Source organism: Zea mays, unplaced genomic scaffold (genome assembly GCF_902167145.1).
Source record: "Zea mays cultivar B73 unplaced genomic scaffold, Zm-B73-REFERENCE-NAM-5.0 scaffold_375, whole genome shotgun sequence".
In the NCBI taxonomy this organism is placed as follows: Eukaryota; Viridiplantae; Streptophyta; class Magnoliopsida; order Poales; family Poaceae; genus Zea; species Zea mays.
This window is the reverse complement of record NW_023367009.1, coordinates 1-61,971: the sequence shown is the minus strand read 5'-3', so window position 1 is coordinate 61,971 and position 61,971 is coordinate 1. Positions and strand designations below refer to the sequence as shown.

At 42.4% G+C, this 61,971-nt stretch overlaps 1 protein-coding gene and 1 long non-coding RNA gene across 2 annotated transcripts; both read left to right on the top strand.

The window, feature by feature from the left end:
• Positions 1 to 20,046: 20,046 nt before the first annotated feature.
• LOC118475011 (DNA polymerase eta-like) lies at positions 20,047 to 26,541 on the top strand. The gene is made up of 12 exons (XM_035963808.1): positions 20,047 to 20,453; positions 21,380 to 21,589; positions 21,680 to 21,791; positions 21,899 to 22,066; positions 22,145 to 22,309; positions 22,507 to 22,610; positions 22,771 to 22,890; positions 23,149 to 23,283; positions 24,884 to 24,953; positions 25,778 to 25,840; positions 26,214 to 26,267; positions 26,371 to 26,541. Exons 1-12 carry the CDS (start codon positions 20,047 to 20,049, stop codon positions 26,539 to 26,541), a joined length of 1,779 nt encoding a protein of 592 aa, XP_035819701.1.
• Positions 26,542 to 27,191: 650 nt separating this feature from the next.
• On the top strand, positions 27,192 to 27,692 carry LOC109944466 (uncharacterized). The gene is made up of 3 exons (XR_002267503.1): positions 27,192 to 27,243; positions 27,377 to 27,452; positions 27,535 to 27,692. It is a non-coding gene; the product is annotated as an uncharacterized lncRNA (long non-coding RNA).
• The last annotated feature ends 34,279 nt before the right edge of the window (positions 27,693 to 61,971 follow it).

The window sequence follows — 61,971 nt, the reverse complement described above, 5'->3', positions numbered from 1 at the left end:
AGAACCATTTTCAATAATACCGAGGCTAACACCTACGGATTTTTGACCAAGAAATGGTCTCCACCAAAATCCAAGAATGTGATCTATGGCAAGGAACATATGTGGGGTGAGGTGTATGAGCCTCTGGTCGATGATCAATGGCCACACAACCCCCATTTTTATCGAAAATAGCCATGATGACGACCATTTTCAATAATATGAGGCTAAACCTACGGATTTTTGACCAAGAAATGGTCTCCACCAGAAATCCAAGAATGTGATCTATGGCAAGGAAACATATGTGGGGTGAGTGTATGAGCCTCTGGTCGATGATCAATGGCCACACAACCCATTTTTGTCGAAAATAGCCATGAACGACCATTTTCAATAATACCGAAGGCTAAACACCTACGGATTTTTGACCAAGAAATGGTCTCCACCAGAAATCCAAGAATGTGATCTATGGCAAGGAAACATATGGTGAGGTGTATGAGCCTCTGGTCGAAGATCAATGGCCACACAACCCCCATTTTTGTCGAAAATTAGCCATGAACGACCATTTCAATAATACGAAGGCTAACACTACGGATTTTTGACCAAGAAATGGTCTCCACCATAAATCCAAGAATGTGATCTATGGCAAGGAAACATATGTGGGGTGAGGTGTATGAGCCTCTGGTCGAATGATCAATGGCCACACACCCCCATTTTGTCCGAAAATAGCCATGAATGACCATTTTCAATAATACCGAAGGCTAACACGTACGATTTTTGAACCAAGAAATGGTTCCCACCAGAAATCCAAGAATGTGATCTATGGCAAGGAAACATATGTGGGGTGAGGTGTATGAGCCTCTAGGTCGATTGATCAATGGCCACACAACCCCCATTTTGCCGAAAATAGCCATGAATCGACCATTTTCATAATATACCGAAGGCTAACACGTACGAGTTTTTGACCAAGAAATGGTCTCCCACCAAAAATCCAAGAATGTGATCTATGGCAAGGAAACATATGTGGGGTGAGGATGTATGAGCCTACTAGGTCGATGATAAATGGCCACACAACCCCCATTTTTTACGAAAATAGCCATGAAGCGACCATTTTCAATAATATTAGAAGGCTAAGCACCTACGGATTTTGACCAAGAAATGTCTCCACCAGAAATCCAAGAATGTGATCTATGGCAAGGAAACATATGTGGGGTGAGGTGTATGAGCCTCTGGTCGATGATCAATGGCCACACAACCCCCATTTTTGTCGAAAATAGCCATGAATGACCATTTACAATAATACCGAAGGCTAACACCTACGGATTTTGACCAAGAAATGGTTTCCACCAGAAATCCAAGAATGTGATCTATGGCAAGGAAACATATGTGGGGTGAGGTGTATGAGCCTCTGGTCGACGATCAATGGCCACACAACCCCCAATTTGTTTGTCGAAAATAGAGCCATGAACATGACCCATTTTCAATAATACTCGAAGGCTAACACTACGGATTTTAGACCAAGAAATGGTCTCCACCAGAAATCCAAGAATGTGATCTATGCAAGGAAACATATGTGGGTGAGGTGTATGAGCCTCTGGTCGATGATCAATGGCCACACAACCCCCATTGTTTGTCCGAAAATAGCCATGAATGACCATTTTCAATAATACCGAAGGCTAACACCTACGGATTTTTAGACCAAGAAATGGTCTCCACCAGAAATCCAAGAATGTGATCTATGGCAAGGAAACATATGTGGGGTGAGGTGTATGAGCCTCTGGTCGATGATCAATGGCCACACAACCCCCATTTTGCCGAAAATAGCCATGAACGACCATTTTCAATAATACCGAAGGCTAACACCGTACGGAGTTTTTGACCAAGAAATGGTCTCCAACCAGAAATCCAAGAATGTGATCTATGGCAAGGAAACATATGTGGGGTGAGGTGTATGAGCCTCTAGTCGATGATAAATGGCCACACAACCCCATTTTGTTAGGAAAATACCATGAGCGACCATTTTCAATAATACTAGAGGCTAAGACCTACGGATTTTTGACCAAGAATGGTCTCCACCAGAAATCCAAGAATGTGATCTATGGCAAGGAAACATATGTGGGGTGAGGTGTATGAGCCTCTGGTCGATGATCAATGGCCACACAACCCCCATTTGTTGTCGAAAATAGCCAATGAACGACCATTTACAATAATACTCGAAGGCTAACACCTACGGATTTTTGACCAAGAAATGGTCTCCACCAGAATCCAAGAATGTGAATCTATGGCAAGGAAACATATGTGGGTGAGGTGTATGAGCCTCTGGTCGATGATCAATGGCCACACAACCCCCATTTTTGTCGAAAATAGCCATGAACGACCATTTTCAATAATATCGAAGGCTAACACCTACGGATTTTGGACCAGAAATGGTCTCCACCAGAAATCCAAGAATGTGATCTACGACAAGGAAACATTGTGGGGTGAGGTGTATGAGCCTCTGGTCGACGATCAATGGCCACACAACCCCCATTTTGCCGAAAATAGCCTGAATGCCCATTTTCAATAATACCGAAGGCTAACACGTACGAGTTTTTAACCAAGAAATGGCTTCCACCAGAAATCCAAGAATGTAATCTATGGCAAGGAAACATATGTGGGGTGAGGTTTAATGAGCCTCTAGTCGATGAATAATGGCCACACAACCCCCATTTTTTATGAAAATAGCCATGAGCGACCTTGAAAATAGCCATGAGCGACCATTTTTCAATAATACTAGAGGCTACCCTACGGATTTTAGACCAAGAAATGGTCTCACCAGAAATCCAAGAATGTGATCTACGACAAGGAAACATATGTGGGTGAGGGTATGAGCCTCTGGTCGACGATCAATGCCACACAACCCCATTTTGCCGAAAATAGCCATGAATGACCATTTTCAATAATACGAAGGCTAACACGTACGAGTTTTAACCAAGAAATGGCTCCACCAGAAATCCAGAAATGTAATCTATGGCAAGGAAACATATGTGGGTGAGGTTTATGAGCCTCTAGTCGATGATAAATGCCACACAACCCCCATTTTTATGAAAATAGCCATGAGCGACCTGTGAAAATAGCCAATGAGCGACCATTTTCAATAATACTAGAGGCTAACACCTACGGATTTTAGACCAGAAATGGTCTCCACCAGAAATCCAAGAATGTGATCTATGGCAAGGAAAACATATGTGGGGGTGAGGTGTATGAGCGTCTGGTCCGATGAGCAATGGACACACAACCCCCATTTTTGTCGAAAATAGCCATGAACGACCATTTTCAATAATACCGAAGGCTAACACCTACGGATTTTTGACCAAGAAATGGTCTCCACCAATAATCCAAGAATGTGATTTATGGCAAAGAAACATATGTGGGTGAGGTGTATGAGCCTCTGGTCGACGATCAATGGCCACACAACCCTAATTTTTGTCGAAAATAGCCATGAACGACCATTTTCAATGACACTGAAGGCTAACACCTACGGATTTTGACATAGAAATGGTCTCCACCATAAATCCAAGAATGTGATCTATGGCAAGGAAACATATGTGTAGTGAGGTGTATGAGCCTCTGGTCGAATGATCAATGGCCACACAACCCCCATTTTTGTCGAAAATAGCCATGAATGACCATTTTCAAAATACCAAAGGCTAACACGTACGGATTTTTTGACCAAGAAATGGTCTCCACCAGAAATCCAAGAAGGTGATCTATGGCAAGGAAACATATGTGGGGTGAGGTGTACGAGCCTCTGGTCGATGATCATGGCCACACAACCCCCATTTTGCCGAAAATAGCCATGAACCGACCATTTTCAATAATACCGAAGGCTAACACGTACGAGTTTTTAACCAAGAAATGGTCTCCACCAGAAATCCAAGAATGTGATCTATGGCAATGAAACATATGTGGGGTGAGGTTTATGAGCCTCTAGTCGATGATAAATGGCCACACAACCCCCATTTTTTATGAAAATAGCCATGAGCGACCTTGAAAATAGCCATGAGCGACCATTTTCTATAATACTAGAGGCTAACACCTACGGATTTTAGACCAAGAAATGGTCCTCCACCAGAAATCCAAGAATGTGATCTATGGCAAGGAAACATATGTGGGGTGAGGTGTATGAGCGTCTGGTCGATGATCAATGGCCACACAACCCCCATTTTTATCGAAAATAGCCATGAACGACCATTTTCAATAATACCTAAGGCTAACACCTACGGATTTTTGACCAAGAAATGGTCTCCACCAGAAATCCAAGAATGTGATCTATGGCAAGGAAACATATGTGGGGTGAGGTGTATGAGCCTCTGGTCGACGATCAATGGCCACACAACCCTAATTTTTGTCGAAAATAGCCATGAACGACCATTTTCAATGACACTGAAGGCTAACACCTACGGATTTTGACCAAGAAATGGTCTCCACCATAAATCCAAGAATGTATCTATGGCAAGGAAACATATGTGTAGTGAGGTGTATGAGCCTCTGGTCCGAAGATCAATGGCCACACAACCCCCATTTTTGTCGAAAATAGCCATGAATGACCATTTCAAAAATACCAAAGGCTAAAACATTCGGATTTTTGCCCAAGAAATGGTCTCCACCAGAAATCCAAGAATGTGATCTATGGCAAGGAAACATATGTGGGGTGAGGTGTACGAGCCTCTGGTCGATGAGTCAATGGCCACTAGAACCCCCATTTTGCCGAAAATAGCCATGAACGCCATTTTCAAATAATACCGAAGGCTAACACGTACGAGTTTTTGACCAAGAAAATGGTCCTCCACCAAAAATCCAAGATGTGATCTATGGCAAGGAAACATATGTGGGGGTGAGATTTATGAGCCTCTAGTCGATGATAAATGGCCACACAACCCCCATTTTTTTATGAAATAGCCAATGAGCGACCATTTTCAATAATATTAGAGGCTAAGACCTACGGATTTTTGACCAAGAAATGGTCTCCACCAGAAATCCAAGAATGTGATCTATGGCAAGGAAACATAGTGTGGGGTGAGGTGTATGAGCCTCTGGTCGATGATCATGGCCACACAACCCCCATTTTTGTCGAAAATAGCCATGAATGACCATTTACAATAATACCGAAGGCTAACACCTACGGATTTTTGACCAAGAAAATGGTCTCCACCAGAAATCCAAGAATGTGATCTATGGCAAAGGAAACATATGTGGGGGTGAGGTGTATGAGCCTCTGGTCGATGATCAATGGCCACACAACCCCCATTTTTGTCGAAAATAGCCATGAACGACCATTTTCAAATAATATCGAAGGCTAACACCTACGGATTTTTGACCAAGAAATGGTCTCCACCAGAAATCCAAGAATGTGATCTACGACAAGGAAACAATGTGGGGTGAGGTGTATGAGCCTCTGGTCGACGATCAATGGCCACAACAACCCCCATTTTGCCGAAAATAGCCATGAATGACCTTTCAATAATACCGAAGGCTAACACGTACGAGTTTTTAACCAAGAAATGGTTTCCACCAGAAAATCCAAGAATGTAATCTATGGCAAGGAAACATATGTGGGGTGAGGTTTATGAGCCTCTAGTCGATGATAAATGGCCACACAACCCCCATTTTTTATGAAAATAGCCATGAGCGACCTTGAAAAATAGCCATGAGGCGACCATTTTCAATAATATTAGAGGCTAAGACCTACGGATTTTAGACCAAGAAATGGTCCTCCACCAGAAATCCAAGAATGTGATCTATGGCAAGGAAACATATGTGGGGTGAGGTGTATGAGCCTCTGGTCCGATGATCAATGGCCACACAACCCCCCATTTTTGTCGAGAAAATAGCCATGAATCGACCATTTACAATAATACCGAAGGCTAACACCTACGGATTTTTGACCAAGAAATGGTCTCCACCAAGAATCCAAGAATGTGATCTATGGCAAAGGAAACATATGTGGGGTGAGGTGTATGAGCCTCTGGTCGATAGATCAATGGCCACACAACCCTAATTTTTGTCGAAAATAGCCATGAACGACCATTTCAATGACACTGAAGGCTAACACCTACGGATTTTTGACCAAGAAATGGTCTCCACCATAAATCCAAGAATGTGATCTATGGCAAGGAAACATATGTGTAGTGAGGTGTATGAGCCTCTGGTCGAAGATCAATGGCCACACAACCCCATTTTTGTCGAAAATAGCCATGAATGACCATTTTCAATAATACCAAAGGCTAACACGTACGGATTTTGACCAAGAAATGGTCTCCACCAGAAATCCAAGAATGTGATCTATGGCAAGGAAACATATGTGGGGTGAGGTGTACGAGCCTCTGGTCGATGATCAATGGCCACACAACCCCCATTTTGCCGAAAATAGCCATGAACGACCATTTTCAATAATACCGAAGGCTAACACGTACGAGTTTTTAACCAAGAAATGGTCTCCACCAGAAATCCAAGAATGTGATCTATGGCAATGAAACATATGTGGGGTGAGGTTTATGAGCCTCTAGTCGATGATAAATGGCCACACAACCCCCATTTTTATGAAAATAGGCCATGAGCGACCTTGAAAATAGCCATGAGCGACCATTTTCAATAATATCTAGAGGCTAACACCTACGGATTTTAGACCAAGAAATGGGTCTCCACCAGAAATCCAAGAATGTGATCTATGGCAAGGAAACATATGTGGGGTGAGGTGTATGAGCGTCTGGTCGATGATCAATGGCCACACAACCCCCATTTTTATCGAAAATAGCCATGAACGGCCATTTTCATAATACCTAAGGCTAACACCTACGGATTTTTTACCAAGAAATGGTCTCCACCAGAAATCCAAGAATGTGATCTATGGCAAGGAAACATATGTGGGGTGAGGTGTATGAGACTCTGGTCGACGATCAATGGCCACACAACCCTTTTTTGTCGAAAATAGCCATGAACGACCATTTTCAATGACACTGAAGGCTAACACCTACGGATTTTTGACCAAGAAATGGTCTCCACCATAAATCCAAGAATGTAATCTATGGCAAGGAAACATATGTGTAGTGAGGTGTATGAGCCTCTGGTCGAAGATCAATGGCCACACAACCCCCATTTTTGTCGAAAATAGCCATGAATGACCATTTTCAAAATACCAAAGGCTAAAACATTCGGATTTTTGCCCAAGAAATGGTCTCCACCAGAAATCCAAGAATGTGATCTATGGCAAGGAAACATATGTGGGGTGAGGTGTACGAGCCTCTGGTCGATGATCAATGGCCACAGAACCCCCTTTTTGCCGAAAATAGCCATGAACGACCATTTTCAATAATACCGAAGGCTAACACGTACGAGTTTTTGACACAAGAAATGGTCTCCACCAAAATCCAAGAATGTGATCTATGGCAAGGAAACATATGTGGGGTGAGTTTATGAGCCTCTAGTCGATGATAAATGGCCACACAACCCCCATTTTTTATGAAAATAGCCATGAGCGACCATTTTCAATAATATTAGAGGCTAAGACCTACGGATTTTTGACCAAGAAATGGTCTCCACCAGAATCCAAGAATGTTATCTATGGCAAGGAAACATGTGTGGGGTGAGGTGTATGAGCCTCTGGTCGATGATCAATGGCCACACAACCCCCATTTTTGTCGAAAATAGCCATGAATGACCATTTACAATAATACCGAAGGCTAACACCTACGGATTTTTGACCAAGAAATGGTCTCCACCAGAAATCCAAGAATGTGATCTATGGCAAGGAAACATATGTGGGGTGAGGTGTATGAGCCTCTGGTCGATGATCAATGGCCACACAACCCCCATTTTTGTCGAAAATAGCCATGAACGACCATTTTCAATAATATCGAAGGCTAACACCTACGGATTTTTGACCAAGAAATGGTCTCCACCAGAAATCCAAGAATGTGATCTACGACAAGGAAACATATGTGGGGTGAGGTGTATGAGCCTCTGGTCGACGATCAATGGCCACACAACCCCCATTTTGCCGAAAATAGCCATGAATGACCATTTTCAATAATACCGAAGGCTAACACGTACGAGTTTTTAACCAAGAAATGGTTTCCACCAGAAATCCAAGAATGTAATCTATGGCAAGGAAACATATGTGGGGTGAGGTTTATGAGCCTCTAGTCAATGATAAATGGCCACACAACCCCCATTTTTTATGAAAATAGCCATGAGCGACCTTGAAAATAGCCATGAGCGACCATTTTCAATAATATTAGAGGCTAAGACCTACGGATTTTTGACCAAGAAATGGTCTCCACCAGAAATCCAAGAATGTGATCTATGGCAAGGAAACATATCTGGGGTGAGGTGTATGAGCCTCTGGTCGATGATCAATGGCCACACAACCCCCATTTTTGTCGAAAATAGCCATGAATGACCATTTACAATAATACCGAAGGCTAACACCTACGGATTTTTGACCAAGAAATGGTCTCCACCAGAAATCCAAGAATGTGATCTATGGCAAGGAAACATATGTGGGGTGAGGTGTATGAGCCTCTGGTCGATAATCAATGGCCACATAACCCCCATTTTTGTCGAAAATAGCCATGAACGACCATTTTCAATAATATCGAAGGCTAACACCTATGGATTTTTGACCAAGAAATGGTCTCCACTAGAAATCCAAGAATGTGATCTACGACAAGGAAACATATGTGGGGTGAGGTGTATGAGCCTCTGGTCGACGATCAATGGCCACACAACCCCCATTTTGCCGAAAATAGCCATGAATGACCATTTTCAATAATACCGAAGGCTAACACGTACGAGTTTTTAACCAAGAAATGGTTTCCACCAGAAAATCCAAGAATGTAATCTATGGCAAGGAACATATGTGGGGTGAGGTTTATGAGCCTCTAGTCGATGATAATGGCCAACAACCCCCCATTTTTTATGAAAAATAGCCATGAGCGACCTTGAAAATAGCCATGAGCGACCATTTTCAATAATATTAGAGGCTAAGACCTACGGATTTTTGACCAAGAAATGGTCTCCACCAGAAATCCAAGAATGTGATCTATGGCAAGGAAACATATGTGGGGTGAGGTGTATGAGCCTCTGGTCGATGATCAAATGGCCACACAACCCCCATTTTGTCCGAAAATAGCCATGAATGACCATTTTACAATAATACCGAAGAGCTAACACCTACGGATTTTTTGACCAAGAATGGGTCTCCCCAGAAATCCAAGAATGTGATCTATGGCAAGGAAACATATGTGGGGTGAGGTGTATGAGCCTCTGGTCGATAATCAATGGCCACATAACCCCCATTTTTGTCGAAAATAGCCATGAACGACCATTTTCAATAATATCGAAGGCTAACACCTATGGATTTTTGACCAAGAAATGGTCTCCACCAGAAATCCAAGAATGTGATCTACGACAAGGAAACATATGTGGGGTGAGGTGTATGAGCCTCTGGTCGATGATCAATGGCCACACAACCCCCATTTTGCCGAAAATAGCCATGAATGACCATTTTCAATAATACCGAAGGCTAACACGTACGAGTTTTTAACCAAGAAATGGTTTCCACCAGAATCCAAGAATGTAATCTATGGCAAGGAAACATATGTGGGGTGAGTTTATGAGCCTCTAGTCGATGATAAATGGCCACACAACCCCCATTGTTTATGAAAATAGCCATGAGCGACCTTGAAAATAGCCATGAGCGACCATTTTCAATAATACTAGAGGCTAACACCTACGGATTTTAGACCAAGAAATGGTCCTCCACCAGAAATCCAAGAATGTGATCTATGGCAAGGAAACATATGTGGGGTGAGGTGTATGAGCGTCTGGTCGATGATCAATGGCCACACAACCCCCATTTTTGTCGAAAATAGCCATGAACGACCATTTTCAATAATACCGAAGGCTAACACCTACGGAATTTTGACCAAGAAATGGTCTCCAGCCAGAAATCCAAGAATGTGATCTATGGCAAGGAAACATATGTGGGGTGAGGTGTATGAGCCTCTGGTCGACGATCAATGGCCACACAACCCCCATTTTTATGAAAATAGCCATGAGCGCCTTGAAAATAGCCATGAGCGACCATTTTCAATAATACTAGAGGCTAACACCTACGGATTTTAGACCAAGAAATGGTCTCCACCAGAAATCCAAGAATGTGATCTATGGCAAGGAAACATATGTGGGGGTGAGGTGTATGAGCGTCTGGTCGTGATCAATGGGCCCACAACCCATTTTTGTCGAAAATAGCCATGACAGACCCTTTTCAATAATACCGAAGGCTAACACCTACGGATTTTGACCAAGAAATGGTCTCCGACCAGAAATCCAAGAATGTGATCTATGGCAAGGAAACATAATGTGGGGTGAGGTGTATGAGCCTCTGGTCGATGATTCAATGGCCACACAACCCCCATTTTGTCGAAAATAGCCATGAAAGACCATTTTCAATAATATCGAAGGCTAACACCTACAGAGTTTTTGACCAGAAATGGTCTCCACCAGAAATCCAAGAATGTGATCTACGACAAGGAAACATATGTGGGGTGAGGTGTATGAGCCTCTGGTCGACGATCATGGCCACACAACCCCATTTTGGCCGAAAATAGCCATGAAATGACCTTTTCAATAATATCGAAGGCTAACACCTACGGATTTTTGACCGAAGAATGGTCTCCAGCCAAAATCCAAGAATGTGATCTAACGACAAGGAAACATATGTGGGGTGAGGTGTATGAGCCTCTGGTCGACGATCAAATGGCCACACAACCCCCATTTGTCCGAAAAATAGCCATGAATAGACCATTTTCATAATACAGAAGGCTAACACCTACGAGTTTTAACCAAGAAATGGTTTCCACCAGAATCCAAGAATGTAATCTATGGCAAGGAGAACATATGTTGGGTGAGGTTTATGAGCCTCTAGGTCGATGATAAATGGCACACAACCCCCATTTTTATGAAAATAGCCATGAGCGACCTGAAAATAGCCATGAGCGACCATTTTTCAATAATACTAGAGGCTAACACCTACGGATTTTAGACCAAGAAATGGTCTCCACCAGAAATCCAAGAATGTGATCTATGGCAAGGAAACATATGTGGGGTGAGGTGTATGAGCGTCTGGTCGATGATCAATGGCCACACAACCCCCATTTTTGTCGAAAATAGCATGAAGCGACCATTTCAATAATACCGAAGGCTAACACCTACGGATTTTTGACCAAGAAATGGTCTCCACCAGAAATCCAAGAATGTGATCTATGGCAAGGAAACATATGTGGGGTGAGGTGGTATGAGCCTCTGGTCGATGATCAATGGCCACACAACCTCCATTTTTGTCGAAAATAGCCATGAACGACCATTTTCAATAATATCGAAGGCTAACACCTACTGATTTTGACCAAGAAATGGTCTCCACCAGAAATCCAAGAATGTGATCTACGACAAGGAAACATATGTGGGGTGAGGTGTATGAGCCGTACTGGTCGACGATCAATGGCCACACAACCCCCATTTTGCCGAAAATAGCCATGAATGACCATTTTCAATAATATCGAAGGCTAACACCTACGGATTTTTGACCAAGAAATGGTCTCCACCTAGAAATCCAAGAATGTGATCTACGACAAGGAAACATATGTGGGGTGAGGTGTATGAGCCTCTGGTCGACTGATCAATGGCCACACAACCCCCATTTTGCCGAAAATAGCCATGAATGACCATTTTCAATAATACCGAAGGCTAACACGTACGAGTTTTTAACCAAGAAATGGTTTCCACCAGAAATCCAAGAATGTAATCTATGGCAATGAAACATATGTGGGGTGAGGTTTATGAGCCTCTAGTCGATGATAAATGGCCACACAACCCCCATTTTTTATGAAAATAGCCATGAGCGACCTTGAAAATAGCCATGAGCGACCATTTTCAATAATACTAGAGGCTAACACCTACGGATTTTAGACCAAGAAATGGTCTCCACCAGAAATCCAAGAATGTGTTCTATGGCAAGGAAACATATGTGGGGTGAGGTGTATGAGCGTCTGGTCGATGATCAATGGCCACACAACCCCCATTTTTGTCGAAAATAGCCATGAACGACCATTTTCAATAATACCGAAGGCTAACACCTACGGATTTTTTACCAAGAAATGGTCTCCACCAGAAATCCAAGAATGTGATCTATGGCAAGGAAACATATGTGGGGTGAGTGTATGAGCCTCTGGAGTCGATGATCAATGGCCACACAACCCCCATTTTTGTCAAAATAGCCATGAATGACCATTTTCAAAATACCAAAGGCGAACACGTACTGGATTTTTAACCAAGAAAGTGGTCTCCACCAGAAAATCCAAGAATGTGACTATGGCAAGGAAACATATGTGGGGTGAGGTGTTACGAGCCTCTGAGTCGTGATACAATGGCCACACAACCCCCATTTTGCCGAAAATAGCCATGAATGACCATTTTCAATAATACCGAAGGCTAACACGTACGAGTTTTTAACCAAGAAATGGTCTCCACCAGAAATCCAAGAATGTGATCTATGGCAAGGAAACATATGTGGGTGAGGTGTATGAGCGTCTGGTCGATGATCAATGGCCACACAACCCCCATTTTTGTCGAAAATAGCCATGAACTACCATTTTCAATAATAGCGAAGCTACACCTACGGATTTTTGACCAAGAAATGGTCTCCACTAGAATCCAAGAATGTGATCTATGGCAAGGAAACATATGTGGGGTGAGGTGTATGAGCCTCTGGTCGACGATCAATGGCCACACAACCCTAATTTTTGTCGAAAATAGCCATGAACGATCATTTTCAATGACATTGAAGGCTAACACCTACAGATTTTTGACCAAGAAATGGTCTCCACCATAAATCCAAGAATGTGATCTATGGCAAGGAAACATATGTGTAGTGAGGTGTATGAGCCTCTGGTCGATGATCAATGTCCACACAACCCCCATTTTTGTCGAAAATAGCCATGAATGACCATTTACAATAATACCGAAGGCTAACACCTACGGATTTTTGACCAAAAATGGTCTCCACCAGAAATCCAAGATATGATCTATGGCAAGGAAACATATGTGGGGTGAGGTGTATGAGCCTCTGGTCGACGATCAATGGCCACACAACCCCCATTTTGCGAAAATAGCCATGAACGACCATTTTCAATAATACCGAAGGCTAACACTACGAGTTTTTAACCAAGAAATGGTCTACCACCAGAAATCCAAGAATGTAATCTATGGCAAGGAAACATATGTGGGGTGAGGTTTATGAGCCTCTAGTCGATGATAACATGGCCACACAACCCCCATTTTTATGTAAAAATAGCCATGAGCGACCTTGAAAATGCCATGAGCGACCATTTTCAATAATACTAGAGGCTAACACCTACGGATTTTAGACCAAGAAATGGTCTCCACCAGAAATCCAAGAATGTGATCTATGGCAAGGAAACATATGTGGGGTGAGGTGTATGAGCGTCTGGTCGATGATCAATGGCCACACAACCCCCATTTTTGTCGAAAATAACCATGAATGACCATTTTCAATAATACCGAAGGCTAACACCTACGGATTTTTGACCAAGAAATGGTCTCCACCAGAAATCCAAGAATGTGATCTATGGCAAGGAAACATATGTGGGGTGAGGTGTATGAGCCTCTAGTCGATGATCAATGGCCACACAACCCCCATTTTTGTCGAAAATAGCCATGAATGATCATTTTCAAAAATACCAAAGGCTAACACGTACGGATTTTTAAACAAGAAATGGTCTCCACCAGAAATCCAAGAATGTGATCTATGGCAAGGAAACATATGTGGGGTGAGGTGTACGAGCCTCTGGTCGATGATAAATGGCCACACAACCCCCATTTTGCCGAAAATAGTCATGAATGACCATTTTCAATAATGCCGAAGGCTAACACGTACGAGTTTTTAACCAAGAAATGGTCTCCACTAGAAATCCAAGAATGTGATCTATGGCAAGGAAACATATGTGGGGTGAGGTGTATGAGCGTCTGGTCGATGATCAATGGCCACACAACCCCCATTTTTGTCGAAAATAGCCATGAACGACCATTTTCAATAATACCGAAGGCTAACACCTACGGATTTTTAAACAAGAAATGGTCTCCACCAGAAATCCAAAAATGTGATCTATGGCAAGGAAACATATGTGGGGTGAGGTGTACTGAGCCTCTGGTCGATGATCAATAGGCCACACAACCCCCATTTTTGCCGAAAAATAGCCATGAATATGACCATTTTCAATAATACCGCAAGGCTAAACACGTACGAGTTTTTTAACCAAGAAATGGTCTCCACTAGAAATCCAAGAATGTATCTATGGCAAGGAAACATATGTGGGGTGAGGTGTATGAAGCGTCTGGTCGATGATCAATGGCCACACAACCCCATTTTTGATCTGAAAATAGCCATGAACGAACCATTTTCAATAATACGAAGGCTAACACCTACGGATTTTTGACCAAGAAATGGTCTCCACCAGAATCAAGAATTTGATCTATGGCAAGGAAACATATGTGGGTGAGGTGTATGAGCCTCTGGTCGACGATCAATGGCACACAACACCTATTTTTGTCGAAAATAGCCATGAACGACCATTTTCAATAGACACTGAAGGCTAACACCTACGGATTTTTGACCAAGAAATGGTCTCCAACCATCAAAATCCAAGAATGTGATCTATGTCAAGGAAACATATGTGTAGTGAGGTTTATGAGCCTCTGGTCGATGATCAATGGCCACACAATCCCCATTTTTGTCGAAAATAGCCATGAATGACCATTTACAATAATACCGAAGGCTAACACCTACGGATTTTTGACCAAGAAATGGTCTCCACCAGAAATCCAAGAATGTGATCTATGGCAAGGAAACATATGTGGGGTGAGGTGTATGAGCCTCTGGTCGATGATCAATGGCCACACAACCCCCATTTTTCCGAAAATAGCCATGAATGACCATTTTCAATAATACCGAAGGCTAACACGTACGAGTTTTTAACCAAGAAATGGTCTCCACCAGAAATCCAAGAATGTAATCTATGGCAAGGAAACTTATGTGGGGTGAGGTTTATGAGCCTCTAGTCGATGATAAATGGCCACACAACCCCCATTTTTTATGAAAATAGCCATGAGCGACCTTGAGAATAGCCATGAGCGACCATTTTCAATAATACTAGAAGGCTAACACTACGGATTTTAGACCAAGAATGGTCTCCACCAGAAATCCAAGAATGTGATCTATGGCAAGGAAACATATGTGGGGTGAGGTGTATGAGCATCTGGTCGATGATCAACGGCCACACAACCCCCATTTTTGTCGAAAATAGCCATGAATGACCATTTTCAATAATACCGAAGGCTAACACCTACGAATTTTTGACCAAGAAATGGTCTCCACCAGAAATCCAAGAATGTGATCTATGGCAAGGAAACATATGTGGGGTGAGGTGTATGAGCCTCTAGTCGATGATCAATGGCCACACAACCCCCATTTTTGTCGAAAATAGCCATGAATGACCATTTTCAAAAATACCAAAGGCTAACACGTACGGATTTTTGACCAAGAAATGGTCTCCACCAGAAATCCAAGAATGTGATCTATGGCAAGGAAACATATGTGGGGTGAGGTGTACGAGCCTCTGGTCGATGATCAATGGCCACACAACCCCCATTTTGCCGAAAATAGCCATGAATGACCATTTTCAATAATACCGAAGTCTAACACGTACGAGTTTTTAACCAAGAAATGGTTTCCACCAGAAATCCAAGAATGTAATCTATGGCAAGGAAACATATGTGGGGTGAGGTTTATGAGCCTCTGGTCGATGATGAATGGCCACACAACCCCCATTTTTGTCGAAAATAGCCATGAATGACCATTTTCAATAATACCGAAGGCTAACACCTACGGATTTTTGACCAAGAAATGGTCTCCACCAGAAATCCAAGAATGTGATCTATGGCAAGGAAACATATGTGGGGTGAGGTGTATGAGCCTCTGGTCGATGATCAATGGCCACACAACCCCCATTTTTGTCGAAAATAGCCATGAACGACCATTTTCAATAATATCGAAGGCTAACACCTACGGATTTTTGACCAAGAAATGGTCTCCACCAGAAATCCAAGAATGTGATCTATGGCAAGGAAACATATGTGGGGTGAGGTGTATGAGCCTCTGGTCGACGATCAATGGCCACACAACCCTATTTTTTGTCGAAAATAGCCATGAACGACCATTTTCAATAATACCGAAGGCTAACACGTACGAGTTTTTAACCAAGAAATGGTTTCCACCAGAAATCCAAGAATGTAATCTATGGCAAGGAAACATATGTGGGGTGAGGTGTATGAGCCTCTGGTCGACGATCAATGGCCACACAACCCTAATTTTTGTCGAAAATAGCCATGAACGACCATTTTCAATGACACTGAAGGCTAACACCTACGGATTTTTGACCAAGAAATGGTCTCCACCATAAATCCAAGAATGTAATCTATGGCAAGGAAACATATGTGGGGTGAGGTTTATGAGCCTCTGGTCGAAGATCAATGGCCACACAACCCCCATTTTTGTCGAAAATAGCCATGAATGACCATTTTCAAAAATACCAAAGGCTAACACCTACGGATTTTTGCCCAAGAAATGGTCTCCACCAGAAATCCAAGAATGTGATCTATGGCAAGGAAACATATGTGGGGTGAGGTGTATGAGCCTCTGGTCGACGATCAATGGCCACACAACCCTAATTTTTGTCGAAAATAGCCATGAACGACCATTTTCAATGACACTGAAGGCTAACACCTACGGATTTTTGACCAAGAAATGGTCTCCACCATAAATCCAAGAATGTGATCTATGGCAAGGAAACATATGTGTAGTGAGGTGTATGAGCCTCTGGTCGAAGATCAATGGCCACACAACCCCCATTTTGTCGAAAATAGCCATGAATGACCATTTACAATAATACCGAAGGCTAACATCTACGGATTTTTGACCAAGAAATGGTCTCCACCAGAAATCCAAGAATGTGATCTATGGCAAGGAAACATATGTGGGGTGAGGTGTACGAGCCTCTGGTCGATCATCAATGGCCACACAACCCCCATTTTTGTTGAAAATAGCCATGAACGACCATTTTCAATGACACTGAAGGCTAACACCTACGGATTTTTGACCAAGAAATGGTCTCCACCAGAAATCCAAGAATGTGATCTATGGCAAGGAAACATATGTGGGGTGAGGTGTACGAGCCTCTGGTCGATGATCAATGGCCACACAACCCCCATTTTGCCGAAAATAGCCATGAACGACCATTTTCAATAATACCGAAGGCAACACGTACGAGTATCTCTACTACTTATTAAGTAAGCAATAGTAGTCTGCCTCTGACCCGTTCTGCCGTTCTGCCTCTGACCCGTTCTGCCTCCGGTCGTACAGCTCCGCGCCAAAAAATCATCTTGCTACGGTACCAGAGACGTTCGTCTGAGCAACAAACAGCACACACCAACACATCTAAGCAACAAACAACACACACCAACGCTTATAAGTCACGTTTCGACGCTCTGGGTGGCCGGTATGGCACTAATCAAATAACACCATAGCAGTGCCTCTGTTCGAGTGGTGTATGCGACCCAACGATGGTGCGGCCCATTTTACAGCCCATCCTACGGCGCCTGCCTTCTACACCCCAGGCTACGGCGCCTGCTGCCTTCACTCCAGCGACGGCGCGAGCAGGATGCCCACGACCTCGACCTCCTCCTCACGACCACGGTTTCAACCGCTCCGCCAGCTCCGCCATTTACGCACACGACTTCAACCTCGTCAGGCTCAGGCTCCGCGACGGCCGCCACCTGATTCAGCGCACGCACGACTTCAACGGCGCCTAAGCTCAGGCTCCGCGACGGCCGCCACCTCGCCTACTGCGAGAGCGGCGTGCCCCGGGACCAAGCCAGGTTCGCCGTCGTCTTCTCCCACGGATTCACCGCTCCCGAGAGGACAGCGTCAGCGCCTCCCAGGTACCGACCGATCCAAGCACCACCACCACCTTGTCTACCTCCCCTTCCCTCCCCCATCTGCTGCCGGACCCGTACGCCGGCCTTCGCTTCACTCGCCCGCCAGGTTCATGGACGTACGGGCGAGATCTGGAGCGCGTCTCTGCCGGTGTCCTTGGAACGAAGACGACCTGGCAAAGAGTCCCCTTTTCTTTGGTAGCATCGGTAGGTGGAGGTGCCAAACGCTATCCCATCCGTGTGTCGTCATGTGCTGGGTGAAAGCTTCTTCTCGAAGGAACAACAGCTGCTTGCCTCTCTCATCTTGCTAGCTTGCACAGTACAGTACAATTCTAATCTTGTTGCCATTCGACCAATGGACCTATAATAACCTACACCTCATTAAGACAGCAAACACCCATTTCAATAAAAACTTTCATACGACCAGGAGTTCCTATGACTATATCCTGCAACCACAAACCCCCAAAAAAATGAATACAGGGTCAGGCAACAGTATGCTTTTACACAAATTAACTGTCAAAGACTGATTGGGGACACAGTTACATTACATGTCCTATATAGTAAAGAAACATTGAGTTTTCATTAAGTGAAATCCGTGAAAAAAGAAGTGGCATGGTAATGGTTTGGTATGCAACGATATCAAAAGTTCATAACTTAATCAATATTCAGTATTCAGTACAATTATATGAACTGTGGCTGGGAAAAGAAAAATGAAATCAGTTATCTTACCACTCCAGATTTAAGGGCAGATATTTGGGGTTCCTTTTTAGTTCCACCATAAAGACAGCCTGATTTTATCCCACATGGTGCACCAGCCTCACTAAGTACATCTGAAATATGGCAAAATATAGAAATGTGTAAATTATTCTTGTATGTTCACATTCAACCATATTATTTTTGTTCGCAATCAAGCTTACAGATTACTATGAATTAGTTCTTTTTCATTATCTCACACACCAAACAGGATATGACATGTGCATTTTTGTATAAAAAGGTAAAATAATTATTATGCCTCTCTTTCCCAACAAACAAATGGCTATTGATGACAGAATCTTCTAGGAAAAATCATGTTAAAAACTTCAAGCAGCAGTAGAAGCTCGAAAAAACAACTGGACCTGAAGTAATGATTATTTCAGAAAAGATTGTCAAATAAGAAAAGCTTCAAAGATTCATCATGCGATGAATTAGCAGCACGAGCAGTGATAGTGACATCAGTTTTGATTGAAGTAGTGATTGAAGTAGTGTGTTCAAACATCTAATATGGAGTGTATACAGAACATCTGCTTTTAGTTGACAGGGTTTGGTTCGCTGCAGCTTTAGAGTACCAGTTTTTCATAATGTCTATGTTCGCTGCAGTTTTTCATAGTGTATACGGAACATCCGTTTTTTCATAATGTCTATGTTCATTCTTTAGACCTTTGTAATCCATACTCAGTCTGTAATAGGATTTATTTTTTTCTTACAATTCTGGTTTGATCATTCTTTCAAGTAGTGTATTCGTTCATATGTTCAAAAAGCAGATGCTCCGTTCAAGTTTGGGGTTTAAATTTGCTTTAATTCCAACAGTATAATTCCTTGTTAAAAAATTCAAATAGATGAGTAAAATGGCATCATTTGATTTTGCATATGATTCAAACAGGTGAATGGATAATAGAGGTACTTCAACATGTATTATCTTGTCACTGAGTTTGTTTCTTTGCTGTCAGATGTTGCTAATATTAATTCACTGACATCCAGGTAATAACACCGCTAATGATTTTTTAGACCCCACTGACTGGGCCAAACTCAATCATTGGTAGAGCTGTTGTTGTTCACGTTGCTCCTGATGATCTTGTAAAGGGTAATTATGTTCAACACTTTTCCCTTTTGTGTGTTGAATGGTGGTGTTTTTCATCTGTTCTGAGCTAAGTTTTTCACATTGGTTTTGAGTTCAGATAGTCCTATAATCAATATATATACCTGTTTATGGGGCTCTCGGCCATCAGGATCTCGTCTGACACATCCGCCTTCCCCTACACGCACCGCCGCGGCCACCGCTTCGCCATCCGCATCTCCTGCATCATCTCCGAGACGTTCCGCCTCGGCCTCCCCAGCGTGCGCTGGTTCGTCATGGGCGACGACGACACCGTCTTCTTCCCGGACAACCTCCTCACCGTGCTCAACAAGTTCGACAACCGCCAGCCCTACTACATCGGCTCCCTCTCCGAGAGCTACCTGCAGAACATCTACTTTTCCTACGGGATGGCGTACGGCGGCGGCGGCTTCGCCATCAGCCGGCCATTGGCCGAGCACCTCACGCTCAAGTACGCATTGTGGCTCAGCTCCAACATTGTGCTGCAGTCTGCGTTCAAGGACCCCAGACCCCACAACGGGCATGGTTGCTATTCAACCATATGATAAGTCAAGGTAAGCTTATACCAATTAACCTTCCCAATGCAGATCCACTGTTGAGTTCTTTCATCCTATGTACTCACACCCATGTACTGTACACTGTCCGTTCATAAACAGTGTGGCTGCCAGTCACATGGCAGATCAACAACAAACAAAAAATCATTACGAACCAATTATATTCAGTATCACAACAACTTCATTAATGAAGTGCCGGGTATCTTGTCCATTCATAAAAGAATATCTGCATTTTATTCAACATTGGTGTGCAGTCTGTACTCTTTTGTTTTCTGTTTGTTCTTTGATCCTTATCACACTTAGGGACTTTGTAGACTCTGAAATTTTAGTCACTAAGGTATACAGAAAGACTCTGAAATTTATTTTTTCTGCACGATCCAAAAAATGTTTTTTGTGTGTTTCTCATTTTCATTTGGTTAAGTACATTTATGTTTCTACTTCGTGCAGTTTACAATTGAAACAGGCAATGTGCAACTTGGTTTGATCTGGTAACATTTATGTTTATACTTCGTGCAGCTTGTGAACATGGTTACACGTTAGCCCAGAGTTTGGATCCGAACAACGAAGGGAGAGGAGTATTGCAGTTCAAAAGCGGTTACATTTAAGATGTCCTTTTCTCAACTTCTACAGTATTGGAGAATAAACTTTTGAATTTTCATACTTTGTTGGTAAAGGCCATAGAAGTATATCACCATGAATCCATCCCCTTCTTTTTGTGAATCTTTTACTATTATTTTTATAAGGCCATTCTAGATGCTTTTACCTATGTTACTGGTAACAATGATGAATGTTTTTCTGGAGGGGAGAGTATTGGGGATGCCGGTTGCTAGGCCGGAGCCGCAGGAGCCCCGAGTGATCGCCCATGTCGACATGGACTGCTTCTATGTTCAAGGTCTGTGACCATCCTTGCCCGTCCCTCTCCCACCCCGCCCATCACCAACCGTTCTTCGACCGAAAAAGTGATCATCTGCTTTACCACAATCGAGCAACGGAGGAACCCGACGCTCAGGGGACAGCCAACCGCCGTGGTGCAGTACAACGGCTGGAAAGGCGGTGGCTTGATTGCCATCAGCTACGAGGCTCGTGGATTTGGTGTGAAGAGGCGAGTGCCGTTCCTTTCTTCGTCAATAGTCTCGTCTAATTGGAATTTGCTTAGGTCGTAACTTCTGACGAAATGGTTGTGCTTATTCAGGTCCATGCGCGGAGATGAGGCCAAGAGGGTCTGTTCTGGTATTAATCTTGTTCAGGTCCCAGTGGCACGTGGCAAGGCTGACCTTAATCTTTACAGAAGTGCTGGTGCTGAGGTTGGTTCACCATCGTAGACTAATTTACTACAAGTTATAATTGCGCAGGACTTACATGGCATATTATTATAGAACAATAAGTCTATATTTTGCACCTAAACTTTCAGGTTGTTGCAATCCTTGCAAGCAAAGGGAAGTGCGAGCGGGCATCCATCGACGAAGTTTATCTTGACCTTACTGATGCAGCAAAGGAAATGCTCTTACAAGCTCCCCCAGATTCACCAGAGGGGATTTTTATGGAGGCAGCAAAGTCAAATATCTTGGGCCTTCCGGCTGTAAGAACGCTCTCGCAGTTAGATTTGTTACTGCTCTACTATTTGATGTAGCATGGTCATAGGCCATGATATATTCAGGATGCCAGCGAGAAGGAAAAGAATGTGAGGGCATGGCTTTGTCAATCAGAAGCTGATTACCAGGACAAGTTACTGCCATGTGGAGCTATAATTGTTGCACAGTTACGAGTCAGAGTTCTAGAGGAAACCCAATTCACATGCTCTGCTGGGATTGCTCACAATAAGGTTTATAATGAGTCGTAATAGTGAGTAGATGCTTTTCTTTCTGTTGACAAAAATGTTCAGTAGCCCATGGTTATTATCATGTTAGTTTTGCTGTGCTCAAAAAATCAGCTAAGGTTCCTGTTTTTCTGTTTTATGCATTCCTTTATTCCTTTCTCTTGCTATCTTAGTTTTCCACTCATTGTTCTTATACTGTGCAGATGTTAGCTAAACTTGTCAGTGGAATGCACAAGCCTGCTCAGCAAACAGTTGTCCCTTCTTCATCAGTTCAAGACTTACTAGCATCACTACCTGTGAAAAAGATGTAATGATCTACCTCTAACAAGATGCCTCTGTCCTTTATGGTTCTTTCTTTCCTGGGAAAAGTTTTTGAGACTTTGTGACACTATTAGATCACATAACATTGTGCTTTAGTTGGAACTCTGCATGTGAAACTGAATAGTGAGAATAACCATATTGTTCAGGAAACAACTTGGTGGTAAGCTTGGAAGTTCCTTGCAGGATGATCTTGGGGTTGAGACTATTGGTGATCTCCTAAGTTTTACAGAGGAAAAATTACAAGAGCAGTATGGAGTAAATACTGGGTAATTATGTTCATGCTTTATTAATGTGTTATTATTTGGTTTACCTTGATTAATGTAGACATAAGATTATAGTGAAGATATGATATCACATTTTAAAGAGTCAAGATTTGTTATTCCCTTAGGATTTTAGCAGATTATTTAACTTTTATAAGTTAATAGTTAGTTTGTTGTAGCAAAAACATGCTTCTTTGCATACATTTATTTAGTATCATGTCAAATACTCACTAACTCATCTTGTAAGCGCTTGACTTCGTGCAAAACTTGGTTATGGAAGACTGCCAGGGGCATTAGCGGGGAAGAAGTTGAGGACCGTCTTCTCCCAAAGAGTCACGGGTGTGGAAAGACATTTCCTGGCCCAAGAGCACTGAAGTACAGTGCTTCTGTATCTTTATTGTTATTTCTGGGTCTAGATTTAAGATAGATGATTTGTTGACATGGTATATGAGTGAACATATGACGTACAAAAGGCTAGAGTAGCTGAATGACTGGCCCCACTCACCTTAGCTGTCAGATGTCTGTTTACCGACTTCGTCAGCCTTGGCTTACTAACAAAATGTCATCCTGCAGACTGTCTTTGCCGTCTGCACATCGTCGAGGACATAAAATGGGGAGCTGAACCATGAGAAGGCCTCCTGCTCTTCGCCTTCTCCGTTGCGTGTGGGCTCTTCATGGCATCGATATGGCCTACCACAAAATTGCTCCGCGGTGATTCTTTCTCATCACTGAGAGCCTGACAAACTGATAAGGTGAGTTTCTTCTTCTCTTTGAGTGAGATCTTAGTTCTTCTTATATATTCAATGAGATAAGTCAGCTCTTCCTTGGCAGTATGAATTTCCCTATCAAGCTTTATGAGCCTCCTCTGTGAAGCTGACATTGATTATATGAGTTTGAACCTAAGCCAAGTGTTAGATCTCATGTACTTCATGATTGGAATTTCATCGGTCTTTTTAGGTGCCAGGGTTTTTTATCCTATAATAAAAGCGAAAAGGGTGTATTTGTCGTGAAAACATGCTATATTTCTGCTAGCTGTTCTTCTATTACATTTTTTGTGTAAAGAATCAATTTCATTCTTTCATTACATTACTTTCAAAACTCCATTGCTAACAAGGTTTTATTGACAAAAAAGGTGGATTTGAATGAGGCAGTTGAAACCAAGAGTTGTTGTCTCTCCCAAGAACACATTTCATCACCATCACTAAGTATAAGTGTTGTTTCATTTCAAGGAAGAGAACATGTCGTGAAAGATCAGATATAAAAACAATTCAGCTTTTCGTGTATTTCGTTGGTGTTTGGGTTTGTGGCTGGCTCCTTTCCTTGAGCAGTATCATTTGATCTCTGTTTTTTTACTTAGTTAGGTTTGTGGTACTCACAGTTGTGCAATTTCATTTGTGTTTGTGGTCCCTTGACATCCTGCGTCATCTCTGGACAACACATTCCTTAGGCTACTAGCACAATGCATGCTTGCTTTGTTTTATTTATCTTCAGTAGCAAGGAGCAGCTAGGTAACATAGCAAATTAGGGTTCTCCACTTCAACTCTGACTTCTGTGATGATTCGAGCGGCAAGTTGATGGTCGAGCATAACACCTGCTACCACATGACATGGGGCACTCTACTCCACTATGAAGGCTAGAGGTCCCGGGCCGAGAAGGAGACTATTGTGCACCCTCCATTGTCACCATGTAAAGTATTATTAAGCTATTGGTTACATTGGCCTAAGGATTTTATTTTGATTAAAATCATTTTACTCCGAGAGGTGTGAGAAGTGTATTCAGGATGATGAAACTTCTGTGCCATAAATAGAACTATGCATTAAATTTTCAGCCCTTCGGCCCTTTTTCGTTTTCCACTGACATGGTACTCAAGTTCACATCTTTATACTTTTGAGTAGTCTAAATTCAAGTATTAATTTACTGTCTATCACTTGGAGTATAAACTTTCCATGGAATACTTATATGATTGTATTTATTATTCATTACGTAACAGTTTTTTCAGGTTCTCTTGCAGCCACGGGATGGTGGCGGCCTTCGCGCGGGCAGCGTGGCTCAAGGAGTACCACGAGAAGGTGCTGGTGGAGATCTACGGGTCACCTCTCCTTCTCTCTGCCTAGCTAGATCCAGATCCATCCTATACCTCTGCAGCGCCACCCCTCTCTTTGCCTCGACGCAGATATATCCCATACCTCCGCGACGCCACCCCTCTTGATTTTTACTCTCTTGATTTTTAACTATATGATGTGTTTTTAAACTAACTACTTGTCCCAACATCATATATGCAAAACATGAGGGAGTATCTACTTTTTTGAAACTTATCGGTTTACTTTTTTTTCTTTACCACATCAACTTTAACTATGTGAGGTGCGGAATTCAAGATGCATATGCCATCTTAGACATACTATGAGTTAGTTTTGTTTATACAACATGTATGGTTTATTTGAACTGTCTAAACCCGTTAGTTTAGCATATAGACTCCAGAAGATGGACAAGGCATCAAAGTTCCTAAAACTGTTAGTTTAGCATGATTATAATTTGAACTGTCTAAATCATCCATTTTTAGTGTGATGAACTGTTATTTGGAATGGTGCTACAATAGTTTGTATATTTGGTGATGAACTATCAAAGGTTTGTTCATGTTGAAGGACTCGACCTGTCATTCCTGAATGAGGGTTGCTCAAGAATAGAAGAGGGTTCAAACTTTTCTATAGTATCATCTTTGGGGGCACAACTATACATGTAAATTTTTCTGAAATATTCTTTGCATAATGTATCTGCAATTCAGATTTCTAAAGCATTGTGTGTGGCACAAAACTGCATGGACAATTAAATTAGGCTACTTGTTTAAGATATGTGCCTCGAATTTGTAACCATTAATTGTTGTATTGTTCTTCAGGTTAGCATGACGCTGAACATTTTGGCCGACCTTTCACCTCTTTTCACGTGGAACACAAAACAGGTAAACACGTATTTCTGGCACTTCAGACCATTTCCTTCATGGTCGTCGTTCCTGGTTTCCACTAATTTTTACTGCACAATAAAGTGTGATTTTATCTTGATGTACAAGGTTAACACTGAAAATAAGGAATCCCCGAGCAGAGGAGGTACCTCTCGTTAATGTTCGGGTCTTTTAGCGAATGAGAATTTAAACCTGAGTTTTGGGTAACTGTATTAGAGTGTTCTCAATTTGCAGAATGTTTTTTCATTAGAAAATTTTAGTCTATCTTGATACATCAGTGCAACTGAATCTCTTATGAACCTTTTTTATTGTGTTGTTCAAGCGAAACTTTAAAATATTGTTGCTTAACTTTTCTTTTATTGCATGCTTTTAGGTGTTTGTTTTTGTGGCAGCAGAGTGTGAGACTCCACAGGATGCTTTTATTCAAGTAAGTTTGTCAGTTATTATTCTTCATGAGTCCATATATTACTTGTGGTCCTGTAATGTAGGTCATTATTATAGTGGCTTAGATGATCGTTAATCACTATTAGCCTCCAACAATTGTCCATAAAAGCATGAGTTTTCTGCTTGGGACTATAGTGCAATCTCATGAAATTGCCACTTGCTTGAGGGTTGTAGTAATGATGCCATATAGCTTTTCTCTTGGTCTTCAACTTACATTGAGAGTTGTTGCAGATGCATATAGTGGTTTTGGAAAGTGAATTTTTACTTTGTTGTGGGTTGTGCCAATTGCCAAATCTTTTAAAGCTACACAATCTGACCTAACCCATTAGACATGTCCATGTGTTATTCATGGGATTTTTTCACCAATATATGTAAATCTAGATGAACAACAATTGAGTATATATTATGGGAAAACTGAAGTCTGTATGTTAATTAATCCACGTCCTTGTAGACCAGCTAGCTAAATCTGGTTCAAGGAACATCAATAGTTGATAAAAAGAATGTAGTTTGATTGCAACAGGCCAGAACAACATTTTAGAACAAGGTAACAAATTGAGACTGCTCTTTGTATTTGTGTGATATAATCTTGGACTTAATGGATACATGTACCAGTATGTCATTTGCACAATTACTGTTGTTTTTACCTTCAAAGCTATTTATGCTTCTATTGTTAATGTTCATTGTACATTCACTCTTCTGGCACAATTGTGCTTGACTACTTGTGTGTGATTGATTAGCTTAGTAATTGGTTAAACTGATTAAGTTTTGCAGGCAAACAATAAGCTATACATTTACTTGTCACCATTATGAAAACAAAGAAATAAGTTATGTGCATTAAATTGTGGGATTTCTTAAAAAACTATGTTGCTGCTGTAATGGTGGGAAGTTACATGCTCATGTGTTTTTGCAGTTGTGTTCAAATACGGAAGTGGTTTGATTATCGTAGCCATATTTGTATTGTAAGTATAATGCATGATTTTTAGAATTTTCCCCAACCTGTCAAGTAGACATTGGGGTCAAATCAATCAATAAATTTCAGTGAATGAACATGTTTGTGAGAAACTTGGCCCAAATTTATATGAATTTCTGTAGAAAACTGACATCTGTGAAGGAAAAGTCCCTTGGGCTCCTCACCCAGAATTTTGTCAAGCTCTTCTTCACCATGAAGGTTAGAGGACTAAATTCACACTGTGTGGTTCTGGTTATTTCTCTTTCGCACTTAACTATAATGGGGCTTGTATTTTGTGCAGGTTGAGACAATCTCACTTTGACGAAGGTGCAAGGCTTCTCCTTGGAGACGGACATGTAGAGAGCAACATGAGAAGTTAGCGCATGCATTCCTTTTGTTTAGTTCCATGTTTGTGTTAAATGCCTTTTCTATCCAAATAGAACACACAATGGACACATGTAAGCAAATATATACTCCAATCTTTAGATTTTCATTGTTAAAACACTCTATTTGTTTAATGATGTTATTGTCAATTAAACTAGGATCAGTGGTCTTCTCTATAAAGGTATATGTTGATAGATGCCTTATTTTCATTTTTATTTATATTAATACCCTATATTATTTTTTGTTTTGGGGAATGAAGTGCATAGGAAATTTGTAATGTGGGCGATGATGCTTATCTTATTCTGTGGGATGCTCAAACTGGCATTGGCTCAATTAATTCGATGCTTGTCTTATTCTGTGAATTTTAATATATTTTATCATAATATGTTCTTCCGTAGCAACGCACGGGCATTTACCTAGTTTAACCAAGAAATGGTCTCCACCAGAAATCCAAGAATGTGATCTATGGCAAGGAAACATATGTGGGGTGAGGTTTATGAGACTCTAGTCGATGATAAATGGCCACACAACCCCCATTTTTTATGAAAATAGCCATGAGCGACCTTGAAAATAGCCATGAGCGACCATTTTCAATAATACTAGAGGCTAACACCTACGGATTTTAGGCCAAGAAATGGTCTCCACCAGAAATCCAAGAATGTGATCTACGACAAGGAAACATATGTGGGGTGAGGTGTATGAGCCTCTGGTCGACGATCAATGGCCACACAACCCCCATTTTGCCGAAAATAGCCATGAACGACCATTTTCAATAATACCGAAGGCTAACACGTACGAGTTTTTGACCAAGAAATGGTCTCCACCAAAAATCCAAGAATGTGATCTAAGGCAAGGAAACATATGTGGGGTGAGATTTATGAGCCTCTAGTCGATGATAAATGGCCACACAACCCCCATTTTGCCGAAAATAGCCATGAATGACCATTTTCAATAATACCGAAGGCTAACACCTACGGATTTTTGACCAAGAAATGGTCTCCACCAGAAATCCATGAATGTGATCTATGGCAAGGAAACATATGTGGGGTAAGGTGTATGAGCCTCTGGTCGACGATCAATGGCCACACAACCCTAATTTTTTTCGAAAATAGCCATGAACGACCATTTTCAATGACACAGAAGGCTAACACCTACGAATTTTTGACCAAGAAATGGTCTCCACCATAAATCCAAGAATGTGATCTATGGCAAGGAAACATATGTGGGGTGAGGTGTATGAGCGTCTGGTCGATGATCAATGGCCACACAACCCCCATTTTTGTCGAAAATAGCCATGAACGACCATTTTCAATAATATCGAAGGCTAACACCTACGGATTTTTGACCAAGAAATGGTCTCCACCAGAAATCCAAGAATGTGATCTACGACAAGGAAACATATGTGGGGTGAGGTGTATGAGCCTCTGGTCGACGATCAATGGCCACACAACCCCCATTTTTGTCGAAAATAGCATTGAATGACCATTTTCAAAAATACCAAAGGCTAACACGTACGGATTTTTGACCAAGAAATGGTCTCCACCAGAAATCCAAGAATGTGATCTATGGCAAGGAAACATATGTGGGGTGAGGTGTATGAGCCTCTGGTCGATGATCAATGGCCACACAACCCCCATTTTTGTCGAAAATAGCCATGAATGACCATTTACAATAATACCGAAGGCTAACACCTACGGATTTTTGACCAAGAAATGGTCTCCACCAGAAATCCAAGAATGTGATCTATGGCAAGGAAACATATGTGGGGTGAGGTGTATGAGCCTCTGGTCGATGATCAATGGCCACACAACCCCCATTTTTTGTCGAAAATAGCCATGAACGACCATTTTCAATAATACCGAAGGCTAACACGTACGAGTTTTTGACCAAGAAATGGTCTCCACCAAAAATCCAAGAATGTGATCTATGGCAAGGAAACATATGTGTAGTGAGGTGTACGAGCCTCTGGTCGATGATCAATGGCCACACACCCCCCATTTTTATCGAAAATAGCCATGAATGACCATTTTCAATAGGCCATTGATCATCGACTAGAGGCTCATACACCTCACCCCACATATGTTTCCTTGCCATAGATTACATTCTTGGATTTCTGGTGGAAGCCATTTCTTGGTTAAAAACTCGTACGTGTTAGCCTTCGGTATTATTGAAAATGGTCATTCATGGCTATTTTCGACAAAAATGGGGGTTGTGTGGCCATTGATCATCGACCAGATGCTCATACACCTCACCCCACATATGTTTCCTTGCCATAGATCACATTCTTGGATTTCTGGTGGAGACCATTTCTTGGTCTAAAATCCGTAGGTGTTAGCCTCTAGTATTATTGAAAATGGTCGCTCATGGCTATTCTCAAGGTCGCTCATGGCTATTTTCATAAAAAATGGGGGTTGTGTGGCCATTGATCATCGACTAGAGGCTCATAAACCTCACATCACATATGTTTCCTTGCCATAGATTACATTCTTGGATTTCTGGTGGAGACCATTTCTTGGTTAAAAACTCGTACGTGTTAGCCTTCGGTATTATTGAAAATGGTCATTCATGGCTATTTTCGGCAAAATGGGGGTTGTGTGGCCATTGATCATCGACCAGAGGCTCATACACCTCACCCCACATATGTTTCCTTGCCATAGATCACATTCTTGGATTTCTGGTGGAGACCATTTCTTGGTCAAAAATCCGTAGGTGTTAGCCTTCGGTATTATTGTAAATGGTCATTCATGGCTATTTTCGACAAAAATGGGGGTTGTGTGGCCATTGATCATCGACCAGAGGCTCATACACCTCACTACACATATGTTTCCTTGCCATAGATCACATTCTTGGATTTATGGTGGAGACCATTTCTTGGTCAAAAATCCGTAGGTGTTAGCCTTCAGTGTCATTGAAAATGGTCGTTCATGGCTATTTTCGACAAAAATTAGGGTTGTGTGGCCATTGATCGTCGACCAGAGGCTCATACACCTCACCCCACATAAGTTTCCTTGCCATAGATCAAATTCTTGGATTTCTGGTGGAGACCATTTCTTGGTCAAAAATTCGTAGGTGTTAGCCTTCGGTATTATTGAAAATGGTCGTTCATGGCTATTTTCGACAAAAATGGGGGTTGTGTGGCCATTGATCATCGACCAGACGCTCATACACCTCACCCCACATATGTTTCCTTGCCATAGATCACATTCTTGGATTTCTAGTGGAGACCATTTCTTGGTTAAAAACTCGTACGTGTTAGCCTTCGGTATTATTGAAAATGGTCATTCATGGCTATTTTCGGCAAAATGGGGGTTGTGTGGCCATTGATCATCGACCAGAGGCTCGTACACCTCACCCCACATATGTTTCCTTATCATAGATCACATTCTTGGATTTCTGGTGGAGACCATTTCTTGGTTAAAAATCCGTACGTGTTAGCCTTTGGTATTTTTGAAAATGGTCATTCATGGCTATTTTCGACAAAAATGGGGGTTGTGTGGCCATTGATCATCGACTAGAGGCTCATACACCTCACCCCACATATGTTTCCTTGCCATAGATCACATTCTTGGATTTCTGGTGGAGACCATTTCTTGGTAAAAAATCCGTAGGTGTTAGCCTTCGGTATTATTGAAAATGGTCGTTCATGGCTATTTTCGACAAAAATGGGGGTTGTGTGGCCATTGATCATTGACCAGACGCTCATACACCTCACCCCACATATGTTTCCTTGCCATAGATCACATTCTTGGATTTCTGGTGGTGACCATTTCTTGGTCTAAAATCCGTAGGTGTTAGCCTCTAGTATTATTGAAAATGGTCGCTCATGGCTATTTTCAAGGTCGCTCATGGCTATTTTCATAAAAAATGGGGGTTGTGTGGCCATTTATCATCGACTAGAGGCTCATAAACCTCACCCCACATATGTTTCATTGCCATCGATTACATTCTTGGATTTCTAGTGGAAACCATTTCTTGGTTAAAAACTCGTACGTGTTAGCCTTCGGTATTATTGAAAATGGTCATTCATGGCTATTTTCGGCAAAATGGGGGTTGTGTGGCCATTGATCGTCGACCAGAGGCTCATACACCTCACCCCACATATGTTTCCTTGTCGTAGATCACATTCTTGGATTTCTGGTGGAGACCATTTCTTGGTCAAAAATCCGTAGGTGTTAGCCTTCGATATTATTGAAAATGGTCATTCATGGCTATTTTCGGCAAAATGGGGGTTGTGTGGCCATTGATCGTCGACCAGAGGCTCATACACCTCACCCCACATATGTTTCCTTGTCGTAGATCACATTCTTGGATTTCTGGTGGAGACCATTTCTTGGTCAAAAATCCGTAGGTGTTAGCCTTCGATATTATTGAAAATGGTCGTTCATGGCTATTTTCGACAAAAATGGGGGTTGTGTGGCCATTGATCATCGACCAGAGGCTCATACACCTCACCCCACATATGTTTCCTTGCCATAGATCACATTCTTGGATTTCTGGTGGAGACCATTTCTTGGTCAAAAATCCGTAGGTGTTAGCCTTCGGTATTATTGAAAATGGTCGTTCATGGCTATTTTCGACAAAAATGGGGGTTGTGTGGCCATTGATCATCGACCAGACGCTCATACACCTCACCCCACATATGTTTCCTTGCCATAGATCACATTCTTGGATTTCTGGTGGAGACCATTTCTTGGTCTAAAATCCGTAGGTGTTAGCCTCTAGTATTATTGAAAATGGTCGCTCATGGCTATTTTCAAGGTCGCTCATGGCTATTTTCATAAAAATGGGGGTTGTGTGGCCATTGATCGTCGACCAGAGGCTCATACACCTCACCCCACATATGTTTCCTTGCCATAGATCACATTCTTGGATTTCTGGTGGAGACCATTTCTTGGTCAAAAATCCGTAGGTGTTAGCCTTCGGTATTATTGAAAATGGTCGTTCATGGCTATTTTCGACAAAAATGGGGGTTGTGTGGCCATTGATCATCGACCAGACGCTCATACACCTCACCCCACATATGTTTCCTTGCCATAGATCACATTCTTGGATTTCTGGTGGAGTCCATTTCTTGGTCTAAAATCCGTAGGTGTTAGCCTCTAGTATTATTGAAAATGGTCGCTCATGGCTATTTTCAAGGTCGCTCATGGCTATTTTCATAAAAAATGGGGGTTGTGTGGCCATTTATCATCGACTAGAGGCTCATAAACCTCACCCCACATATGTTTCCTTGCCATAGATTACATTCTTGGATTTCTGGTGGAAACCATTTCTTGGTTAAAAACTCGTACGTGTTAGCCTTCGGTATTATTGAAAATGGTCATTCATGGCTATTTTTGGCAAAATGGGAGTTGTGTGGCCATTGATCATCGACCAGAGGCTCGTACACCTCACCCCACATATGTTTCCTTGCCATAGATCACATTCTTGGATTTCTGGTGGAGACCATTTCTTGGTCAAAAATCCGTACGTGTTAGCCTTTGGTATTTTTGAAAATGATCATTCATGGCTATTTTCGACAAAAATGGGGGTTGTGTGGCCATTGATCATCGATTAGAGGCTCATACACCTCACCCCACATATGTTTCCTTGCCATAGATCACATTCTTGGATTTCTGGTGGAGGACCATTTCTTGGTCAAAAATCCGTAGGTGTTAGCCTTCGGTATTATTGAAAATGGTCAGTTCATGGCTATTTTCGACAAAAATGGGGGTTGTGTGGCCATTGATCATCGACCAAGACGCTCATACACCTCACCCCACATATGTTTCCTTGCCATAGATCACATTCTTGGATTTCTGGTGAGACCATTTCTTGGTCTAAAATCCGTAGGTGTTAGCCTCTAGTATTATTGAAAATGGTCGCTCATGGCTATTTTCAAGGTCGCTCATGGCTATTTTCATAAAAAATGGGAGCTTGTGTGGCCATTTATCATCGACTAGAGGCTCATAAACCTCACCCCACATATGTTTCCTTGCCATAGAATTACATTCTTGGATTTCTGGTGGAGACCATTTCTTGGTTAAAAACTCGTACGTGTTAGCCTTCGGTATTATTTGAAATGGTCATTCATGGCTATTTTCGGCAAAATGGGGGTTGTGTGGCCATTGATCGTCGACCAGAGGCTCATACACCTCACCCCACATATGTTTCCTTGCCATAGATCATATTCTTGATTTCTAGTGGAGACCATTTCTTGGTCAAAAATCCGTAGGTGTTAGCCTTCGGTATTATTGTAAAATGGTCATTCATGGCTATTTTCGACAAAAATGGGGGTTGTGTGGCCATTGATCACTCGACCAGAGGCTCATACACTCACTACACAATATGTTTCCTTGCCATAGATCACATTCTTGGATTTATGGTGGAGACCATTTCTTGGTCAAAAATCCGTAGGTGTTAGCCTTCAATGTCATTGAAAATGGTCGTTCATGGCTATTTTCAACAAAAATTAGGGGTTGTGTGGCCATTGATCGTCGACCAGAGGCTCATACACCTCACCCCACATATGTTTCCTTGCCATAGATCACATTCTTGGATTTCTGGTGGAGACCATTTCTTGGTCAAAAATCCGTAGGTGTTAGCCTCGTATTATTGAAAATGGTCGTTCATGGCTATTTTCGACAAAAATGGGGGTGTTGGTGGCCATTTGATCATCGACCAGACGCTCATACACCTCACCCCACATATGTTTCCTTGCCATAGATCACATTCTTGGATTTCTGGTGGAGACCATTTCTTGGTTAAAAAACTCGTACGTGTTAGCCTTCGTATTATTGAAAATGGTCATTCATGGCTATTTTCGGCAAAAATGGGGGTTGTGTGGCCATTGATCAGTCGACCAGAGGCTCGTACACCTCACCCCACATATGTTTCCTTGCCATAGATCACATTCTTGGATTTCTGGTGGAGACCATTTCTTGGTTAAAAATCCGTACGTGTTAGCCTTTGATATTTTGAAAATGGTCATTCATGGCTATTTTCGACAAAAAATGGGGGTTGTGTGGCCATTGATCATCGACTAGAGGCTCATACACCTCACCCCACATATGTTTCCTTGCCATAGATCACATTCTTGGATTTCTGGTGGAGACCATTTCTTGGTAAAAAATCCGTAGGTGTTAGCCTTCGGTATTATTGAAAATGGTCGTTCATGGCTATTTTCGACAAAAATGGGGGTTGTGTGGCCATTGATCATCGACCAGACGCTCATACACCTCACCCACATATGTTTTCCTTGCCATAGATCACATTCTTGGATTTCTGGTGGAGACCATTTCTTGGTCTAAAATCCGTAGGTGTTAGCCTCTAGTATTATTGAAAATGGTCGCTCATGGCTATTTTCAAGGTCGGCTCATGGCTATTTTCATAAAAATGGGGGTTGTGTGGCCATTTATCATCGACTAGAGGCTCATAAACCTCACCCCACATATGTTTCATTGCCATAGATTACATTCTTGGATTTCTGGTGGAAACCATTTCTTGGTTAAAAAACCGTACGTGTTAGCCTTCGGTATTATTGAAAATGGTCCATTCATGGCTATTTCGGCAAAATGGGGGTTGTGTGGCCATTGATCGTCGACCAGAGGCTCATACACCTCACCCCACATATGTTTCCTTGTCGTAGATCACATTCTTGGATTTCTGGTGGAGACCATTTCTTGGTCAAAAATCCGTAGGTGTTAGCCTTCGATATTATTGAAAATGGTCATTCATGGCTATTTTCGGCAAAATGGGGGTGTGTGGCCATTGATCAGTCGACCAGAGGCTCATACACCTCACCCACATATGTTTCCTTGTCGTAGATCACATTCTTGGATTTCTGGTGGAGGACCATTTCTTGGTCAAAAATCCGTAGGTGTTAGCCTTCGATATTATTGAAAATGGTCGTTCATGGCTATTTTCGACAAAAATGGAGGTTGTGTGGCCATTGATCATCGACCAGAGGCTCATACACCTCACCCCACATATGTTTCCTTGCCATAGATCACATTCTTGGATTTCTGGTGGAGACCATTTCTTGGTCAAAAATCCGTAGGTGTTAGCCTTCGGTATTATTGAAAATGGTCGTTCATGGCTATTTTCGACAAAAATGGGGGTTGTGTGGCCATTGATCATCGACCAGACGCTCATACACCTCACCCCACATATGTTTCCTTGCCATAGATCACATTCTTGGATTTCTGGTGGAGACCATTTCTTGGTCTAAAATCCGTAGGTGTTAGCCTCTAGTAATTATTGAAAATGGTCGCTCATGGCTATTTTCAAGGTCGCTCATGGCTATTTTCATAAAAATGGGGGTTGTGTGGCCATTTATCATCGACTAGAGGCTCATAAACCTCACCCCACATATGTTTCCTTGCCATAGATTACATTCTTGGATTTCTGGTGGAAACCATTTCTGGTTAAAAACTCGTACGTGTTAGCCTTCGGTATTATTGAAAATGGTCATTCATGGCTATTTTCGGCAAAATGGGGGTTGTGTGGCCATTGATCGTCGACCAGAGGCTCATACACCTCACCCCACATATGTTTCCTTGTCGTAGATCACATTCTTGGATTTCTGGTGGAGACCATTTCTTGGTCAAAAATCCGTAGGTGTTAGCCTTCGATATTATTGAAAATGGTCATTCATGGCTATTTTCGGCAAAAATGGGGTTGTGTGGCCATTGATCGCGACCAGAGGCTCATACACCTCACCCACATATGTTTCCTTGTCGTAGATCACCATTCTTGGATTTCTGGTGGAGACCATTTCTGGTCAAAAATCCGTAGGTGTTAGCCTTCGAATATTATTGAAAATGGTCGTTCATGGCTATTTTCGATACAAAAATGGGGGTTGTGTGGCATTGATCATCGACCAGAGGCTCATACACCTCACCCCACATATGTTTCCTTGCCATAGATCACATTCTTGGATTTCTGGTGGAGACCATTTCTTGGTCAAAAATCCGTAGGTGTTAGCCTTCGGTATTATTGAAATGGTCGTTCATGGCTATTTTCGACAAAAATGGGGGTTGTGTGGGCCATTGATCATCGACCAGACGGCTCATACACCTCACCCCACATATGTTTCCTTGCCATAGATCACATTCTTGGATTTTGGTGGAGACCATTTCTTGGTCTAAAATCCGTAGGTGTTAGCCTCTAGTATTATTGAAAATGGTCGCTCATGGCTATTTTCAAGGTCGCTCATGGCTATTTTCATAAAAAATGGGGGTTGTGTGGCCATTGATCGTCGACCAGAGGCTCATAACCTCACCCCACATATGTTTCCTTGCCATAGATCACATTCTTGGATTTCTGGTGGAGACCATTTCTTGGTCAAAATTCCGTAGGTGTTAGCCTTTGGTATTATTGAAAATGGTCGTTCATGGCTATTTTCGACAAAAATGGGGTTGTGTGGCCATTGATCATCGACCAGACGCTCATACACCTCACCCCACATATGTTTCCTTGCCATAGATCACATTCTTGGATTTCTGGTGGAGACCATTTCTTGGTCTAAAATCCGTAGGTGTTAGCCTCTAGTATTATTGAAAATGGTCGCTCATGGCTATTTTCAAGGTCGCTCATGGCTATTTTCATAAAAATGGGGGTTGTGGGGCCATTTATCATCGACTAGAGGCTCATAAACCTCACCCCACATATGTTTCCTTGCCATAGATTACATTCTTGGATTTCTGGTGGAGACCATTTCTTGGTCAAAAATCCGTAGGTGTTAGCCTTCGTATTATTGAAAATGGTCATTCATGGCTATTTTCGACAAAATGGGGGTTGTGTGGCCATTGATCATCGACCAGAGGCTCATACACTCTCACCCCACATATGTTTCCTTGCCATAGATCACATTCTTGGATTTCTGGTGGAGACCATTTCTATGGTCAAAAAATCCGTAGTCGTTAGCCTCTAAGTATTATTGAAAATGGTCGCATCATGGCATTTTCAAGGTCGCGCAATGGCTATTTTCAGAGAAAAATGGGGGTTGTGTGGCCATTTATCATCGACTAGAGGCTCTAAACCTCACCCCACATATGTTTCCTTGCCATAGATTACATTCTTGGATTTCTGGTGGAAACCATTTCTTGGTTAAAAACTCGTACGTGTTAGCCTTCGGTATTATTGAAAATGGTCATTCATGGCTATTTTCGGCAAAAATGGGGGTTGTGTGGCCATTGATCGTCGACCAGAGGCTCATACACCTCACACCCACATATGTTTCCTTGTCAGTAGATCACATTCTTGGATTTCTGGTGGAGACCATTTCTTGGTCAAAAATCCGTAGGTGTTAGCCTTCGTATTATTGAAAATGGTCGTTCATGGCTATTTTCGACAAAAATGGGGGTTGTGTGGCCATTGATCATCGACCAGAGGCTCATACACCTCACCCCACATATGTTTCCTTGCCATAGATCACATTCTTGGATTTCTGGTGGAGACCATTTCTTGGTCAAAAAATCCGTAGGTGTTAGCCTTCGGTATTATTGAAAATGGTCATTCATGGCTATTTTCGACAAAAATGGGGTTGTGTGGCCATTGATCATCGACCAGAGGCTCATACACCTCACCCCACATATGTTTCCTTGCCATAGATCACATTCTTGGATTTCTGGTGGAGACCATTTCTTGGTCAAAAATCCGTAGGTGTTAGGCTCTAAGTATTATTGAAAATGGTCGCTCATGGCTTATTTCAAGGTCGCTCATGGCTATTGCATAAAAATGGGGTTGTGTGGCCATTTATCATCGACTAGAGGCTCATAAATCCTCACCCCACATATGTTCATTGCCATAGATCACATTCTTGGATTTCTGGTGGAGACCATTTCTTGGTAAAAACTCGTACGTGTTAGCCTTCGGTATTATTGAAAATGGTCGTTCATGGCTATTTTCGGCAAAAATGGGGGTTCGTGTGGCCATTGATCATCGACCAGAGGCTCGTACACCTCACCCCACATATGTTTCCTTGCCATAGATCACATTCTTGGATTTCGGGTGGAGACCATTTCTTGGGCAAAAATCCGTACTGTGTTAGCCTTTGGTATTTTTGAAAATGGTCATTCATGGCTATTTTCGACAAAAATGGGGGTTGTGTGGCCATTGATCTTCGACCAGAGGCTCATACACCTCACTACACATATGTTTCCTTGCCATAGATCACATTCTTGGATTTATGGTGGAGACCATGTCTTGGTCTAAAAATCCGTATAGGTGTTAGCCTTCAGTGTCATTGAAAATGGTCGTTCATGGCTATTTTCGACAAAAAATTAGGGTTGTGTGGCCATTGATCGTCGACCAGAGGCTCATACACCTCACCCCACATATGTTTCCTTGCCATAGATCACATTCTTGGATTATCTGGTGGAGACCATTTCTTGGTCAAAAATCCGTAGGTGTTTAGCCTTCGGTATTATTGTAAAATGGTCCGTTCATGGCTATTTTCGACAAAAAATGGGGGTTGTGTGTCCATTGATCATCGACCAGACGGCTCATACACCTCACCCCACATATGTTTCCTTGCCATAGATCACATTCTTGGATTTCTGGTGGAGACCATTTCTATGGTCCTAAAATCCGTAGGTGTTAGCCTCTAAGTATTATTGAAAATGGTCGCTCATGGCTATTTTCAAGGTCGCTCATGGCTATTTTCATAAAAAATGGGGGTTGTTGTGGCCATTTATCATCGACTAGAGGCTCATAAACCTCACCCCACATATGTTTCCTTGCCATAGATTACATTCTTGGATTTCTGGTGGAAGCCATTTCTTGGTTAAAAACTCGTACGTGTTTAGCCTTCGGTATTATTGAAAATGGTCATTCATGGCTATTTTCGGCAAAATGGGGGTTGTGTGGCCATTGATCGTCGACCAGAGCTCATACACCTCACCCCACATATGTTTCCTTGTCGTAGATCACATTCTTGGATTTCTGGTGGAGACCATTTCTTGGTCAAAAATCCGTAGGTGTTAGCCTCTAGTATTATTGAAAATGGTCGTTCATGGCTATTTTCAGGACATTAAAATGGGGGTTGTGTGGCCATTGATCATCGACCTAGAGGCTCATACACCTCACCCACATATGTTTCCTTGCCATAGATTCACATTCTTGGATTTCTGGTGGAGACCATTTCTTGGTCAAAAATCCGTAGGTGTTAGCCTTCGGTATTATTGTAAAATGGTCAGTTCATGGCTATTTTCGACAAAAATGGGGGTTGTGTGGCCATTGATCATCGACCAGAGGCTCATACACCTCACCCCACATATGTTTCCTTGCCATAGATCACATTCTTGGATTTCTGGTGGAGACCATTTCTTGGTCTAAAATCCGTAGGTGTTAGCCTCTAATATTATTGAAAATGGTCGCTCATGGCTATTTTCAAGGTCGCTCATGGCTATTATTCATAAAATGGGGGTTGTGTGGCCATTTATCATCGGACTAGAGGGCTCATAAACCTCACCCCACATATGTTTTCCTTGCCATAGATTCACATTCTTGGATTTCTGGTGGAGAACCATTTCTTGGTCAAAAACTCGTACGGTGTTAGCCTTCGGTATTATTGAACATGGTCATTCATGGCTATTTTCGAGCAAAAATGGGGGTTGTTGTGGCCATTGATCATCGACCAGAGGCTCATACACCTCACCCCACATATGTTTCCTTGGTCCGTAGATCACATTCTTGGATTTCTGGTGGAGACCATTTCTTGGTCAAAAATCCGTAGGTGTTAGCCTTCGAGTATTATTGAAAATGGTCGTTCATGGCTATTTTCGACAAAAATGGGGGTTGTGTGGCCATTGATCATCGACCAGAGGCTCATACATCCTCAACCCCACATATGGTTTCCTTGCCATAGATCACATTCTTGGATTTCTGGTGGAGACCATTTCTTGGTCAAAAAATACGCTTAGCGTGTTAGCCTTCGGTATTATTGAAAATGGTCCGTTCATGGCTATTTTCGACAAAAATGGGGGTTGTGTGGGCCATTGATCATCGACCAGAGGCTCAGTACACCTCACCCCACATATGTTTCCTTGCCATAGATCACATTCTTGGATTTCTGGTGGAGACCATTTCTTGGTCTAAAAATCCGTAGGTGTTAGCCTCGAGATTATTGAAAATGGTCGCTTCATGGCTATTTTCATAAAAAATGGGGGTTGTGTGGCCATTTATCATCGACTAGAGGCTCATAAATCTCACCCCACATATGTTTCCTTGCCATAGATCACATTCTTGGATTTTTGGTGGAGACCATTTCTTGGTCAAAAACTCGTACGTGTTAGCCTTCGGTATTATTGAAAATGGTCGTTCATGGCTATTTTCGGCAAAATGGGGGTTCTGTGGCCATTGATCATCGACCAGAGGCTCGTACACCTCACCCCACATATGTTTCCTTGCCATAGATCACATTCTTGGATTTCTGGTGGAGACCATTTCTTGGGCAAAAATCCGAATGTGTTAGCCTTTGGTATTTTGAAAATGGTCATTCATGGCTATTTTCGACAAAAATGGGGGTTGTGTGGCCATTGATCTTCGACCAGAGGCTCATACACCTCACTACACATATGTTTCCTTGCCATAGATCACATTCTTGGATTTATGGTGGAGACCATTTCTTGGTCTAAAATCCGTAGGTGTTAGCCTTCAGTGTCATTGAAAATGGTCGTTCATGGCTATTTTCGACAAAAATTAGGGTTGTGTGGCCATTGATCGTCGACCAGAGGCTCATACACCTCACCCCACATATGTTTCCTTGCCATAGATCACATTCTTGGATTTCTGGTGGAGACCATTTCTTGGTCAAAAATCCGTAGGTGTTAGCCTTCGGTATTATTGTAAATGGTCATTCATGGCTATTTTCGACAAAAATGGGGGTTGTGTGGCCATTGATCATCGACCATAGGCTCATACACCTCACCCCACATATGTTTCCTTGCCATAGATCACATTCTTGGATTTCTGGTGGAGACCATTTCTTGGTCAAAAATCCGTAGGTCTTAGCCTCTAATATTATTGAAAATGGTCGCTCATGGCTATTTTCATAAAAAAATGGGGGTTGTGTGGCCATTTATCATCGACTAGAGGCTCATAATCTCACCCCACATATGTTTCCTTGCCATAGATCACATTCTTGGATTTTTGTGGAGACCATTTCTTGGTCAAAAACTCGTACGTGTTAGCCTTCGGTATTATTGAAATGGTCGTTCATGGCTATTTTGGCAAAATGGGGTTGTGTGGCCATTGATCATCGACCAGAGGCTCGTACACCTCACCCCACATATGTTTCCTTGCCATAGATTACATTCTTGGATTTCTGGTGGAAACCATTTCTTGGTTAAAAACTCGTACGTGTTAGCCTTCGGTATTATTGAAAATGGTCATTCATGGCTATTTTCGGCAAAATGGGGGTTGTGTGGCCATTGATCGTCGACCAGAGGCTCATACACCTCACCCCACATATGTTTCCTTGTCGTAGATCACATTCTTGGATTTTTGGTGGAGACCATTTCTTGGTCAAAAATCCGTAGGTGTTAGCCTTCGATATTATTGAAAATGGTCGTTCATGGCCATTTTCGACAAAATGGGGGTTGTGTGGCCATTGATCATCGACCAGAGGCTCATACACCTCACCCCACATATGTTTCCTTGCCATAGATCACATTCTTGGATTTCTGGTGGAGACCATTTCTTGGTCAAAAATCCGTAGGTGTTAGCCTTCGGTATTATTGTAAATGGTCATTCATGGCTATTTTCGACAACAATGTGGGTTGTGTGGCCATTGATCATCGACCAGAGGCTCATACACCTCACCCCACATATGTTTCCTTGCCATAGATCACATTCTTAGATTTCTGGTGGAGACCATTTCTTGGTCAAAAATCCGTAGGTCTTAGCCTCTAATATTTTGAAAATGGTCGCTCATGGCTATTTTCATAAAAAATGGGGGTTGTGTGGCCATTTATCATCGACTAGAGGCTCATAAATCTCACCCCTCATATGTTTCCTTGCCATAGATCACATTCTTGGATTTTGGTGGAGACCATTTCTTCAAAAACTCGTACGTGTTAGCCTTCGGTATTATTGAAAATGGTCATTCATGGCTATTTTCGGCAAAATGGGGGTTCTGTGGCCATTGATCATCGACCAGAGGCTCGTACACCTCACCCCACATATGTTTCCTTGCCATAGATCACATTCTTGGATTTCTGGTGGAGACCATTTCTTGGGCAAAAATCCGAATGTGTTAGCCTTTGGTATTTTGAAAATGGTCATTCATGGCTATTTTCGACAAAAATGGGGGTTGTGTGGCCATTGATCTTCGACCAGAGGCTCATACACATCACTACACATATGTTTCCTTGCCATAGATCACATTCTTGGATTTATGGTGGAGACCATTTCTTGGTCAAAAATCCGTAGTGTTAGCCTTCAGTGTCATTGAAAATGGTCGTTCATGGCTATTTTCGACAAAAATTAGGGTTGTGTGGCCATTGATCGTCGACCAGAGGCTCATACACCTCACCCCACATATGTTTCCTTGCCATAGATCACATTCTTGGATTTCTGGTGGAGACCATTTCTTGGTCAAAATCCGTAGGTGTTAGCCTTCGTTATTATTGAAAATGGTCATTCATGGCTATTTTCGACAAAAATGGGGGTTGTGTGGCCATTGATCATCGACCAGACGCTCATACACCTCACCCCACATATGTTTCCTTGCCATAGATCACATTCTTGGATTTCTGGTGGAGACCATTTCTTGGTCTAAAATCCGTAGGTGTTAGCCTCTAGTATTATTGAAAATGGTCGCTCATGGCTATTTTCAAGGTCGCTCATGGCTATTTTCATAAAAAATGGGGTTGTGTGGCCATTTATCATCGACTAGAGCTCATAACCTCACCCCACATATGTTTCATTGCCATAGATCACATTCTTGGATTTCTGGTGGAGACCATTTCTTGGTTAAAAACTCGTACGTGTAGCCTTCGGTATTATTGAAAATGGTCGTTCATGGCTATTTTCGGCAAAATGGGGGTTGTGTGGCCATTGATCATCGACCAGAGGCTCGTACACCTCACCCCACATATGTTTCCTTGCCATAGATCACATTCTTGGATTTCTGGTGGAGACCATTTCTTGGTCAAAAATCCGTACGTGTTAGCCTTTGGTATTTTTCAAAATGGTCATTCATGGCTATTTTCGACAAAAATGGGGGTTGTGTGGCCATTGATCTCGACCAGAGGCTCATACACCTCACTACACATATGTTTCCTTGCCATAGATCACATTCTTGGATTTATGGTGGAGACCATTTCTTTGTCAAAATCCGTAGGTGTTAGCCTTCAGTGTCATTGAAAATGGTCGTTCATGGCTATTTTCGACAAAAATTAGGGTTGTGTGGCCATTGATCGTCGACCAAGGCTCATACACCTCACCCCACATATGTTTCCTTGCCATAGATCACATTCTTGGATTTCTGGTGGAGACCATTTCTTGGTCAAAAATCCGTAGGTGTTAGCCTTCGGTATTATTGAAAATGGTCGTTCATGGCTATTTTCGACAAAATGGGGGTTGTGTGGCCATTGATCATCGACCAGACGCTCATACACCTCACCCCACATATGTTTCCTTGCCATAGATCACATTCTTGGATTTCTGGTGGAGACCATTTCTTGGTCTAAAATCCGTAGGTGTTAGCCTCTAGTATTATTGAAAATGGTCGCTCATGGCTATTTTCAAGTCGCTCATGGCTATTTTCATAAAAATGGGGGTTGTGTGGCCATTTATCATCGACTAGAGCTCATAAACCTCACCCCACATATGTTTCCTTGCCATAGATTACATTCTTGGATTTCTGGTGGAAACCATTTCTTGGTTAAAAACTCGTACGTGTTAGCCTTCGGTATTATTGAAAATGGTCATTCATGGCTATTTTCGGCAAAATGGGGGTTGTGTGGCCATTGATCGTCGACCAGAGGCTCATACACCTCACCCCACATATGTTCTCCTTGTCGTAGATCACATTCTTGGATTTCTGGTGGAGACCATTTCTTGGTCAAAAATCCGTAGGTGTTAGCCTTCGATATTATTGAAAATGGTCGTTCATGGCTATTTTCGACAAAAATGGGGGTTGTGTGGCCATTGATCATCGACCAGAGGCTCATACACCTCACCCCACATATGTTTCCCTTGCCATAGATCACATTCTTGGATTTCTGGTGGAGACCATTTCTTGGTTCAAAAATCCGTAGGGTTAGCCTTCGGTATTATTGTAAATGGTCATTCATGGCTATTTTCGACAAAAATGGGGGTTGTGTGGCCATTGATCATCGACCAGAGGCTCATACACCTCACCCCACATATGTTTCCTTGCCATAGATCACATTCTTGGATTATGGTGGGAGACCATTTCTTGGTCAAAAATCCGTAGGTGTTTAGCCTTCAGTGTCATTGAAAATGGTCGTTCATGGCTATTTTCGACAAAAATTAGGGTTGTGTGGCCATTGATCCGTCGGACCAGAGGCTCATACACCTCACCCCACATATGTTTCCTTGCCATAGATCACATTCTTGGATTTCTGGTGGAGACCATTTCTTGGTCAAAAATCCGTAGGTGTTAGCCTTCGGTATTATTGTAAATGGTCATTCATGGCTATTTTCGACAAAAATGGGGGTTGTGGTGGCCATTGATCATCGACCAGACGCTCATACACCTCACCCCACATATGTTTCCTTGCCATAGATCACATTCTTGGATTTTGGTGGAGACCATTTCTTGGTCAAAAACTCGTACGTGTTAGCCTTCGGTATTATTGAAAATGGTCGTTCATGGCTATTTTCGGAAAAATGGGGGTTCTGTGGCCATTGATCATCGACCAGAGGCTCGTACACCTCACCCCACATATGTTTCCTTTCCATAGATCACATTTTGGATTTCTGGTGGAGACCATTTCTTGGTCAAAAATCCGTAGGTGTTAGCCTTTGGTATTATTGTAAATGGTCATTCATGGCTATTTTCGACAAAAATGGGGGTTGTGTGGCCATTGATCTTCGACCAGACGCTCATACACCTCACCCCACATATGTTTCCTTGCCATAGATCACATTCTTGGATTTCTGGTGGAGACCATTTCTTGGTCCAAAAATCCGTAGGTGTTAGCCTTCGGTATTATTGAAAATGGTCATTCATGGCTATTTTCGACAAAAATGGGGGTTGTGTGGCATTGATCATCGACCAGAGGCTCATACACCTCACCCCACATACGTTTCCTTGCCATAGATCACATTCTTGGATTTCTGGTGGAGACCATTTCTTGGTCAAAAATCCGTAGGTGTTAGCCTTCGGTATTATTGAAAATGGTCGTTCATGGCTATTTTCGACAAAAATGGGGGTTGTGTGGCCATTGATCATCGACCAGACGCTCATACACCTCACCCCACATATGTTTCCTTGCCATAGATCACATTCTTGGATTTCTGGTGGAGACCATTTCTTGGTCTAAAATCCATAGGTGTTAGCCTCTAGTATTATTGAAAATGGTCGCTCATGGCTATTTTCAAGGTCGATCATGGCTATTTTCATAAAAAATGGGGGTTGTGTGGCCATTTATCATCGACTAGAGGCTCATAAACCTCGCCCCACATATGTTTCCTTGCCATAGATCACATTCTTGGATTTCTGGTGGAGACCATTTCTTGGTTAAAAACTCGTACGTGTTAGCCTTCGGTATTATTGAAAATGTCGTTCATGGCTATTTTCGGCAAAATGGGGTTGTGTGGCCATTCATTATCGACCAGAGGCTCGTACACCTCACCCCACATATGTTTCCTTGCCATAGATCACATTCTTGGATTTCTGGTGGAGACCATTTTCTTGGTCAAAAATCTGTACGTGTTAGCCTTTGGTATTTTTGAAAATGGTCATTCATGGCTATTTTCGACAAAAATGGGGGTTGTGTGGCCATTGATCTTCGACCAGAGGCTCATACACCTCACTACACATATGTTCCTTGCCATAGATCACATTCTTGGATTATGGTGGAGGACCATTTCTTGGTCAAAAATCCGTAGGTGTTAGCCTTCAGTGTCATTGAAAATGGTCGTTCATGGCTATTTTCGACAAAAATTAGGGTTGTGTGGCCATTGATCGTCGACCAGAGGCTCATACACCTCACCCCACATATGTTTCCTTGCCATAGATCACATTCTTGGATTTCTGGTGGAGACCATTTCTTGGTCAAAAATCCGTAGGTGTTAGCCTTCGGTATTATTGTAAATGGTCATTCATGGCTATTTTCGACAAAATGGGGGTTGTGTGGCCATTGATCATCGACCATAGGCTAATACACCTCACCCCACATATGTTTCCTTGCCATAGATCACATTCTTGGATTTATGGTGGAGGACCATTTCTTGGTCAAAAATCCGTAGGTGTTAGCCTTCAGTGTCATTGAAAATGGTCGTTCATGGCTATTTTCGACAAAAATTAGGATTGTGTGGCCATTGATCGTCGACCAGAGGCTCATACACCTCACCCCACATATGTTTCCTTGCCATAGATCACATTCTTGGATTTCTGGTGGAGACCATTTCTTGGTCAAAAATCCGTAGGTGTTAGCCTTCGGTATTATTGTAAATGGTCATTCATGGCTATTTTCGACAAAAATGGGGGTTGTGTGGCCATTGATCATCGACCAGACGCTCATACACCTCACCCCACATATGTTTCCTTGCCATAGATCACATTCTTGGATTTTGGTGGAGACCATTTCTTGGTCAAAAACTCGTACGTGTTAGCCTTCGGTATTATTGAAAATGGTCGTTCATGGCTATTTTCGGAAAAATGGGGGGTTCTGTGGCCATTGATCATCGACCAGAGGCTCGTACACCTCACCCCACATATGTTTCCTTTCCATAGATCACATTTTTTGGATTTCTGGTGGAGACCATTTCTTGGTCAAAAATCCGTAGGTGTTAGCCTTCGGTATTATTGTAAATGGTCATTCATGGCTATTTTCGACAAAATGGGGGTTGTGTGGCCATTGATCTTCGACCAGACGCTCATACACCTCACCCCACATATGTTTCCTTGCCATAGATCACATTCTTGGATTTCTGGTGGAGACCATTTCTTGGTCAAAAATCCGTAGGTGTTTAGCCTTCGGTATTATTGAAAATGGTCGTTCATGGCTATTTTCGACAAAAAATGGGGGTTGTGTGGCCATTGATCATCGACCAGAGGCTCATACACCTCACCCCACATATGTTTCCTGCCATAGATCACATTCTTGGATTTCTGGTGGAGACCATTTCTTGGTCAAAAATCCGTAGGTGTTAGCCTTCGGTATTATTGAAAATGGTCGTTCATGGCTATTTTCGACAAAAATGGGGGTTGTGTGGCCATTGATCATCGACCAGACGCTCATACACCTCACCCCACATATGTTTCCTTGCCATAGATCACATTCTTGGATTTCTGGTGGAGACCATTTCTTGGTCTAAAATCCATAGGTGTTAGCCTCTAGTATTATTGAAAATGGTCGCTCATGGCTATTTTCAAGGTCGATCATGGCTATTTTCATAAAAAAATGGGGGTTGTGTGGCCATTTATCATCGACTAGAGGCTCATAAACCTCGCCCCACATATGTTTCCTTGCCATAGATCACATTCTTGGATTTCTGGTGGAGACCATTTCTTGGTTAAAAACTCGTACGTGTTAGCCTTCGGTATTATTGAAAAATGGTCGTTCATGGCTATTTTCGGCAAAATGGGGGTTGTGTGGCCATTCATTATCGACCAGAGGCTCGTACACCTCACCCCACATATGTTTCCCTTGCCATAGATCACATTCTTGGATTTCTGGTGGAGACCATTTCTTGGTCAAAAATCTGTACGTGTTAGCCTTTGGTATTTTTGAAAATGGTCATTCATGGCTATTTTCGACAAAAATGGGGGTTGTGTGGCCATTGATCTTCGACCAGAGGCTCATACACCTCACTACACATATGTTTCCTTGCCATAGATCACATTCTTGGATTTATGGTGGAGACCATTTCTTGGTCAAAAATCCGTAGGTGTTAGCCTTCAGTGTCATTGAAAATGGTCGTTCATGGCTATTTTCGACAAAAATTAGGGTTGTGTGGCCATTGATCGTCGACCAGAGGCTCATACACCTCACCCCACATATGTTTCCTTGCCATAGATCACATTCTTGGATTTCTGGTGGAGACCATTTCTTGGTCAAAAATCCGTAGGTGTTAGCCTTCGGTATTATTGAAAATGGTCGTTCATGGCTATTTTCGACAAAAATGGGGGTTGTGTGGCCATTGATCATCGACCAGACGCTCATACACCTCACCCCACATATGTTTCCTTGCCATAGATCACATTCTTATATTTCTGGTGGAGACCATTTCTTGGTCTAAAATCCGTAGGTGTTATCCTCTAGTATTATTGAAAATGGTCGCTCATGGCTATTTTCAAGGTCGCTCATGGCTATTTTCATAAAAAATGGGGGTTGTGTGGCCATTTATCATCGACTAGAGGCTCATAAACCTCACCCCACATATGTTTCCTTGCCATAGATTACATTCTTGGATTTCTGGTGGAAACCATTTCTTGGTTAAAAACTCGTACGTGTTAGCCTTCGGTATTATTGAAAATGGTCATTCATGGCTATTTTCGGCAAAATGGGGGTTGTGTGGCAATTGATCATCAACCAGAGGCTCGTACACCTCACCCCACATATGTTTCCTTGCCATAGATCACATTCTTGGATTTTTGGTGGAGACCATTTCTTGGTCAAAAACTCGTACGTGTTAGCCTTCGGTATTATTGAAAATGGTCGTTCATGGCTTTTTTCGGCAAAATGGGGGTTCTGTGGCCATTGATCATCGACCAAAGGCTCGTACACCTCACCCCACATATGTTTCCTTTCCATAGATCACATTCTTGGATTTCTGGTGGAGACCATTTTCTTGGTCAAAAATCCGTAGGTGTTAGCCTTCGGTATTATTGTAAATGGTCATTCATGGCTATTTTCGACAAAAATGGGGGTTGTGTGGCCATTGATCATCGACCAGACGCTCATACACCTCACCCCACATATGTTTCCTTGCCATAGATCACATTCTTGGATTTCTGGTGGAGACCATTTCTTGGTCAAAAATCCGTAGGTGTTAGCCTTAGGTATTATTGAAAATGGTCGTTCATGGCTATTTTCGACAAAAATGGGGGTTGTGTGGCCATTGATCATCGACCAGAGGCTCATACACCTCACCCCACATATGTTTCCTTGCCATAGATCACATTCTTGGATTTCTGGTGTTGACCATTTCTTGGTCAAAAATCCGTAGGTGTTAGCCTTCGGTATTATTGAAAATGGTCGTTCATGGCTATTTTCGACAAAAATGGGGGTTGTGTGGCCATTGATCATCGACCAGACGCTCATACACCTCACCCCACATATGTTTCCTTGTCATAGATCACATTCTTGGATTTCTGGTGGAGACCATTTCTTGGTCTAAAATCCATAGGTGTTAGCCTCTAGTATTATTGAAAATGGTCGCTCATGGCTATTTTCAAGGTCGCTCATGGCTATTTTCATAAAAAATGGGGGCTGTGTGGCCATTTATCATCGACTAGAGGCTCATAAACCTCGCCCCACATATGTTTCCTTGCCATAGATCACATTCTTGGATTTCTGGTGGAGACCATTTCTTGGTTAAAAACTCGTACGTGTTAGCCTTCGGTATTATTGAAAATGGTCGTCCATGGCTATTTTCGGCAAAATGGGGGTTGTGTGACCATTCATTATCGACCAGAGGCTCGTACACCTTACCCCACATATGTTTCCTTGCCATAGATCACATTCTTGGATTTCTGGTGGAGACCATTTCTTGGTCAAAAATCCGTACGTGTTAGCCTTTGGTATTTTTGAAAATGGTCATTCATGGCTATTTTCGACAAAAATGGGGGTTGTGTGGCCATTGATCTTCGACCAGAGGCTCATACACCTCACTACACATATGTTTCCTTGCCATAGATCACATTCTTGGATTTATGGTGGAGACCATTTCTTGGTCAAAAATCCGTAGGTGTTAGCCTTCAGTGTCATTGAAAATGGTCGTTCATGGCTATTTTCGACAAAAATTAGGGTTGTGTGGCCATTGATCGTCGACCAGAGCCTCATACACCTCACCCCCACATATGTTTCCTTGCCATAGATCACATTCTTGGATTTCTGGTGGAGACCATTTCTTGGTCAAAAATCCGTAGGTGTTAGCCTTCGGTATTATTGAAAATGGTCGTTCATGGCTATTTTCGACAAAAATGGGGGTTGTGTTGCCATTGATCATCGACCAGACGCTCATACACCTCACCCCACATATGTTTCCTTGCCATAGATCACATTCTTGGATTTCTGGTGGAGACCATTTCTTGTTCTAAAATCCGTAGGTGTTAGCCTCTAGTATTATTGAAAATGGTCGCTCATGGCTATTTTCAAGGTCGCTCATGGCTATTTTCATAAAAAATGGGGGTTGTGTGGCCATTTATCATCGACTAGAGGCTCATAAACCTCACCCCACATATGTTTCCTTGCCATAGATTACATTCTTGGATTTCTGGTGGAAACCATTTCTTGGTTAAAAACTCGTACGTGTTAGCCTTCGGTATTATTGAAAATGGTCATTCATGGCTATTTTCGGCAAAATGGGGGTTGTGTGGCCATTGATCATCAACCAGAGGCTCGTACACCTCACCCCACATATGTTTCCTTGCCATAGATCACATTCTTGGATTTCTGGTGGAGACCATTTCTTGGTTAAAAATCCGTACGTGTTAGCCTTTGGTATTTTTGAAAATGGTCATTCATGGCTATTTTCGACAAAAATGGGGGTTGTGTGGCAATTGATCATCGACTAGAGGCTCATACACCTCACCCCACATATGTTTCCTTGCCATAGATCACATTCTTGGATTTCTGGTGCAGACATTTCTTGGTCAAAAATCCGTAGGTGTTAGCCTTCGGTATTATTGAAAATGGTCGTTCATGGCTATTTTCGACAAAAATGGGGGTTGTGTGGCCATTGATCATCGACTAGACGCTCATACACCTCACCCCACATATGTTTCCTTGCCATAGATCACATTCTTGGATTTCTGGTGGAGACCATTTCTTGGTCTAAAATCCGTAGGTGTTAGCCTCTAGTATTATTGAAAATGGTCGCTCATGGCTATTTTCAAGGTCGCTCATGGCTATTTTCATAAAAAATGGGGGTTGTGTGGCCATTTATCATCGACTAGTGGCTCATAAACCTCACCCCACATATGTTTCCTTGCCATAGATTACATTCTTGGATTTCTGGTGGAAACCATTTCTTGGTTAAAAACTCGTACGTGTTAGCCTTCGGTATTATTGAAAATGGTCATTCATGGCTATTTTCGGCAAAATGGGGGTTGTGTGGCCATTGATCATCGACCAGAGGCTCATACACCTCACCCCACATATGTTTCCTTGCCATAGATCACATTCATGGATTTCTGGTGGAGACCATTTCTTGGTCAAAAATCCGTAGGTGTTAGCCTTCGGTATTATTGAAAATGGTCATTCATGGCTATTTTCGACAAAAATGGGGGTTGTGTGGCCATTGATCATCGACTAGAGGCTCATACACCTCACCCCACATATGTTTCCTTGCCATAGATCACATTCTTGGATTTCTGGTGGAGACCATTTCTTGGTCAAAAATCCGTAGGTGTTAGCCTTCGGTATTATTGAAAATGGTCGTTCATGGCAATTTTTGACAAAAATGGGGGTGTGTGGCCATTGATCATCGACCAGATGCTCATACACCTCACCCCACATATGTTTCCTTGCCATAGATCACATTCTTAGATTTCTGGTGGAGACCATTTCTTGGTCTAAAATCCGTAGGTCTTAGCCTCTAGTATTATTGAAAATGGTCGCTCATGGCTATTTTCATAAAAAATGGGGGTTGTGTGGCCATTTATCATCACCTAGAGGCTCATAAACCTCACCCCACATATGTTTCTTTGCCATAGATCACATTCTTGGATTTCTGGTGGAGACCATTTCTTGGTTAAAAACTCGTACGTGTTAGCCTTCGGTATTATTGAAAATGGTCGTTCATGGCTATTTTCGGCAAAATGGGGGTTGTGTGGCCATTGATCATCGACCAGAGGATCATACACCTCACCCCACATATGTTTCTTTGCCATAGATCACATTCTTGGATTCCTGGTGGAGACCATTTCTTGGTCAAAAATCCATACGTGTTAGCCTTTGGTATTTTTGAAAATGGTCATTCATGGCTATTTTCGACAAAAATGGGGGTTGTGTGGCCATTGATCATCGACTAGAGGCTCATACACCTCACCCCACATATGTTTCCTTGCCATAGATCACATTCTTGGATTTCTGGTGGAGACCATTTCTTGGTCAAAAATCCGTAGGTGTTAGCCTTCGGTATTATTGAAAATGGTCGTTCATGGCTATTTTCGACAAAAATGGGGGTTGTGTGGCCATTGATCATCAACCAGACGCTCATACACCTCACCCCACATTTGTTTCCTTGCCAAAGATCACATTCTTGGATTTCTGGTGGAGACCATTTCTTGGTCTAAAATCCGTAGGTGTTAGCCTCTAGTATTATTGAAAATGGTCGCTCATGGCTATTTTCAAGGTCGCTCATGGCTATTTTCATAAAAAATGGGGGTTGTGTGGCCATTTATCATCGACTAGAGGCTCATAAACCTCACCCCACATATGTTTCCTTGCCATAGATTACATTCTTGGATTTCTGGTGGAAACCATTTCTTGGTTAAAAACGCGTACGTGTTAGCCTTCGGTATTATTGAAAATGGTCATTCATGGCTATTTTTGGCAAAATGGGGGTTGTGTGGCCATTGATCGTCGACCAGAGGCTCATACACCTCACCCCACATATGTTTCCTTGTCGTAGATCACATTCTTGGATTTCTGGTGGAGACCATTTCTTGGTCAAAAAACCGTAGGTGTTAGCCTTCGATATTATTGAAAATGGTCGTTCATGGCTATTTTCGACAAAAATGGGGGTTGTGTGGCCATTGATCATCGACCAGAGGCTCATACACCTCACCCCACATATGTTTCCTTTCCATAGATCACATTCTTGGATTTCTGGTGGAGACCATTTCTTGGTCAAAAACTCGTACGTGTTAGCCTTCGGTATTATTGAAAATGGTCGTTCATGGCTATTTTCGGCAAAATGGGGGTTCTGTGGCCATTGATCATCGACCAGAGGCTCGTACACCTCACCCCACATATGTTTCCTTGCCATAGATCACATTCTTGGATTTCTGGTGGAGACCATTTCTTGGTCAAAAATCCGTAGGTGTTAGCCTTCGGTATTATTGAAAATGGTCGTTCATGGCTATTTTCGGCAAAATGGGGGTTCTGTGGCCATTGATCATCGACCAGAGGCTCGTACACCTCACCCCACATATGTTTCCTTGCCATAGATCACATTCTTGGATTTCTGGTGGAGACCATTTCTTGGTCAAAAATCCGTAGGTGTTAGCCTTCGTTATTATTGAAAATGGTCGTTCATGGCTATTTTCGACAAAAATGGGGGTTGTGTGGCCATTGATCATTGACCAGACGCTCATACACCTCACCCCACATATGTTTCCTTGCCATAGATCACATTCTTGGATTTCTGGTGGAGACCATTTCTTGGTCTAAAATCCGTAGGTGTTAGCCTCTAGTATTATTGAAAATGGTCGCTCATGGATATTTTCAAGGTCGCTCATGGCTATTTTCATAAAAAATGGGGGTTGTGTGGCCATTTTCATCGACTAGAGGTTCATAAACCTCACCCCACATATGTTTCCTTGCCATAGATCACATTCTTGGATTTCTGGTGGAGACCATTTCTTGGTCAAAAATCCGTACGTGTTAGCCTTTGGTATTTTTGAAAATGGTCGTTCATGGCTTGGTCGATGATCAATGGCCACACAACCCCCATTTTTTATGAAAATAGCCATGAGCGACCATTTTCAATAATACTAGAGGCTAAGACCTATGGATTTTTGACCAAGAAATGGTCTCCACCAGAAATCCAAGAATGTGTTCTATGGCAAGGAAACAAATGTGGGGTGAGGTGTATGAGCCTCTCGTCGATGATCAATGGCCACACAACCCCCATTTTTGTCGAAAATAGCCATGAATGACCATTTACAATAATACCGAAGGCTAACACCTACGGATTTTTGACCAAGAAATGGTCTCCACCAGAAATCCAAGAATGTGATCTATGGCAAGGAAACATTTGTGGGGTGAGGTGTATGAGCCTATGGTCGATGATCAATGGCCACACAACCCCCATTTTTGTCGAAAATAGCCATGAACGACCATTTTCAATAATATAGAAGGCTAACACCTACGGATTTTTGACCAAGAAATGGTCTCCACCAGAAATCCAAGAATGTGATCTACGACAAGGAAACATATGTGGGGTGAGGTGTATGAGCCTCTGGTCGACGATCAATGGCCACACAACCCCCATTTTGCCGAAAATAGCCATGAATGACCATTTTCAATAATACCGAAGGCTAACACGTACGAGTTTTTAACCAAGAAATGGTTTCCACCAGAAATCCAAGAATGTAATCTATGGCAAGGAAACATATGTGGGGTGAGGTTTATGAGCCTCTAGTCGATGATATATGGCCACACAACCCCCATTTTTATGAAAATAGCCATGAGCGACCTTGAAAATAGCCATGAGCGACCATTTTCAATAATACTAGAGGCTAACACCTACGGATTTTAGACCAAGAAATGGTCTCCACCAGAAATCCAAGAATGTGATCTATGGCAAGGAAACATATGTGGGGTGAGGTGTATGAGCGTCTGGTCGATGATCAATGGCCACACAACCCCCATTTTTGTCGAAAATAGCCATGAACGACCATTTTCAATAATACCGAAGGCTAACACCTACGGATTTTTGACCAAGAAATGGTCTCCACTAGAAATCCAAGAATGTGATCTATGGCAAGGAAACATATGTGGGGTGAGATTTATGAGCCTCTAGTCGATGATAAATGGCCACACAACCCCCATTTTTTTATGAAAATAGCCATGAGCGACCATTTTCAATAATATTAGAGGCTAAGACCTACGGATTTTTGACCAAGAAATGGTCTCCACCAGAAATCCAAGAATGTGATCTATGGCAAGGAAACATATGTGGGGTGAGGTGTATGAGCCTCTGGTCGATGATCAATGGCCACACAACCCCCATTTTTGTTGAAAATAGCCTTGAACGACCATTTTCAATAATATCGAAGGCTAACACCTACGGATTTTTGACCAAGAAATGGTCTCCACCAGAAATCCAAGAATGTGATCTATGGCAAGGAAACATATGTGGGGTGAGGTGTACGAGCCTCTGGTCGATGATCAATGGCCACACAACCCCCAATTTTTATGAAAATAGCCATGAGAGACCATTTTCAATAATACTAGAGGCTAAGACCTACGGATTTTTGACCAAGAAATGGTCTCCACCAGAAATCCAAGAATGTGATCTATGGCAAGGAAACATATGTGGGGTGAGGTGTATGAGCCTCTGGTCGATGATCAATGGCCACACAACCCCCATTTTTGTCGAAAATAGCCATGAATGACCATTTACAATAATACCGAAGGCTAACACCTACGGATTTTTGACCAAGAAATGGTCTCCACCAGAAACCCAAGAATGTGATCTATGGCAAGGAAACATATGTGGGGTGAGGTGTATGAGCCTCTAGTCGATGATCAATGGCCACACAACCCCCATTTTTGTCGAAAATAGCCATGAATGACCATTTTCAAAAATACCAAAGGCTAACACGTACGGATTTTTGACCAAGAAATGGTCTCCACCAGAAATCCAAGAATGTGATCTATGGCAAGGAAACATATGTGGGGTGAGGTGTATGAGCCTCTGGTCGATGATCAATTGCCACACAACCCCCATTTTGTCGAAAATAGCCATGAACGACCATTTTCAATAATACCGAAGGCTAACACCTACGGATTTTTGACCAAGAAATGGTCTCCACCAGAAATCCAAGAATGTGATCTACGACAAGGAAACATATGTGGGGTGAGGTGTATGAGCCTCTGGTCGACGATCAATGGCCACACAACCCCCATTTTGCCGAAAATAGCCATGAATGACCATTTTCAATAATACCGAAGGCTAACACGTACGAGTTTTTAACCAAGAAATGGTTTCCACCAGAAATCCAAGAATGTAATCTATGGCAAGGAAACATATGTGGGGTGAGGTCTATGAGCCTCTAGACGATGATAAATGGCCACACAACCCCCATTTTTTATGAAAATAGCCATGAGCGACCTTGAAAATAGCCATGAGCGACCATTTTCAATAATACTAGAGGCTAACACCTACGGATTTTAGACCAAGAAATGGTCTCCACCAGAAATCCTAGAATGTGATCTATTGCAAGGAAACATATGGGGGTGAGGTGGACGAGCCTCTGGTCGATGATCAATGGCCACACAACCCCCATTTTTGTCGAAAATAGCCATGAACGATCATTTACAATAATACCGAAGGCTAACACCTACGGATTTTTGACCAAGAAATGGTCTCCACCAGAAATCCAAGAATGTGATCTATGGCAAGGAAACATATGTGGGGTGAGGTTTATGAGCCTCTAGTCGATGATAAATGGCCACACAACCCCCATTTTTTATGAAAATAGCCATGAGCGACCTTGAAAATAGCCATGAGCGACCATTTTCAATAATACTAGAGGCTAACACCTACGGATTTTAGACCAAGAAATGGTCTCCACCAGAAATCCAAGAATGTGATCTATGGCAAGGAAACATATGTGGGGTGAGGTGTATGAGCGTCTGGTCGATGATCAATGGCCACACAACCCCCATTTTTGTCGAAAATAGCCATGAACGACCATTTTCAATAATACCGAAGGCTAACACCTATGGATTTTTGACCAAGAAATGGTCTCCACCAGAAATCCAAGAATGTGATCTATGGCAAGGAAACATATGTGGGGTGAGGTGTATGAGCCTCTGGTCGATGATCATTGGAAACACAACCCCCATTTTTGTTGAAAATAGCCATGAACGACCATTTTCAATAATATCGAAGGCTAACACCTACGAATTTTTGACCAAGAAATGGTCTCCACCAGAAATCCAAGAATGTGATCTATGACAAGGAAACATATGTGGGGTGAGGTGTATGAGCCTCTGGTCGACGATCAATGGCCACACAACCCCCATTTTGCCGAAAATAGCCATGAATGACCATTTTCAATAATATCGAAGGCTAACACCTACGGATTTTTGACCAAGAAATGGTCTCCACCAGAAATCCAAGAATGTGATCTACGACAAGGAAACATATGTGGGGTGAGGTGTATGAGCCTCTGGTCGACGATCAATGGCCACACAACCCCCATTTTGCCGAAAATAGCCATGAATGACCATTTTCAATAATACCGAAGGCTAACACGTACGAGTTTTTAACCAAGAAATGGTTTCCACCAGAAATCCAAGAATGTAATCTATGGCAAGGAAAGATATGTGGGGTGAGGTGTATGAGCCTCTAGTCGATGATAAATGGCCACACAACCCCCATTTTTTATGAAAATAGCCATGAGCGACCTTGAAAATAGCCATGAGCGACCATTTTCAATAATACTAGAGGCTAACACCTACGGATTTTGGACCAAGAAAAGGTCTCCACCAGAAATCCAAGAATGTGATCTATGGCAAGGAAACATATGTGGGGTGAGGTGTATGAGCGTCTGGTCGATGATCAATGGCCACACAACCCCCATTTTTGTCGAAAATAGCCATGAACGACCATTTTCAATAATACCGAAGGCTAACACCTACGGATTTTTGACCAAGAAATGGTCTCCACCAGAAATCCAAGAATGTGATCTATGGCAAGGAAACATATGTGGGGTGAGGTGTATGAGCCTCTAGTCGATGATTAATGGCCACACAACCCCCATTTTTGTCGAAAATAGCCATGAATGACCATTTTCAAAAATACCAAAGGCTAACACGTACGGATTTTTGACCAAGAAATGGTCTCCACCAGAAATCCAAGAATGTGATCTATGGCAAGGAAACATATGTGGGGTAGGTGTACGAGCCTCTGGTCGATGATCAATGGCCACACAACCCCCATTTTTGTCGAAAATAGCCATGAATGACCATTTTCAATAATACCGAAGGCTAACACGTACGAGTTTTTAACCAAGAAATGGTTTCCACCAGAAATCCAAGAATGTAATCTATGGCAAGGAAACATATGTGGGGTGAGGTGTATGAGCCTCTGGTCGATGATCAAATGCCACACAGCCCCCATTTTTTATGAAAATAGCCATGAGCGACCATTTTCAATAATACTAGAGGCTAAGACCTACGGATTTTTAACCAAGAAATGGTCTCCACCAGAAATCCAAGAACGTGATCTACGACAAGGAAACATATGTGGGGTGAGGTGTATGAGCGTCTGGTCGACGATCAATGGCCACACAACCCCCATTTTTGTCGAAAATAGCCATGAACGACCATTTTCAATAATACCAAAGGCTAACACCTACGGATTTTTGACCAAGAAATGGTCGGGGTGAGGTTTACGAGCCTTTGGTCGATGCTCAATGGCCACACAACCCCCATTTTTTATGAAAATAGCCATGAGCGACCTTGAAAATAGCCATGAGCGACCATTTTCAATAATACTGGAGGCTAACACCTACGGATTTTAGACCAAGAAATGGTTTCCACCAGAAATCCAAGAATGTGATCTATGGCAAGGAAACATATGTGGGGTGAGGTGTATGAGCCTCTGGTCCACGATCAATGGCCACACAACCCCCATTTTGCCGAAAATAGCCATGAATGACCATTTTCAATAATACCGAAGGCTAACACCTACGGATTTTTGACCAAGAAATGGTCTCCACCAGAAATCCAAGAATGTGATCTATGGCAAGGAAACATATGTGGGGTGAGGTGTATGAGCCTCTGGTCGACGATCAATGGCCACACAACCCTAATTTTTGTCGAAAATAGCCATGAACGACCATTTTCAATGACACTGAAGGCTAACACCTACGGATTTTTGACCAAGAAATGGTCTCCACCATAAATCCAAGAATGTGATCTATGGCAAGGAAACATATGTGTAGTGAGGTGTATGAGCCTCTGGTCGAAGGTCAATGGCCACACAACCCCCATTTTTGTCGAAAATAGCCATGAATGACCATTTTCAAAAATACCAAAGGCTAACACATTCGGATTTTTGCCCAAGAAATGGTCTACACCAGAAATCCAAGAATGTGATCTATGGCAAGGAAACATATGTGGGGTGAGGTGTACGAGCCTCTGGTCGATGATCAATTGCCACAGAACCCCCATTTTGCCGAAAATAGCCATGAACGACCATTTTCAATAATACCGAAGGCTAACACCTACGGATTTTTGACCAAGAAATGGTCTCCACCATAAATCCAAGAATGTAATCTATGGCAAGGAAACATATGTGGGGTGAGGTGTATGAGCATCTGGTCGACGATCAATGGCCACACAACCCCCATTTTTGTCGAAAATAGCCATGAACGACCATTTTCAATAATACCGAAGGCTAACACCTACGGATTTTTGACCAAGAAATGGTCTCCACCAGAAATCCAAGAATGTGATCTATGGCAAGGAAACATATGTGGGGTGAGGTGTATGAGCCTCTGGTCGATGATCAATGGCCACACAACCCCCATTTTTGTCGAAAATAGCCATGAACGACCATTTTCAATAATATCGAAGGCTAACTGGGGGTTGTGTGGCCATTGATCGTCGACCAGAGGCTCATACAGCTCACCCCACATATGTTTCCTTGTCGTAGATCACATTCTTGGATTTCTGGTGGAGACCATTTCTTGGTCAAAAATCCGTAGGTGTTAGCCTTCAATATTATTGAAAATGGTCGATCATGGCTATTTTCTACAAAAATGGGGGTTGTGTGGCCATTGATCATCGACCAGAGGCTCATACACCTCACCCCACATATGTTTCCTTTCCATAGATCACATTCTTGGATTTCTAGTGGAGACCATTTCTTGGTCAAAAATCCGTAGGTGTTAGCCTTCGGTATTATTGAAAATGGTCGTTCATGGCTATTTTCGACAAAAATGGGGGTTGTGTGGCCATTGATCATCGACCAGACGCTCATACACCTCACCCCACATATGTTTCCTTGCCATAGATCACATTCTTGGATTTCTGGTGGAGACCATTTCTTGGTCTAAAATCCGTAGGTGTTAGCCTCTAGTATTATTGAAAATGGTCGTTCATGGCTATTTTCGACAAAAATTAGGGTTGTGTGGCCATTGATCATCGACCAGAGGCTCATACACCTCACCCCACATATGTTTCCTTGCCATAGATCACATTCTTGGATTTCTGGTGGAAACCATTTCTTGGTTAAAAACTCGTACGTGTTAGCCTTCGGTATTATTGAAAATGGTCATTCATGGCTATTTTCGGCAAAATGGGGGTTGTGTGGCCATTGATCGTCGACCAGAGGCTCATACACCTCACCCCACATATGTTTCCTTGTCGTAGATCACATTCTTGGATTTCTGGTGGAGACCATTTCTTGGTCAAAAATCTGTAGGTGTTAGCCTTCGATATTATTGAAAATGGTCGTTCAAGGCTATTTTCGACAAAAATGGGGGTTGTGTGGCCATTGATCATCGACCAGACGCTCATACACCTCACCCCACATATGTTTCCTTGCCATAGATCACATTCTTGGATTTCTGGTGGAGACCATTTCTTGGTCAAAAATCTGTACGTGTTAGCCTTTGGTATTTTTGAAAATGGTCATTAATGGCTATTTTCGACAAAAATGGGGGTTGTGTGGCCATTGATCATCGACTAGAGGCTTATACACCTCACCCCACATATGTTTCCTTGCCATAGATCACATTCTTGGATTTCTGGTGGAGACCATTTCTTGGTCAAAAATCCGTAGGTGTTAGCCTTCGGTATTATTGAAAATGGTCGTTCATGGCTATTTTCGGCAAAATGGGGGTTGTGTGGCCATTGATCGTCGACCAGAGGCTCATACACCTCACCCCACATATGTTTCCTTGTCGTAGATCACATTCTTGGATTTCTGGTGGAGACCATTTCTTGGTAAAAAATCCGTAGGTGTTAGCCTTCGGTATTATTGAAAATGGTCGTTCATGGCTATTTTCGACAAAAATGGGGGTTGTGTGGCCATTGATCAT

Excerpts from the sequence above, each read along its gene's own strand:
- LOC118475011 (XM_035963808.1), top strand. The coding sequence starts at position 20,047 with ATGGGGCTCTCGGCCATCAGGATCTCGTCTGACACATCCGCCTTCCCC. Across the intron at positions 22,891-23,148 it reads CAGTATGGAGTAAATACTGG|AACTTGGTTATGGAAGACTG; the intron begins GTAATTATGTTC and ends GACTTCGTGCAA. Across the intron at positions 23,284-24,883 it reads AGTGCTTCTGTATCTTTATT|GTTCTCTTGCAGCCACGGGA; the intron begins GTTATTTCTGGG and ends CAGTTTTTTCAG.